This window comes from Somniosus microcephalus, chromosome 18 (genome assembly GCF_052327205.1).
Source record: "Somniosus microcephalus isolate GS21.2 chromosome 18, FLI_Smic_1.0, whole genome shotgun sequence".
NCBI classification, from domain to species: Eukaryota; Metazoa; Chordata; class Chondrichthyes; order Squaliformes; family Somniosidae; genus Somniosus; species Somniosus microcephalus.
The window spans coordinates 38,441,222-38,513,310 of record NC_141004.1 but is presented as its reverse complement, the minus strand read 5'-3'; positions in this window follow the sequence as shown (position 1 = coordinate 38,513,310).

The following is a 72,089-nucleotide window of genomic DNA, read 5'->3' as shown; positions in this document are numbered from 1 at the left end:
CAGGGCTATGGGGAAAGAGCAGGAACCAATTGGATAGCTCTTTCAAAGACCCGGCATAGGCACGATGGGCCGAATGGCCTTCTGTGCTGTATCATTCTATGATTCTATGATCACTGTAGAGATGACTGAAATGCTATCTAAAATTGATTCCTAAGCTGAGATTGAAAGAAACCAAATTCACCATTGGGCAGGTGGTAACATTTCATTAGTAAGTTAAGTTTTTTAAAATAGTTCAATGTAACTAATAATTGTTTTCTGCCTGCAAGAAAACATCACATTTATCAGGACACCACAATTTGACATTCAGGTTAATCCACGTTAAGTTCACCTCACTTTTATTCCCATTTCTAAGGTCTAAAATGTATTATGCTATTTCTGAATACGATGAACTCATTGGATAAATATTGTATACAGTGGGTCCCTGAAATTTATCCTGTAATTATTGCTGCTGTTCCCATTATATGCATATGTGCTTAGTCATCAGCAGTGCGGGGAAGCAATCTGAGGAGCAGGGTATCTATTTAACATAGTGATTATGAAAAGTGTGTGGTAATAGTAAAATTATAGTTTTATCATTCATCATAACAAGTACTGGTTATCTGAGTTTGGAAATAAATGTTATTTCTTACAAATATTAGTTATAGTGCAACAATTTATTTCCACATAAAGATGCCATACCAACATACTCTGCTGCCTTCAACCAGCAAGGCAGTGTGGTTTATGCACTGACGTTCCCACGACTGCTCCAAGTTATTGCTCTGGGATTCATTTATAACAAAAATAGATTTTTTTACTGGTCTTGGTATTTATATAAATATATTTTAAAACCCACAGCAACTCACTTTCAAGTAGAACACTAGAGAGAATCAAATTGTAAACAATGACAAATTCCTATTGATCAGGTGTTAGGTGTAGATTAAATTCTATCTGACACTGAGCTGACCTTCCGACCCCATATCCCCATCATCACCAAGACTGCCTACTTCCACCTCTGTAACATCGTCCGTCTCTGCCTCAGCTCATCTGCAGCTGAAACCTTCATCCCTGCCTTTGTTACCTTTAATTCCAATTATTCCGATCCTCTCCTGGCCAGCCTCCCACCTTGCACCCTCCGTAAACTTGAGTTCATCCAAAACTCTGCTGCCCATATCCTAACTCGCACCAAATCCCATTCATCCTTTACCCCTGTGCTTGCTGACCTACATTGGCTCCCGGTCCGGCAACACCTTGATCTTAATAACATTATCCTTGTTTTCAAATCCCTCCCTGGGCTCACCCCTCCCTATCTCTGTAACCTCCTCCAGCTCTGCAACTGTCCAAGATCTTTGCATTCCTCCAATTCTGGCCTCTTGCACATCCCAGATTTTCATCGCTCCACCATTGGTGGCCGTGCTTTCAGCTACTTTGGCCCTAAGCTCTGGTGCTCCCTCCCTAAACCTCTCTGCCTCTCTACCTCACTCTCTTCTCCTTTAAGACGCTCCTTAAAACCTACCTCATTGACCAAGTCTTTGGTCTCCTGTCCTAATTTATGTGGCTCGGTGTCAAACTTTGTTTGATAACACTTCTATGAAGCGTCTTGGGATATTTTACTATATTAAACGCAAGTTGTTATTCTAGAATTTATTAAGGTGTTGGGTGTTTAAACCATATATTTTGGGGAGTTTTGTGCTGTGAGCGTGCAAGCAATTGTTCTTTTGATCACAATTAATTGATAGAACTACAAATGAGTTAAATAGTATGTAATGCGTGAGTATTGTTAGTGGTCAGCAGTTCTAATATAGAGGCTAAATAAAAATTTGGAGTGCCTCTAACTCTGTAAGCACCCAGGGCTCACATATTCCATGTGCAACATCTCATCTCAAAATATATACCTCCAGCTTACAAATTGAGGGGGAGGAGCGAAGTTTCCCTGCAAGTCGTGGTGTTTTAACACCCAGTGCAGCTTTTCTCCTTGACTGGCACCCCGCCCGGAAGTCAGCCTGATTGACAGGCTTGGCTTCCACTCGGGTGGGAAGGACTCCAGATCAGGCTGCAGGAGCAGGTAGGGAGCTTGCAGCTGCTACTGGGAGCGTGGGGGCGTCCGATCCCGGACCCCCCAGGGGGCGCAGTCTGATCCCGGGGGTCTCTTTGTATTGGGGGGTTCTGATGTGGGGGGAGGGAGGAGCTTGGGGGGGCCAGGCGGAAGCATTCCTGCTCCTCCTGGCCCACAAACGGTGCTGTAAAGGCACCTACCTTCTCCCCGAAGCTGTCTTCGCCTCCCTTCAGCTGCCGGGTTTCCTGAGGCACGGGAAATTCAGCTGGCCAAGGTTAAACCTGCAAAGTTAAATCAAAGGCTGCCAGCCTCCTTAAAATAGTTAAATTGCCATGGCTGCCTGCCCCTTGTCCCGCCTCCGTTAAACCCAGCAGCGGGCAGGTTGGAGGCGGGTTGTCATCTTACCCAACCCCAACCCACCTGTTTTTGGGGGTTAAAATTCACCCCTATGTAACTCTATGACTGAGAATGGCTGCATATAGAATTTTGGATATTAATTTATTCACCAGTGACATTTATTCTAACGGATAATTAAAGAATTGGAAAGAATATCAGAATATTGTTTCATTGACCATATCCAGGAATAGTTTAAAATTGTCCTGTTTTTGTTTTGCTGAATAAACATTGGTACAATATTCAAAGGGTTAATCCTGATTATATACCATAATAAAGTGCTAAAACAGTAGATTCTAGTGTTGACCTTCATTGTGAGCCTTAGTTTTGCAGCCAGTCCTGAGATTCATTTATGTAAAGGCCACGGCCTAGAAATTGGGTTTTGGCGCAGCGACGGCTTTAGCGCCGGAAGTTAGTGCCGGAGCTAAGTCGCGCTGGGCGGGCCAAAAATTCAATAGTTCTGCGCCCAAACGGATGCCGGCGCTGCTGAGAGCTGTTTGCGCCTGAAAACTGGCGCTACGCGCTGAATATCGGCGATATTCCGGCGCTGCGGCGCCCGCTGCGGTGCGGCAGGTTCGGGAAGTGCAGGCCTCCTCCTTCCCTTAAGGAGGAGCTGCCTGCACCCGGCCGCGGCCCGCGAAAATCTTTTTAAAAATGAGCCCGGCACCTCGGACAAGTGCCGGGCTTGCTTCTGTTCCGGGGGGGGGGGGGGGGAAGTCCGGGGAGGGAGCTGCGGCCAGGCGGCCGGCGGGATAGCGGCCGGCCGCCGCGGGGCCTTTAATGCGCCGGCGCAAAGTCATGTAAGACTCTGTTGCCAGAGTCTTAGTTGCGGCTGCCACGGGCGAGGCGGCCGCAACTGAATTTCGGCGCTGGGGCCCGTCGGCATGGCAACCGGGACGCTGCGCACACCGATGACGTCATCGGTGCCGGCGCAGCGCTACCGGTCTACCGCGGCGGAAGGGCCCCAGGCAATTTCGGCGCTGGCGCCAATTGCAGCGCTAGGCCCTCTAGCGCCGCAAAATCGGCGCTAAGGGCACTGAATTTCTAGGCCCACATCTTTTCATTGCGGATAAAGAGTAAGGACCATGAAAAAAGCTCTGTAAGCAGAAGTTTAGTCACCAGTGAATAGAGGTTTAGATGCTAAATTTGTTCTAATTTAGCAGGATTTTCTCCAAAGTCTGGGTTGGATTTGTAAGGACTGAAACTCTGATCTGGTCTCAGTCCATTCACTGAGTTCTGTAACTTTCTTGGGTTGCCAGGTGGGAAGATCCTGTAATGGTATTCACCATTTGCTGAAAGTTTCAGTCAATGTCAGAGGGCGATCTTAACCCTACCCGCTCTGCAGAAACCTGGCTGGTGGACAGTTAAAATCACCCTGGTTCTTACCTGTCCGAAAGTGGCCATGATCCCAACAACTGCAATTTTAACCTGCTCTTCTGAGCAGGCAGCGAGGACACATGTCCGGAGCCAACAGGGTCCTTCTTTACATATACATGTTGTGGCCCGATGACATCATTGAGACCTGTTAAATCCGTGAATTTTGATGTATGGTGTCCTTCAATAAATCGACAGAGACAGCAGAGGAACAATCAACAGCTGCTTACTGGATGAGGGTTACTCTAAAACTAAAAGTACAGATCCCTACTCGGGGTTTATATACAGGTGTGGTCACTGCCGGTACTACAGTATACAGGAGCTGTAAAAAAGTAGTTCTCCCCTTAAAGGTACATACACTACAATTCCTCCCCTTTTAGATTAACAGTGCCATAACATTCATTTAACAGTTAACACTTTTAACATGCAACATTAACTGAAAATAGTCTATTTATAAATTCAGTCTTTGGGGCGGCTTCCTGATCCTTTCGGGATAGCGCCTTTCCTGAGTGTCTTGCTCTTGGTGCGGAGGCGATTCTGCCCCCCTGTCGTCGGTTGGTTCATCAGCTTCCGATGCTACTGTTTCTGGGGTAGATGCTACCTGTATGTCGGGTTCATCACCAGGTATGCGAGACATGGGGTTGACTCGTTCCTGTGACGCTAGGATCTGGTCGACATGGCGTCTCACAATGTTCTCCCCAACATCCACTGTGTACATTAGTGGCCCCTGCCGTGTGCATATCGTTCCTGGTTGCCATTTCTCTGTTCGGTAGTCGCGGGCAAAGGCAGGTTGCCCTACATTGAAGCTCTTTGTTGGCTTCTCATTGATGTGCTGGAATTACTTATTCTCAACATTTCTTTGTACATTTGGTCTGAGCAAATCCAGACGAGATCTCAACCTTCGGTTAAAGAACATCATGGCCGGGGTCTGGTTGGTAACTGCATGTGTCGCATTTCTGTAGGCTAACAGGAAATTGTCCACCTTATGCTGCAGTGGAATGTCGTCATCGCACATGGCCCTTACTGCCTTTTTAAAGGTTTGTACGAACCTCTCAGCCAATCCATTTGTGGCTGGATGATACGGGGCGGATGTGTAATGTCTTACCCCATTCATTCTCATAAATTTCCGAAACTCTTCGGACACAAACTGTGGTCCGTTATCAGAGCAAATCTGCTCTGGCAAGCCGTTCCTGGCAAATATGGTCCACAGGACTGCAATCGTTTTCTCCGTGGTGGTGGAGGACATTTTGATCACCTCAGGCCATTTCGAGCGCGCATCCACGGCTATTAAGAACATTGAGTCCATGAATGGACCAGCAAAATCAATATGCACCCTTTGCCATGGAGAGGAGGGCCACTCCCATGGGTGTAGAGGGGCATGTGGTGGTGCATTTTGGACCTTCTGGCATCCTGAGCAGCTCTTTGTCAGGTCCCCGATTTGCTGATCGAGCCCCGGCCACCACACATAAGCCTGAGCAAGGCTTTTAATTTTCACCCCTCCCAGATGGCCTTCGTGAAGCTCATTCAGCACGATCTCCCTCAACTTGGGTGGAATTACCACTCGGGATCCACACATCAAGGTCCCCTGGCATACTGACAGCTGTTCTCTTCTGGATGAGAATGCTGGCAACAGTGAGTCGCCATGTGTTGGCCATCCCTTCACCGTCAAATCATATACCCAAGACAGTGTCGGGTCATTTCGGGTCTCCTTCTCTATATCCACGTTAGTTACTGGCAAGCGTTCAATTATAGTCGAATAAAATATTTCGATAGGGTCCACTGCTGGTGCTTCCTCCGCAGTAGGCAGTGGCAGGCGTGATAGCCCATCAGCGTTTCCATGCTGTTTCGTGCCCTTATACTCTATTTCATATTGGTTCGCCCCTAGAAAAAGGGACCATCTTTGTAGCCGTTGTGCAGTCATCACCGGAACGCCCTTCTTTGGATTAAAGATGGAGACAAATGGTTGGTGGTCAGTCAGCAAGGTGAACTTCTGCCCGTGCAGATAGTGGTTGAACTTTTTTACTCCCCACACTAGGCTGAGGGCCTCCCTGTCAATCTGGGCATAGTTACTCTCGGCTGAGGTTAGTGACCGAGACGCAAAGGCTACTGGCCTCTCCAAGCCGTCCGGGAATTTGTGTGACAGCACCACACCAATACCATAGGGTGATGCATCACACGCCAACCGAATTGGTAGTGCTGGGTTGAAATGAGCCAACACCTCTTTTGATGTGATCAATTCTTTGCACTTCTGGAAAGCTCGTTTACATTCGTCATTCCACTTCCATGGTACCCCCGTTTGCAGTAGGGTGTTCAGTGGGTGTAGTACTGTCGACAAATTCGGCAAGAGCTTATGGTAGTAGTTCACCAGCCCAAGGAACGACCTCAGTTGTGACACATTTTCCGGTGCTGGAGCCTTGACTACTGCCTCAATCTTTTCAGGAGACTTATGTAACCCCTCTTCATCAATAACGTGGCCACAATACGAGATCTGCTTCTGGAAAAACTCGCATTTGTGGCGATTAGCTCGGAGCCCATATTCCTTCAATCTAGTGAGCAGCTGCTCCAGGTTGGCGAGGTGCTCACTGTCATTTTCGCCAGTGACCAGGATGTCGTCCAAATAACACTGGGTCCCTGGAATCCCTTGCAGGACTTGATCCATTGCCCTTTGCCAAATAGCTGGAGCTGATGCTACCCCGAACACCAGCCGGTTGTATTGGTAGAGACCTTTGTGAGTGTTGATCGTGAGGTACTGTTTCAAGGCTTCTTCTACCTCCATTTGCAGGTACGCCTGGGCCAGCTCAATCTTGGTGAAGCATTTTCCTCCAGATAGCGAGGCGAAAATATCTTCAATCTGCGGAAGCGGATATTGTACCATGTGAGGGACTGGGTTCACTGTCATCTTAAAGTCCCCACAGATGTGAACCTTCTTTGGTTCCCCAGGCGTATTACTTAATGACCTCTTCATTACAGGAACGATGGGTGTAGCCCACTTGCTCCAGTCCACTTTGGACAGTACTCCAGAACGTTCCAACCCTTCCAGCTCTGCTTCGACGGCTGGGCGGATCGCATAAGGCACCGGTCTGGCCTTAAAAACTTTGGGCTTGCATTTTCCTCTATTATGATCATCGCTGTTATGCCTTTTAGTGTTCCGAGTCCCTCCTGGAACACTTCTTGTGCGTCAGTTAGCATTTTTGACAGTCGTCCAGGTGTGACATCGTCATCCTTTTTGGCATCTACCGTCAGTGCTTGTATGGAATGCCAATCTAACTGTATCTTCCGGATCCATTCACGTCCTAGTAGTGGTGGTCCTCCATCTGGCAATACATATAGGTCCATTTTTGGTGTTTCCTTGCCATTGTATATCACGGTGTGGAGATGCCGGAGTTGGACTGGGGTGGGCAAATGTAAGAAGTCACACAACACCAGGTTATAGTCCAACAGCTTTATTTGAAATCACAAGCTTTCGGAGTGCTGCTCCTTCTTCAGGTGAAGTGGAGAAATGCATAAAGACACAGCTTATATAGTCTGACTATATAAGCTGTGTCTTTATGCATTTCTCCACTTCACCTGAAGAAGGAGCAGCGCTCCGAAAGCTTGTGATTTCAAATAAAGCTGTTGGACTATAACCTGGTGTTGTGTGACTTCTTACAATTGTATATCACGTTCACCCTTATTTTTCCTTTGGGGTAGACTTTTTGCCCCGTGTACGTCTTCAAGACAATCTCTGTATCTCTCAAGGGTATATGTGAGAATAGCCGCTTGTAGTCCCTTCGGTTTATGACTGTTAGGGCTGATCCTGTGTCCAATTCCATTTTCACTTGGACTCCGTCTATCTTGAGCGTGACCCAGATAGTTTGGTGATCCTCCATTTTGATTACATTATGTAGTTTAAGACAACCCAGCTCCTTGCTTCCGGAGTCTGTATCACTTTTCTGTTCGTCTGAACTACTCTACGTCACCTTATGTACCTTTTCGTACTTCTCCTGCGGAGATTTCTTGCTGTTGGTTTTCTTTCCCGACCTGCAGACTCTTGCTATGTGTCCTACTTTCCCACACTTTCTGCACACTTGGTCCTTGAACCAACAATCCTTATGGTCGTGTGTTGTTCTGCCGCAGCGATAACACTTCACTGCTCCATATGACATTTCATTTGTGCCATATTCTTGTGGTCTCCGTTGTATCTCTGCAGCGCCCCATGCGGCTGCTTCGTGTGATACTGCCATGCTGAAAGCCTTGTCCAGCGTAAGATCCTTTTCTGATAGAAGCCATTTCTGGGTTCCTTCACTTTGAAGCCCACACACAAACTTGTCCCTTAAAGTATCTGCTAGTCCCGTTCCAAACTGGCAGTGTTTCGATAGCTTGCGCAGTTCCGTTAAATACTCAGCATTACTTTTGTCTTTATGCTGGATCCTTTTGTGAAACTTAAATCATTCTGCTATCAGCAGCGGTGTGGGGTTTAAGTGGTCCTGTAGGATTGCCACTATGCTTTCAAAATCCTTTTCCACTGGCTTCTCTGGGGTTACTAGGTTTCGCAGTAAGCTGTACGTTTTTGCACCCATGGAATTCAACAATACCAGTGCTTTCCTGGCATCTGGCACTTCATTTGCCTTGCAGTACACTTCTATGCGTTCTATATATGTCGCCCAATCTTCGACTTCATTGTCGAACGCTGTGACACTGCCACTCTTCGGCATCCCTGGGTGTGGTTAGACTGGCTAAAAATGGCATCTCCCGCGCTCTCCCTTCTTCTCCGCTGGCTCAAAATGGCGTCTCCCGCGCTTTCCTTTCTTCCCGCGCTCTCCCTTCTTCTCCACTGTGGCTCAAAATGGCGTCTCCCGCGCGCTCCCTTCTTCTCCGTTGCGGCTCAAAAATGGCATCTCCCGCGCTCTCCCTTCTTCTCCGCTGTGGCTCAAATGGCGTCTCCCGCGCTTCCTTTCTTCCCCTGCGGACACTGCTCAGCCCTTGAACACCGGCCGCGCTCTGCGCATTTTCCTGCGCGCCTCTCTCATTGACACCGCTCGGTCCTGAACCCCGGCTGCGCCCTGTGCGCTTTACCCTCTCTCGTTGACGCCGCTCGGTCTTCAACCCCGGCTGCGCCCTGTGCGCTTTACCCTCTCTCTTACCCCGTCGATGCTGCTCGGCCTTTTTCTGTGCCATCGGTCGGCTCCAGCCGCCGCCGTCCGGGAAGCGTCTGCGCCGTACCTGCTGCTAGCCCGCTGTGCTGGATCGTTGTGACTGGAGAACCAAGCCCAGCTCTCCACAGCCTCCTCTGCGATGCTCAAGTCCTCTCTGGATGGTCGACGCCCGCACTGGTGGAATCGGCCTTCTTCTGCAGAGTTGCAGGTAGGTTCGAATCGACTCGTCACCAATGTTAAATCCGTGAATTTTGATGTATGGTGTCCTTCAATAAGTCGACAGAGACTGCAGAGGAACAATCAACAGCTGCTTACTGGATGAGGGTTACTCTAAAACTAACAGTACAGATCCCTACTCAGGGTTTATACACAGGTGTGGTCACTGCCGGTACTACAGTATACAGGAGCTGTACAAAAGTAGTTCTCCCCTTAAAGGTACATACGCTACAAGACCCGACTGTAAAGTTTAACTTGGGCCTGAGTGGGGAATCCACCTGGAGTTAAAATCGGGGCCAATTAAATTAGGCAGTTGAGGTAAAAGTGCGTGAATTTCTGGAGAGAGATTGTGAAATGTTGGCAACGCAAGTTGATTTATAAAAATGGGATTGACTTGTTTGGGCCTAATGACCTTTCCTTTTTTTTTGGTCAGTGATGTTATTATCAGTTGGGTTAATCAGCCATATTGAATATGTCTCAAGGATATTTAATTCTAAGTTCTGACGGGTTATTATAACCAAGTATGAGCACAAAATAGCTATTAGTACTGTTGATTCACTCTTTTAAATAGAACTGGATATTTGTTCAAGAACAACAGTAAATATGTAGGAGTAGGCTTGGATAATCAAATACTACATGACACAGATGATTCATTGACTGTGGTTGTACGCTTGTGTCACCTTTGGAATGTGATTAGTCAAATTATGTGGGTTATAAACTAATATTAACGTCCTGGAGTTGCACGTGACTACTCTGGGGGAAGGGGAGACATTTTAAACATTTTTTGTTTTGGAGGTTTGCATGTGGGTTGCCTTCTTCAGAAGACTCAGTACATAAGAACATAAGGGCCCATAATTTGTGGCCCCTACGGGTGCGTACTAGGTGCATATGCGCCCGTAAGGGTTGCGCAAGTTCCGGGTTTTCGCGCGCAAAGCGCATGCGCGTAAACCCAAAACTTGCAATCTGTCAAGAATCTTTTTGACAGATCCAACGCATCCCCAGGAAAAGGGCATCTGTGGGCGGAGAGTTGGGCTATTTACCCAACTTCTGCCCAGCGAATGCCCGTGAAATTCTTACGCCTGGTAAAAGCAGGCATACGGCCTGCTTTTATCAGCATATAGTTTAAAAAAACATTTAATATTTTTTAAATCATTTATACATTAAAAAACCTGTGCAATAAGGTAAAGTTATTTTTAGCCCCTTTAAAATATGCAAATTTCTTTTTCAAAAAGTCAAATTTTTGTTTTAAATATTTTATTAAGTGGCATTTTAAATATGTAATTAAAAAAATGTTATTTGATGTGTACATGTATATTTTGGGGTATTCCCATTCATGCTTATGGGGTTTCCTTCTTTCATTTGTTGGGCCAGCCCACGTGATCTCAGGGGCGCTTGCGAACCGCCTGCACCCCGGTATACGTGAGCCTCTACCCGCGGGTACTGCGAATCTCCGTACCTCCCGGGCCACCAGGGATGCGAGCATTTTATATGCAGATCGGAGGCATTTCCCCGCGGGAAGCCTTCGACCGCAAATTCAGGGCAAAGAATTAGGAGCAGAACTAGGCCATTCAGCCCTTCGAGCCTGCTCAGTAGGTTAGGCACAGTCCGTGATTAAGGGAATGGTATGCTGTCTGTGGAAGGAATGTACAAGATGGACCAAATGGCCTTTACTCATTCCATACTTTAATACCAGTATGCTTGTCTGATACTTTGCTTTCTGAACAAGGTTGAAAGTTATGAAGAACTTTGGGCCATGCTTGCACAGCTTTTCCACTTGAGAACAATAGTTTTTTTTAAATTCGTTTATGGGATGTGGGTGTCGCTGGCAAGGCCAGCATTTATTGCCCATCCCTAATTGCCCTTGAGAAGGTGGTGGTGAGCCACCTTCTTGAATCTCTGCAGTCCGTGTGGTGAAGGTACTCCCACAGTGCTGTTAGGGAGGGAGTTCCAGGCTATGTGATTGGGCAAACATTTGGCAGATGGAGTATAATGTGGGAAAGTACGAGGTTATCCACTTTGGCAGGAAAAATAAGAAAGCAAACTATTATTTAAATGGAGAGAGATTACAAAATGTTACAGTTCAGAGGGACCTGGGGGTCCTTGTGCATGAAACACAAAAAGTTAGCATGCAGGTACAGCAAGTAATCAAAAAGGCAAATGGAATGTTGGCCTTTATTTCAAGGGGGTTGGAGTATAAAAGCAGGGAAGTCCTGCTACAACTGTACAGGGTATTGGTGAGACCACACCTTGAGTACGGCGTACAGTTTTGGTCTCCTTATTTAAGGAAGGATATACTTGCATTGGAGGCAGTTCAGAGGCGATTCACTAGGTTAATTCCAGAGATAAGGGGGTTGACTTATGAGGAAAGGTTGAGCAGGTTGGGCCTATACTGACTGGAATTTAGAAGAATGAGAGGTGATCTTATTGAAACATATAAGATACTGAGGGGGCACGACAAGGTAGATTCAGTGAGAAATAACAACAGAAAATGCTGGAAAAACTCTGCAGGCCAGGCAACATCCATGGAGAGAGAAATCGGGGTTGATTTTCCTGGAGCCGTCAGGCGGGGTTTCAGGCATGTGGGGGGGGGGAAATCCTGAATTTGGGGGTCCCGACACCATCCCGCCCAAAACCCCGCCCCACGCAAGTTTCAGGGGCGGCAGGTACCCGCCCCGCACTGGGTCCCACCGAAACCAGGTGGGAAGGAATTAGTGCCAATTAACTGCCTGTTAACAGGTAGTTAACAGGCAGTTTTTAGCCTAATCCCTATTTTGAGGGGTTTCGTGTGAGATTCCCGATGGCTCCAAACCACGCCAGGTTAGAGCAAGTGGGCCGTCGGGTTGAAGGACTTGGAGGGGTCGCGATGTCGGTGCTCAGGTGAGTGATGGGTGCATGAGTGCAAAGGTAAGTGTGTTTGGTGTGTCTAAAGTGTGTAAAGAACTTTTACTTACCTGTACTTACCTTAACAGTCTTTCTTCCTGTAGCCGTCGGGAGTCCATCACTCAGCCGGCACTTAAAGCTGAATGGCTGCGATCTGTGAAAAGTGACAGCCTTCAGCTTTGAGTGCTGCTGAGAGTTCTAACTGAGTCTGTGCAGAAGGACTCATGTTAGAACTCAGACTGTCAGTGTTTCACAGCTTCAAACAGCTGTGAAACACTGATATTTCATCTGTCAAGAACTCTTGACAGATGAAATTACAGTCTGTGACGTCACCTGTTGCCGGGTGGCCCTTAATTGGCCTGCTGAGCCCGCTGGGCGGGCTCAACAAGGTCAATCAAGGGAAAATCGCGCGGATTGGCCGGACGTCGAAGTAGGCGGGTCTAAAACCCGAAAGTTGTAGTCCCGCCTTCTTCCCAACAGCTTCAGGAAAATCGACCCCATAGTGTCAACGTTTCAGGTCGAAACCCTTCGTCAGGACTGAAAAAACACAGGAAATGAAACAGATTAAAAGGCCAGTTTGGGGGCTGGGAAATGGGGACGAAAGAACAAAAGAGAAGTGAAGAGACATTAAGAGGTATTCAAATCGAGACGAGATGGTGATAGGACAAGTAAAGAGATGCGTCCTATCACCATCTCGTCTCGTTTTGAATACCTCTTAATGTCTCTTCACTTCTCTTTTGTTCTTTCATTCCCATTTCCCAGCCCCCAAACTGGCCTTTTAATCTGTTTCATTTCCTGTGTTTTTTCAGTCCTGACGAAGGGTTTCGACCTGAAACGTTGACTCTATTTCTCTCTCCATGGATGTTGCCTGGCCTGCTGAGTTTTTCCAGCATTTTCTGTTGTTATTTCGGATTTCCAGCATCCGCAGTATTTTGCTATCATAGATGCTGAGAGGATGTTTCCCCTCGTGGGGGAATCTAGAACTCGGGGGCATAGTTTCAGAATAAAGGGTCGCTCTTTTAGAACTGAGATGAGGAGGAATTTCTTCTCTCAGAGGGTCGTAAATCTGTGGAATTCTCTGCCCCAGAGAGCTGTGGAGGCTGGGTCATTAAATACATTTAAGATGGAGATCGACACATTTTTACAAGATAAGGAAGTGAAGGGTTATGGGGAGCGGGCAGGGAAGTGGCTTTGAGCCCAAAATCAGCCATGATCTTATTGAATGGCGGAGCAGGCTCGAGGGACCAAGTGACCTATTCCTGCTCCTATTTCTTATGTTCTTATGTTCTTTTGACCCAGCGACGATGAAGGACCGGCGATATATCCAAGTCAGGATGGTGTGTGACTTGGAGGGGAACTTGGAGGTGGTGGTGTTCCCATGTGCCTGCTGCCCTTCTCCTTCTAGGTGGAAGAGGTCGCGGGTTTGGGAGGTGGTGCCGAAGAAGCCTTGGCGAGTTGCTGCAGTGCATCTTGTAGATGGTACACACTGCAGCCACGGTAGGCCGGTGGTGGAGGGAGTGAATGTTTAAGGTGGTGGATGGGGTGCCAATCAAGTGGGCTGCTTTGTCCTGGATGGTGTCGAGCTTCTTGAGTGTTGTTGGAGTTGCACTCATCCAGGCAAGTGGAGAGTATTCCATCACACTCCTTATTTGTGCCTTGTAGATGGTGGAAAGGCTTTGGGCAGTACTAAACTGAATATCTATGAGAAAGGAAAAGTGGGTGATTATAAAACAATTTCACCTGTTTTGATTGAGCAAAAAAGCAAGCATGTGAGTGAAGATGTGAGTTCACTTCTGAGGATGGATTGAAAACTCTTAGGGCATTGCTGAAAATGACAAGTTTTTCAATCCTAAATTTGGCCAAAGCTATATTTAGTGTGCGCGGGTGGTTCCTGGCAGTTATAAAAATTGTTTTTGATTTCCCCTTTGTTTATCGCATTTTAGGAAATATATCGGATAAAAAGTACGTTTTTGGATTATCAACCTGTGGGGAGCAAATTCATAACTTTCATCATACAGGTAGACTATCCTTTATCCGAAGACCTTGGGACCAGCCGTGTTTCGGTTTTTGGAAAATTTCGGATTTCAGAAGGTATTGTATAAGACTGGGAAATTTGTCGGGGGTGGGGGTCGGCGGGGGGTCGGGGGTGGGGGTCGGCGGGGGTGGGGGTCGGCGGGGGTCGGGGTCGGCGGGGGGGTCGGCGGGGGTCGGGGTCATCGGGGGTGGGGGTCGGCGGGAGTCGGGGTCGGCGGGGGTCGGGGTCGGCGGGGGGGTCGGGGGTCGGCATCGGCGGGGGGGTCGGCGGGGGTCGGGGTCGTGCGCACGACTTACGCTGAACAAAAAAACTTTCGGTTTTCAGAGGATTTTGGTTTTTGAAAGTGCGGATAAAGGATACACTATCCCTTATCCGAAAGGGCGGGGGTCGGAGGGGAAGAAAAGAATATCGGACAGGCCGCTGCAGCTATCGGACGGGCCACTGTATTGTTGGGTTCACTCTCCCGGTATACCTCCTTCACACTGCCCGGCTCGGCCTGCAATCTCCTACCCAGGAGGGAACTCAGTGACCCTCTGCCCTCCTCAGCGTTAGTCGTGCGCCACTCTGGTCATGTCGTGCGCACGACTTACGCTGAACGAAAAACTTTCGGTTTTTAGAGGGTTTCGGTTTTCGGAAGTTCGGATAAAAGATAGTCTACCTGTACCCTTTTATCCTAAAGTACATCCAAATTAGTAATGCATTAATTCCACTTACCAACCAGGGCTCATCTCTTCCCTAGTGCTCTATAGCTTTCTTCACTATAATGCTGCGGACTTTCCTGGTAGAATTTCCAAGGTCCATTCAAGAACCTATGCTGTTAATCATTAAGGATGTTTAGTAAAAAAAAGGTGCAGGAAACCTACATATATTTAAAGCATCTATAGACTTGTAACGGGGGAAAAATTGGGTCCTGCCCCCTTTGGGGTGCTAACTTCGCTACTTTAAGCACCCTGAAAATATTAGCACCCCTGCGCCGGAAATTCACTGGTTGTGCCCCAAGAGCGAGGTGGGGCGCTACTGGAAGTGCCCCGACTCTCTCTTGGGGTGCTGCGAGTGACTATCGCAGCGCTACATGCAGCAGTGCCACACTCTGCGGCACGTCGTGCCGCGGTACTGCAGGTCTTCCTCCTCTAATTAGAGGAGAGGGGCCTAGCACATCGCGACCCGAGGCCCAGCTGGACCACCAGGGATTAGAATGCCGGCAAAAGAGCCCGGCACTCAAGAGAAGTGCCGGGCTCATGGAGCGCAGTTGGCACCCAGGGGGGGGGCTGCACAGAAGGCCGGGGACAGCAACGGGGCAGGTGCTGGCAGGTGGCCAGCAACAAAAATGGCCGCCCGGCACCTCCCCTTTAATTTGCACCACCCCGGCCGCAGGTAGGCCCCCCTGACCCTGTTGGACATAGCGTCCAGCGGTAAGTCAGGGGGCGCTACTGAAAATTGCAGCCGGGGCACAAGCGGGGCGCTGCGCACGTTGATGATATCATCACCGGAGGCGCAGCGCCACAGGGCACTAACGGTTACTGCCGCCGCTAACCTCCCGCTGAATTTCACGGGAGGCTTTGGCGGCGCCGCGCCCGGGCGCTAGATGCTTTGCGCCTTGTTAGCGCCCTCTTATGGCACTAATGGTGTTGAATCCGTTGATTCTTAAAGTATGATGTTTTCCAATAACTAGACGGAGGCTGTAAATTAACAATTAACAGGTGTTTACTGGAGGAGGGTAGTCTAAAGACTAACGGTACAGAGGCATGCTCAAGGCTTATATACAGGTGTGGTCACTGCCGGTACTACAGTATACAGGAGCTGTAAAAGTAGTTCTCTCTTAAAGGTACATACACTACAAATGGGAGGAGCAAATCAACCGAATTTTTCCCCCTAAGTAAACTGTCATTTTAATTAATCTCAGAATGGTGTATAGTTAGATTGTATTATTTGGTGATCTGTTTAATACTACATTCAAGTAGTAATTGGACCCACAGAGTGGATACCTGCTCTGCATTAGAACACTAACTCAAGATCTAATGACATAGTCCATTGTTAGCCTCGGTAACACATGGTGATTAAATGAAATACCATTCAAGTTATTGGGCCAGAATTTGCAGTGGGTATGATGACGTGCGAAAATTTTAGGACTGATGATAACAGGCGCAGAGCCTGTTTGCATCAGCGTAAGGGGATACCTCCAAAGATCCAAAGCATCGTTTGACATGTTTTAACATCATTTTCATCTCAGATCGTTTGGTTATCTTGGAGGGAAATAGTGCCAATGTATTTTTTCCCCCATTGCATTCCATAAAATGTCCGAGATTTTGTACAGAAGTCTGTGGCTAATGCGAAGGGACCATTATTAAATAAGAGGCGGTCAGGGTCATACATGAATATATTCTCAGCAGTCGGACTGTTTGATTTTCTGCGATCCGAGTGTACCATTTGAGGTGTTTGAATTGATCCATAGATCGCCATCCCCATTCATAACTCAACTGCGTTAATTAAACATCCACCAAGTACATATGTTATGAAAATGTATTGTATAGATGTTTATGCACATTTAAATCCAAGAAGATTCTAGTAATGAGGGTTTAAATGAATGTGACATGAATCTTGTCATTCATGTGGAAATAACTTATGAAATAATACTGGGCGGCCTGCTGGTGGCGCTGTCCAGGGAGAGTATAAATACTCGGGCATGGGCCCAGCTTGCTCAGGACATTCTTTAACAGGAACTAGTGAAGGACACAACTAGATCTCCATGTTGAAAAACAGTTGATTAAATCCTTGTTTAATGCTTAAATCAAGTGGCTAGTAGTTTTCTTACGTCAGAATGTATGTTGAATTAACGGAGTCGAGTTATGAATGGGGATGGCGATCTATGATGATTGGAGCACCAGGCCCACGTGATCCCGGGTGCGCTTCCATACACGCTGCGCCCCTGGGATCAGTGGGCCATTACGCTGCCCTCCAGTACGCAGCGACAAACTGCAAGTTTGCAAAGGAGGGCCCCCATCAGGTATGTTTGTGTTCTATTTGGATGCCAGTGGCGGACTCCATAGGTACACCGCTGACCGCAAAATCTGCCCCATTAACTTCACCGAAAACCTTGTACATGGTATTGACTGCATATGCAAGAGGCTTGAGAAAACGAAATGTGCAGAAGTGAAAATGGTCATCCTCATGTTCATATTTCTTTCCTTTGCAAGAGCTAATTTTCATGCTGCCACTGTTGTGCTATAGCAGAGCACTGCAACTTTGTGCAAATTGAGGTGAAATATGAAGCTATAATGCTTATTTCATTCCCATCACCTGTCACCTTATTTTTCTGATGGGCTGTCTCGAAGTACAAGCTCCAGTGGCTCATTTATTGTCCCACTGTAGGGACCATGTGTCGACTTCTGGTATTAATACAGCTATGCTGAATTCTACTTAGTGTCAGAATGTACCATTCCTTTTCTGTTCTTGAAGCATTAAGTGGGACAAGATTTATTTTTGTATTATATCATATGGCCTCCAAAGCCAAAGGATAAAATCCATTGTAAAATATCCCAACTGGCAAGATTATGCTTAAATGGAACGAAAAACCTGCATTTAGTTGCAGATGTGTCCCTAAATAGCTTGATTGATAGACCAGTGCCATTTCTGACAAGGGTTGACAGCTCCACAAAGAGCTAGACAATCCATTAATAATTGGATGAAACTTATAAACAAGTTTAAAGGCAAAAAAATCATATATGTACTCAAAAATTACATAATGCAATGAAAATAAAGGGGGTAATTTTAGCCCCCAAAATGTGCGGGTTTGATTCGGGAGGGATGTTAAAAAATTTTAAATCTCAAACCCGACCCCCACCCGCCCACTTGCGGTTTTAACGGAGGCAAGACGGGGTGCGGGCAACCAACCCACTCCCAGGAGGCGGGTTGGCCATTTAACTATTATAAGCAGGCTGCGTGCCTCATATTTAACCTCTCTTCTAGGTTTAACCCAGCAGCTAAAGGGAGGCGAGGACTGCTTCGTGGAAGAGGTAAATGCCTTTCCAGCACTGCTTGAGGGCCAAGAGGAGCAGGCGTGCTTCACCCCGGCCCACCAAGCTAACCTTCTTCCCTGCCCGCCATCGGACCTCCCCCCGGGTTCAAAGACCCCCTCGCCCCGCAATCAGACCCCCGGGATCGGGGATTGGGCAGTAGGGGTTTCCTTAAGTTGGATTTGAGGTTCACTATTTGAGTAAAGAAAGCAAACTTTATCTTGCATCTAATCTAAGATACACCTGACCTGGGAGTACTTAATGATGTTCCTTTGGGAATTGGATAAATATGTTTAATTCCCTAGTAGTGATATTCCTCACATTTATGATCCTAAAGTTCACTTAAACTTAAAAAGAAATGAAAATCATTTTGCGTTCATTAATTTAGAACAGTTTCTATATTACACGTTTTCCTGGCATAAGCTGTGTGTTGTTCAATTGCCCTCAATTCCATTGCTAATGATCTTGAAGGAAGGAAACTCAGGCTGAAGCAGTTCATTAGATGTTAGAACATGAAATGTAGCGATGGTGCTGTGTGATGTGCAGCCAGAATGGTTGGTTGGAGCCAAGCTGCAAATTCAGGCTTGCAAATTGTTTTCTGATATTGCTGAGGTGCATAATCTGCCTAACTGCGCAAATCATAAAGTGAAAAGGAATCTGCTTTTAGCGATTTTTAACTGCTTAAATAAGTATTTTGCTGTTTCACTCAAGTGTGTAATAATGAGGCATGATTGTATTAATATATAAGCTCATTAGCATACCTCTGTTTTTTTTATTCCTCCTATTTTTCTCTCGCATCTTCAGTTGCTGAGAACTCTTGTGACTGGTTCTCGGGCCGCTGCCTTTGCAACTCTTGTGTCAAGCACTGAAAGTGGAATGGTAATGATGCACGTCTGATCTTCTCTTCCCCTGTGGAGAGATGCTTGGCTTCTTCTTGGCACCTGTCCACAGGAACATGGCAGAGAATCATGGCAACTCAGTGAAGTGGGTGGAGAAAGGGGTGGTCAAGCTTGCTTCATTCTACTGTGTGACTGCATGTTAGTCTTGTTGGCCTATTTTTTTCATCTTTAGGATTTTTAAAGTTTTCTCTCTGCGATTCTAAATATTTCTATGGTCTGTGCACAGATCGCTAGCCTCAACACGGTTCTGATGAGTCCAGTAGAACGTTCCTTTTAAGTACATCAAGTTTAGTATAAAAACAGAAAACGCTGGGAACATTCAACAGGCCAGGCAGCTTCTGTGGAGAGAGAAAGGTAGGGTAAGGTTTTGGGTCGATACCCTTGCGTCAGAAGCGGTTCAGAGTCAGATTAATATATCTTATACATGGATATCTTATACATCTTAAGCAATTCTATTGTGCCTTTTATATTGTAGGAGTGTTGATGACTGCAGCCTGCCTTTGGTAGCAGTATTATAGTATATTATTACATTGTATTTACAGCACAGAAACAGGCCATTTGGCCCAACAGGTCCATGCCGCTGTTTATGCTTCATCAGTTTAAGGTTTTCAGTCACGTCAATATACTATGACAACCAAATTACCTAGCAGGATAGTTTGCTTCACTGATATTCACCTTACAAGTTGGTCAGCTGCTACAGGCCTCAGTCCTTCATTCGCATAAATGCATTTAGTGCAACTGAACAGCCCCCTTAATGCAGTTATAAATTTCAAGCGTTAGCAAGATTTTGCTGCCAGATTTAAAACAGGTGAATAAGCAGCTCACCAGACCCAGAACAGTGCACATTTCTGTGACCTTTTGGCTTCCTTCTTTCTTCATAGAAAGTTACTTATTACCCCTCTGAATAACTCATTTTCCTGAGTCAGCTGTTCAAAGAAAGACAAATAATATAAATGAGACTTTGTTCCTGATACCAAAGGAGCCAGGCAATACCTTGGGCTGTAGTATTCTAAGATTCTCAAGAGACAACAGTGCTATCAGCAAATGCAAATGGACACCCTGAACAACAGAAGCTACCATTTTTCTGTCTGCTGCATGGGTTTTTGCATTCCGAACCTTGGCAAACCTGCCCGCAGGAGTAGGGAAGATCCATGACCAAAACATTAACGTTACCTTTCTGACTTTTAAATAACTGTACACATACAGTTGGTTCCCTTTGTGACTGATGCTCTGAAACCCACTACACAATATAACAGGCTGTCAGCCTAGGCTTAGTGCTCACAATCTCACCTCTGCGTCAGGAGTTTGTGGGTTCAAGTCCCACTCCAGAGACTTGAGCACGTAATCCAGATTGTGTAGAATTCGCAAAATTGAACATTGTCCTATAAGGGTCTATTGGCAGAAAAGGCCTTCATTTTTAAAGACTGTTTTAAAAAGCCCAGAAAAAGGGGCACACAAAATGGCTGCCAGACCCCATGGCCAGCTTTTGGGACACTTTAAAATGGTTCCTGCAGTCCCCAGACAGCTTTTGTGGATTCAGCCCACAGTAGGTTCTGGAAGGCAATTTCAGGGAAAACGAAACCAGACAGAGCCCCATACATATAGATTGGATGCAGATCTGATCAGATCGGCCTGTAGATAAAGGCCATCTAAATGTTTACCCAGACAAAGGGGGACAGATTCAAGTTCGAAGAGGGACATTAAAGACAATACAAGGTCATTCCAGACCAGAGATGGCAGTTACCGGCCATCCCAAAGATACTTTAAAAACAAAGACTACCCCGCTGTGCTACAAGCCCGCCAAAAGTTAAACAAAGACTAACCTTGATTTGGCGGGAGATAAGGGCCTCCATGGAAAAGTATAACTGGAGTCCCGGGGTAGCCATCGGTAGCTTTTGGAGCTTTTTGGGCAGCTTTTAGCTTGGTCGTTTTGTGAAGAGCCAGTCGTTTCAAGAGATTGCTCGGGGGTCCGAAGAAGGCCTTTTTCGGACTCAGAAGATCATCGACAAAAATCCCGGGCTGTTGACGAGACGAGAAGAAGAGGAGACGAACGGGTGGCCAGCGTTGAATGCAGGAGCACTGAGAAAAACGAACTGTGGGCGAAATGATGGTCAGCGCGTCTTGCTGAAAAGAAGGAGCCATCAGCTTGAGCAGCCCACTGCGTCTACAGCCCAACGACCACGTGGAGACAGGACGCCTGAGAGGACCAAAACGCAGATTTCAAAACCTCTATGTTTCTAACTGGGATTGATGAGCATGTTTCTGGCCCCTCATAATCTAATCTAGCTAGGTTTAGGGGGTGGGCATTTAGGGGATAATTAACAATGAGTTGTTGTCCCTCGATGTTTCGTGTGTTTCCCTATTTCATGATGAACCTTGTAAAGCGTAATATGCCTGTAGATATGTTGGTTAGTACTGTATTATGATTTGTTTTTCCCTCCCATGTACCTTATTGGCTTACATTCAATTTTTCCTCTATGCAATAAAATGTCATTTCGTTTCATTAAACTTGGTTTATAGAGTATTCTCTGCATTGTAGTTCCTGCCTCAAAGTCCAGTGTATAGAACCTAAGGGGTGAGTGGGTCAAACCACTCGGTGAACTATTGTGCAAGAGAGAGAGGCCTCTAGAGCGAGAGAGAGAGAGACCTCGTCGATCGAAAACCCCTTACAACTGACACTCCAGTGCAGTACTGAGGGAGTGCTGCATTTTCAGAGGTGCTGTCTTTCAGAAGAGAAGTTAAACCGTTTTCCTTCCTTCCTTCCTTCCTCCCTCCCTTCCTTCCTCCCTCCCCTTCCCTTTTCTTTTCTTAGCCTGAACTCAATTGTCTACATAATATTACCTTGCTGTGAAAATGTAAATCAGATTTTCAAAACTTGGAGTATCGTGATTTAATGTGAGCAGTTGAGCTCGTATTAACATAACCACTATTAAGAGCATGTATCATAATAAAAAACAGTATGCAGGTATCCATGTGCACCCTTATGTTAAAACTAAGAGGTTGGATAACCCAAAAATGTTTGTATGATGAATTAAAATCTGTTCACATTAATTTTTTTAATAGAAATATGGACAATCATTTTAATGCAGTTACCAATAGAGTAATATTGCTGAGCCACAGCTTATGATTTTCAGATTATTATGATCAAAATCCCCGATCTCAGTACCGATAATTCTATTTTCTCTCAATTTACAGATGGATGTCTTGTGTGAAACTGTAGTTTTTACATTTTGGATCAAATCTTGCATTGCAGCATCTTGCGGTGTACGCTGTTAGTTATACTTTTTCCTGCACCCTTCAACTGAAAACCTTTTTATGCTATAACTTGCTGGAAGTGCAAGCTGATAATGGCGTGGCAAGGGCAATGGGGCATCTGGGACCTTAGTGAATGGCAGGACTAACAGTGTGTCTCCTTAACTAATGAGATTTAAAGACTGAGAAAGAAACAGAAGAATAACGGAGAAGGAGGGTGATAAAGAGTCAAACCCGGTACAGAAAGAGAAATAAAGAGAGGGAAGAAAAGCTGGGATTAAGAGAGAGAGAAAAGAGACAGAAAGGAAAAGTAAGTAAAAGATAACAAATTTAAAATTTGACATGTTAAAAAAAATCTCTAACAACAATTTACTACATAGGGGAATGAGATTGAACAGTTTAATGTGTTCCCTTTCTGGGCCAGAGAGGTTGATTGGCATTGCATTAATAATTAACAATTGCCAGATTTTTAAAAAGGTACTTACGCTCTTAATCACCAGCCCTAGCTTTCTGTGGTGGGTTTCGTGGGCAATTAATGTGCAGATCCAGCAGGTTCTTAAAAATAATGGGGAGGCTACAGGCGAGATGTCATTTGTGTGAAGCAAACAGCAGAGGTAAATCGACCAGCAAGTTCTGGAGCTTTGAAACTCATGGTGTATCTTTTAATCCTTTGAGCCTGTTGGCCGATTTGCACATTAATAATGGCGTGTGTTGTTAACATGCCATTATTTTTCCAGCAAGATCTGGCCCAAAGGATGGACATCAGATAAATTCATAATATAATACTAACCATGATTGCAATTATGGTAGAACAGTTCTGATAACATCTTATTAATGCTGTTTATTGTATTTCTTAACCAAGAGAGCCGATTCAGTCCTTCAATAATATTCAGACACATCGCCAAGATTTTCCAGGGGGTCAGTGGGCGCAATCGGTGACGGGTCAGATGGGAAAGTTTTTTTTTCCCCAGCGGGTTGGGCCCCTGCTGTGAACCACACTGCCTTTCCCTGATGTCGGGTCTGTCAATGCTAAGTAGACCAGACACGCAACGGTGGGGGACCCAATTCAGGTATCTATGACCTTGTTTACACATCATTAACAATACATTTGAGCTCACCTTTTGATTTTATGTACTCGCCCACGGGGTCCTCGCTGCTCGGGGATCACGTCTGTTAAGCTGAGGCGGGAGTTCAGTGGCCATTGAATCTGCTGTTGAGTTGACAGCTTCAAATATAAAGTAAAAGCTCCCACCTTACAGAGATATCTTCCCTCAGCCACAAGCTCTTCCTCACTGCATTTCTACAACAGATTCACCATGCTGCAAGTCTTTACACAAGTCTCCATCCAGTCTGACCACATTACTTCTCTCACCATTGACAGATTGCTTCTGTCATCTCTACTTCACCTGCCATCTATTACATCAGCATGGGTGCCCTTTATACTCTCTCACCTTGGTCCTCAGAATCCCACCACGATTAGCCCCAACACCAGCAGCACCAGGCACACCAGCAGCACCAACAACAACACCAACCTTCTCCTCAATCAACTGATGCTGCACAGGACAGAGGGCATCAGCACCCAACCACATTGCTGTGCGGGAGGCCAGGGATGGCCTCACCATGGCCAGATTTATTCACTTGCCGCTGTACACCCTGGCTGCCACATAATGTGCCAGGTTGGCACCACCCCACACCAACACCATAAAGCATCCCTACAATACCCAAGCCATTCCTTTCACACTCATGACCATTGTGGGGGGTACCGTTATGTCACACCATTCACTGCAACTCACTAAGCCACTTCCAAAGATTCACATAAATCTGTCCAAGAATGCAAAGTGTTGAAAATAAAGGTTTCAATATTTTACACCACATTAACAGAAACTTTACATGAACATATGCCTAAAACATCCAAGTGCCTACCCTTGTGTGTTGTTATTTGGTATGATTGGACTAGGATGAAGGTGAGTGTGAGGGGTGGCTAGTGAGATGCGGATGTGATAATATAGATAGAGAGAGAGGGATGGGTGGAGGCTCAAGGTAAGTTGGTGTGAGTAAGGATGTGCAGGAGTAGGGTAGGGAAGGCAGAGTGATGGGAATGTGATGAGAGGCACAGCAGGATGAGGTTGAGTGTGGCTTTGTACTAACATTTTGTGATCTACTAAGATCATTGAAATGTTTGCGGCACTGAACCCAGGTACTCCCGACCACATCCCTGCTTGTGCCCTCCTCTGCAATGTGCAACCAGGCTGTGTTGATCTTCTGGGGAAATTGCTTCCGCCCATGGGAAGGGAAGAGGACCTCCATACGTGTTGTGACTCCCTCCATAAGCATATGGAGGGAGTCATGGGAGGGCCTGGGTGCAGCCCTGTGCCTTAGTGCAGTGATTGTCAGTGTTTGCAGCACCTCAATGCTGTAGAACACTGACAGCACAAATGTTAAAATAAATTTGGACTTGGTCCCTTTAAGGAAACTGGCTGATGATGCATCATCAAATGACGTCACCAGACCTGTTTTCTCTAATTGGCCGGGAAACACGCTAGGCAGGCTTAATAAGCCCCATTAAGCGAAATAATAACAGAAAATGCTGGAAAAACTCAGCAGGCCAGGCAACATCCGTGGAGAGAGAAATAGAGTCAACATTTCAGGTCAAAACCCTTCGTCAGGACAGGTCCATTAAGCGAAGTTCATTTCGGACAGCGGGCTGGAGCCAGCACCGGCGCTGGACCTGCCACCGACGTCGCCCGCCAAGAACCCACCGAGGTTAGTAAAATCGTGGACATCCTTTCAATTTTCATTCAGCAATGATCTCAAAACACCTTTCTGCAAAAATTAAATTTTATTTTCTCTCTATGGCAATATGATGGCACAATTTGTATATGAGACAGCTGGCTAATGCTCCCTTGAATGCCCATATGAGCAATCATATCATAGTGTTATCATTTAAATAATACAAACAGCCCAGACTATTCCAGACACTGAATATCCTGCTAAAGTTACCACAAAGACTTAGAATTCCTCTTCCCCAGCTCTATTACTTTTTGAAAATTTTCCATTCTAATGTAAAACAATGGGCCGGATTCTGCGACCCCCTAGGGGTGTGTACGAGGTGCGTATGTGCCCGTAGGGGCCGCGCAAGTGCCGGTTTCAGGCATGTGAAGCGCGTGCACTGAAATCCGGCACTTGCAATCTGTTCAGAATTCTCTTCACAGATCATTCGCTTGCTCAAGAGAAGGGCCTCTGCGGGTGGAGAGCTGCGCTTTTTGCACAACTTCCGCCCGCTGAATGCCTGTCAAATTCTTACACCTGGTAAAAGCAGGTGCAAGGCCTGCTTATACCAGTTTAAGAGTTTAAAAAAATAGAAAAATGAAATTTGTTAACTCATTTATAAATTAAAAATACTCTTCAAAAAGGTAAGTTTATTTTTAGCCCTGTAAAAACATTTAATTTTTGTTCTCAAAAAATTAAACTTTTGTTTAAAATATTTAATTAAAAATTTTAATTAATTTTAAATATGTAAAATTTTTAATGTATTTAATGTGTTGCTGTATTTTTTAGGTGATCCCCATTCATACTTTTGACAGTTCTATACGTACAGAACTGTCAAAAGGTTAAATGGGAATTCCCTTCTTCCATTGGTTGGACCAGCCCATGTGATCCTAGCAGCGCCCACGAACCGCTTGCGCCCCTGGGATACGTGGGGCTCTGCCCGTGCGGACCCGGAGAGGTCCAGGAGCGCAAGCCGGCATCCTTCCCGGGCCACCAGGTACTTTCGTACACATTTTGCAGGTCGGAGGCGTCCGCCCACGGGAAGCCTCCGATCGGAAATGTAGGCTCATTAAAATATTTGCCTCAGTATTCCTCGGAGCCTTTCTGGAGGTAGCTACACCAGTGGGGTGGGACGTCTGCCCACTGGTGACATGTGGACACTGACCCTACTGGAATTCGAGGGTCAGCTCATTTACATATGAAATGGTGGGCAATTCTGGTGTAAAACAGGAGAACTATACTGGGGTAGGGAAGGAAGGGAGAGGAAACTTGTTGCCGCAGGATTTAAAAGCCTACAGTAAAGTGGCAGCGGTTTCCTGGTGGGCCAGCAGATAAATAATGTTCTCCTTCAGCTTTTGTTAGCATGCTGAATTGCACTGACATCTTATGAAAGTATTTCTGTGTTTCTTCAGGATTATTTTCAGAACATGCACAAGAGTTTTCAGCAGCAAAGCATGGTATCTGCATCCACTTTTGGCACAGCAGTCCCAGACCAGTTCCAGTCACCAAGAAGACGTAAGCACAGCTCACAAAATGTTTCCAAGACAGACCTGGAATTGCTTGTAGAATGACGTACGAGGAGAGATTGTGTCGCTTGGGCTTATACTCACTGGAGTTTAGAAGATTGAGAGGGGATCTCATCGAAACCTATAAAATTCTGTCAGGTCTGGACAGACTAGATGCAGAAAGGATGTTTCTGATGGCCGGGGAGTCCAGAACCAGGGGTCATAGTCTAAGGATAAGGGGTAAGCCATTTAGGACTGAAATGAGGAGGAATTTCTTCACCCAGAGAGTGGTGAACCTGTGGAATTCTCTGCCACAGAGGGTGGTGGAGGCCAGTTCATTAAATATATTCAAGAAAGAGTTGGATATATTTCTTGAGGCTAAAGGGATCAAGGGATATGGGGAGAAGGCAGGGACAGGGTACTGAATTTGGATGATCAGCCATGATCACATTGAATGGTGGAGCAGGCTCGAAGGGCCGAATGGCCTACTCCTGCTCCTATCTTCTATGTTTCTATGTTAAACCAGGATACAGAAAGATAGACTGAGGTTGCACGGAAGTAAATTACTGATGGGGTTAGCCTGAGCCCTGTGCAGGAAGGTGGCAGTGCCTTTAGGTTCCACCTCTCTCACCCTAGGACACCAGACCAGTGCCGTAAAAAATTCAATGGTCCAATCAAGATAGGCAAGTGAACTTTTTCGTCTTTTGTCTCCACTAGTCCTATCACCATCTCATCTCGTTTTGAATACCTCTTAATGTCTCTTCACTTCTCTTTTGTTCTCTCCCAGCCTGGCCTCTTAATCAATTTCATTTCCTGTGCTTCTTTAGTCTTGACAAAGGGTTCACCCGAAACGTTGACTCTATTTTCTCTCCACGGATGTTGCCTGACCTGCTGAGTTTTTCCAGCATTTTCTGTTGTTATTTAAGCAGGTGAACTGTCAGATTTCCCTTTTCACTTTGGCACCACAGGAGCCCTACACTGAGCACCCTCACTACTTAAATGGATTGATAAATCATCACACACAGTGTTCCTTGGTTCAATGCTCTCTAACTCTTCCACCTGGAACCTGTGTTTCGAGCTCTCCTTAGAAGCTTTTTAGCAGAATTGCTACATTTAAAGGTGCTCATTGTCTGGTCCGCTATTGCCCATGTCTGAGGTTTGCCTGCGTATTTCTGAATTATCCTTTGCTTGGAGAGGCACTAAGGTGGACTTAAAAACTGTCAACGAGGAACTAACTCTTAGACCACCCACCTTCAGTTCAGAGATCCAACTTCAGTGTCTCAGTGCAGTCTCACAACAGTTACTCGCGAGTAGTCAGTTGAAAACACTCACTGCAGCTACAGACACTTTCCTTGCTTTGCACGCTTCTTGACCATAGATGTTCAACTGCTTAAGTACGGATCTCAGTAAATGCTCCCTTGCTATATTTGAAACTATCTCTGTCTTTTTGCAGAATTACGAGAGTAGTACAGTGACACTGCTAATATATTTACACAAGAGGCAGACAGTTCACGTGGTTCTCTCTTAAGGGATCAGCACTGAGCCTTAAAACAAAATCTACTTCCTTTGGCACTATCTGTAATGTATACAACATTGAAGGGACTACTTTGTATTGTGGATGTATATCCTTAGTTGCGAGCGTATATAACAGACGCGTATCGATTTGTACAGTCAGTGCCGAAGTTCCAGTTACCCAGTAAAGATCACTTGAAGTTACTCTCAGTCTCTGCTGCTTTATTATTTTATGTAGTTGTGTATAGTGGTACAAACACAACAAATTGGCGACGAGAATTATGAACCTACGTCTTCCTATTCTGGCATCGCATCCAGAGGACACCGAAACTTGGAAGAAAGGAGCGAGAAGGCAGAGAAAACAGAGCATGCTTGCTAAGCTAGGCAGGGGATACGTAAGTCAAGTGAAAAGTGCACAGGACTTGCATGACGCTAGCTAACTAGTAAAGAAAGAAAAACGGGTTTGGAAAAAAAAATGGCGATGATTGGCACGATTGCAGCATTTGATAGCAGCATTGAAGACTGGGCAACTTACATTGAAAGAGTGGAGTTGTACTGTGAGGCTAACGGAGTGGAGGTAGAAAAGAAAGCCACTGTGTGTTATGGGTGCAAAGACATACGGGCTACTACGTAGTTTATTAACCCCTGAAAAGCCAGCAAACAAAACATTCAAACAAATAGTGGACACACTCCAAGACCATTTAAGCCCCAGACCACTGCTCATAGCCGAAAGATTTAAATTCCATAAACGGAACCAGAGCAAAAATGAAAGCATTTTTGAATATTTGGCAAAGTTGCGCAAATTATCAGAACATTGCCAATTTGGAGTGGGCTTATCAGATGCATTGAGAGACAGATTTGTGTGTGGCATGCAAAGTGAAAGCACACAAAAGATGCTCCTGTCTGAAAAAGATCTCACCTTGGAGAAGACTCTAAGTATTGCAATTTCAATGGAAGCAGCAGCACGTGGCGCTTTAGGAATTCAACAAAAATCCCTGGAATATTCCACTAACAAAATGTCACTGAAACAAGAAAAGAAGTGCTATCGCTGTGGTAAAATGTCACATGACCACAATGACTGTTGGTTTAAAGACAAAGATTGCAGACAATGTGGCAAACGAGGACACATTGAAAGAGTTTGCAAAGCAAAGAAGCAGAAAACTGATACAATACAGAGCAAAAAGGCACATCAAGTGACTGAAAACAAGAAACCTTTCAAAGATAGATACAAGAAGGTACACTACGTGACTGGAGACAGTTCAGATAAAGAAAAAAGTGACAGACTCAGAGGAAGAGGATCTGGCTTGTCTAAAACTACACAGTGTGAAAGAAACAGAGGATCACAGAATAATATGGGTTACTCCGGAAGTGGCAGGAGTGAGGCTGAAAATGGAGTTGGACACAGGCTCAGCTTTAACAGTGATCTCTGTACATGACTACAAACGACTGTTTTCACACATACCGCTAAGGCCAACTAAAGTACTGTTAAAGACATACACAGGACAAAGAGTGTGCCCCAAAGGTAAAATAAAAGTGACAGTGACATACAAAGAAAAAAAAATACCGCAATTGAACCTCTATGTGGTGGAAAATGGAGGACCATCATTGCTGGGACGTGAATGGCTCAGGAAAATACAGTTGGATTGGCACACCATCCAAGCACTGTTTGTGTCAGCAAAGGAGGACAGCAACGCCACTCCTGAGAGACTGTCACAAATACTCTCTGACTCTCAGGAACTGTTCAAGAAGGGAATAGGAACACTTAAGGGCATGAAAGCAAAAATTAAGATTGAGGAGAACGCAAATCCAAAGTTCCACAAGGCCAGACCAGTGCCTTATGCAATTCGCCCTTCAGTAGAAGCAGAGCTGGAGAACTTGGAGCAGTTAGGGGTCCTGTCCAAGGTGGATTGGAGTGAATGGGCCACACCTATAGTTCCAGTGATGAAGAAAACCTCCAGCACAAAACCAGGAAAGCCAAGAAAAGTGCGCATCTGTGGAGACTTTAAAGTGACTGTTAACCCAGTCCTCCACACAATACAGTACACATTGCCTCGCATTGAGGACATCTTTGCTTCCCTGTCAAGAGGGGAACGCTTCACAAAGATTGACTTGGCCCAGGCTTATCTCCAAATGGAAATTGATGATGTATCAAAGAAATACCTGACAATAAATACGCACAACAGCCTTTACCAGTACAATCGGCTGGTATTCAGAATAGCATCAGCTCCTGCAATCTGGCAAAGGGCAATGGACCAAGTCCTGCAGGGGATTCCAGGTACTCAGTGTTATATTGATGACATCATCATTACTGGCAAGAATGACAACGACCACCTTTCCAACCTCGAACAGGTGCTCATCAGGTTACGGGAGTATGGGCTCCGAGCGAACCTGTAAGATTCGCAAAATTAATATAGTCAGATAAGGGTCCTTTGGCAGAAGAGGCCTTTACTTTTAAAAGACTGTTTTCAAAGAAGCCCAGGAAAAGGGGCATACAAAATTGCCGCCAGACCCCGTGACTAGCTTTTTGGGCACTTTAAAATGGTTCCTGCAGTCCCCAGACAGCCTTTGTGGATTCAGCCCACAGTAAGTTCTGGAAAGCCGTTTCGGAGAAAACGAAACGAGACAGAACCACATACATATGGATTGGATGCAGATCCAGTCAGATCGGCCTGTAGATAAAGGCCATCTAAATGTTTACCCAGACAAAGGGAAACAGTTTTATATTCATATAAGGGGAGCATCAAAGACCCATTAAAGACAGCAAGAAGACATTCAAAACAATATAAGGTCATTCCAGACCAGAGATGGCCATCACTGGCCATCCCGAAAGCAGTTTAAATATAATAACTACCCCGTTGTGATACAAGCCCGCCAAAAGTTAAATAAAGACTAACCTTGATTTGGTGGGAGATAAAGGCTTCTTTGAGAAGTATAACTGGAGTCCCGGGGTAGCCATCGGGAGCTTTGGCAGCGTTTGCTTTTGCTTTGTGCAGCTTTTTGGAGCTTGGAGCTTTTACAGCTTTTGGTAGCCAGCGTGTTCTTTTAAGAGCCATGGAGGAACGTCGATGCGGAGACCAAGAAGGTGATTCGAATCTGCGTCCCGCCCCGGGGTAACCATCGGGAGATCATCGACAAACCCCGGGCCGTTGACAAGACAAAGGACAGCAGCCCTACAGAAGGAATCTAGCTGAAATTGGTAATCAGCTAGACTCTGCGAAGAGACCTCTTTAACTATGGTCAAACAGGTGGTCGCCGTCCCCGCCGACGTCCAGGCTTGCCAGTGTCCAGCCTGTCCGTGAACTTCGCCTCAAGGAAGAAGAGAGAGTGTCGCAGCCCGCAACAACCACGTGGAGACAGGACGCCTGAAAGGATCAAAATGCAGACCAGTTTCAAAACTCTTGCAGTTCCTAACTGGATTGGTGAGCATGTTTCTGGCCCCTCACAATCTGATCTAGATAGGCTTAGGGGGTGGGCATTTAAGGGGTAATTTTAACAATGAGTTGTTGTCCCTTGATATTCCGTGTGTTTCCCCATTTCATGATGACTTTTGTAAAGTATAATATGCCTGTATCTATCTCAGTTAACAATGTATTATGAATTTGTTTTTCCCTCCCATGTACGTTTTATTGACTTGCATTTGATTCGTGTTTCTCTATGCAATAAAATTTCATTTCGTTTCCATTAAACCTGGCCTATAGAGTTTTCTCTACATTGTAGTTCCTGCCTCAAAGTCCAGTGTCTAGAACCTAAGGGGCGAGTGGGTCAAACCACTCAAGGTTTTACTGTGCAAGAGAGAGAGGCCTCTAGAGAGAGAAACCTCTGTGATCGAAAACCCCTTACAAACCGAGACAAGTGTGAGTTTTTCAAAAAGGAAATCTCATACTGTGGACATGTGATTGACAAGGACGGTTTACACAAGTCTCCAGACAAGATTGAAGCTGTGATTAATGCACCAACACCTGAAAATGTGTCTCAGTTGAGATCATATCTTGGACTGGTGAACTACTATCACAAGTTCTTGCCCAACCTATCCACAGTGTTACATCCACTAAATGCACTGCTTCAGACAGGGTCACAATGGAAGTGGAGTGACAGCTGTGAACAAGCTTTTCAAGAGAGTAAAAGACTCATTACTTCAGAAGAGGTGCTAGCTCACTTTGACCCATCCTTACCTATTCGACTGGCATGTGATGCTTCACCCTATGGCATTGGTGCCATGTTGTCACATAAGTTCCCAGACAGCTCAGAGAGACCAATAGCCTTTGCCTCAAGATCATTGACGACAGCTGAACGCAATTATGCACAGATTGACCGAGAGGCCCTCAGCCTTGTGTGGGGAGTCAAGAAATTCAACCACTACTTGTATGGTCAACAGTTTACACTGTTAACTGACCACCAGCCTCTCATTTCAATCTTCAACCCAAGGAAGGGCGTTCCAGTGATGATGGCACAACGGCTGCAACGATGGTCACTCTTCCTAGGGGCTCACCTGTATGATATTGAATACAAGGGGACCAAGCAACATGGCAATGCCGACGGTTTGTCATGTTTACCACTGCCGACCTCAGAGAGAACTATAACAGTTGACTCAGCAGAGGTATTTCACACAACAATAGTTGAGCAGCTACCAGTGACAAACTCCCTCATTGAAAGAGAAACACGCAATGACCCTACATTGTCAAAAGTTTATGACATCACTGTGAAGGGATGGCCAGCGCATGGTGACTCATTGTTTCCAGCATTCTCAGCTAGGAGGGAGCAGTTATCAGTGTGTCGAGGAACACTGATGTGCGGCTCACGAGTTGTGATTCCTCCCAAGCTTCGTAACCGAGTGCTAGATGAACTGCATGAAGGCCACTTAGGTACGGTAAAGATGAAAAGCCTTGCTCGTGGATACGTTGGTGGCCGGGAATTGACAAACAGATCGAGGACCTGACAAAGAGCTGCTCAGGATGTCAAAAGGTCCAGAACGCACCACCACAAGCCCCTCTCCATCGATGGGAATGGCCCTCATCACCATGGCAACGTGTGCACATCAACTTTGCTGGACCATTCATGGACTCCATGTTCTTGATTGCAGTCGATGCACATTCCAAATGGCCCGAGGTCATTAAAATGAAATTAACCACATCTGAAAAGACCATTTCAGTTCTGAGGACCATGTTCGCTAGAAATGGACTACCAGAACAAATCTGCACAGACAATGGACGACAATTTGTCTCTGACGAATTCCAAAGCTTCATGAGGAAAAATGGAATCAAGCACTACACATCTGCCCCATACCATCCAGCTACAAATGGCTTGGCAGAAAGATTCGTACAGACTTTCAAGAAGGCCATCAAAGCAATGTACAGTGAGAATCTACCACTGCAACACAAGATAGACAAATTCCTCTTTGCTTATCGGAACGCAGTACACGCAGCCACTAATCAGACTCCAGCGATGATGTTTCTGAACAAGAACCTGAGATCTCGCATGGACCTTCTTAAACTGAATGTACATCGTGATGTAGAGAACAAACAGTTCAAACATTTGAATGCTAAGCCAACAAGAAGCTTCAGTGTGGGACAGTCAGTTCTTGCTCGTGATTTCCGGACGGAAAAGTGGCAACCAGGTACAATATCCACAAGAGAGGGACCACAGATGTATACTGTGGATGTGGGAGAGAACGTTTTGAGACGTCATGTGGACCAAATTCTGGACGTTCAAGTGGAAAACACCCCTATACCTCGCCCAGACTCACCTGAGATGGAAACAGACACTCCTGATTCATTAGCATCAGCACCAGCCTCATCCTCAGCTGAGAGCTCTACCTGTGCTGATAGCTCATCTGATGCAACTGTACCTGTACAGTCTCATTCCCCAAAGCAAAAGAGTATGGAGAGACGTTACCCAGAGAGGCAGAGGAGGCCTCCCCAGAGACTTGACTTGTAAAAGGGCTGTTGACAAAATAAAATGTTATGTTGGAATTTGAATTTTGTTACTGTAAAGACAGGCTCTGTATGTTAATTATAGAAATTTTGCATTAATATACTATTAACTAAAGGGGTGGAAGTGTAATGTATACAACATTGAAGGGACCACTTTGTATTGTGGATGTATATCCTTAGTTGTGAGCGTATATAACAGACGCGTATCGATTTGTACAGGCAGTGCTGAAGTTCCAGTTACCCAGTAAAGATCACTTGAAGTTACTCTCAGTCTCTGCTGCTTTATTATTTTATGTAGTTGTGTATAGCGGTCCAAACACAATACTATCAAAAGAATGTGGCTGTCAGATAAGTCATTTTCTGTGCCAGTGGCAACCACCTTTTTAAATGGGTAATTTAAAGTCATACATCATAATTTCATTCAAAAATAAATATTCCATTTAAACTGCAAACCGAATTTACAACAAAATTGTAACAATCATCCTTATTCTGTTAAATGACAAAGTAAAATGGTTTGAAATTATATTAAGGCAATCTTTAAATGTGTACAAATTCCTATTTAATGGAAGTTTTGGAAGTTGTAATAAATGTTTGCCTCCAAGTTTGGTGTTTTTGGCAGTTAGTGCTCCTCCTGCCTCCACATTAAAACTGCAGGCTGCTGTCAGCCACCCATCCCGATCTCCTCCCCCTCCCTGGATGCACATTAGGTCCCGTGCTAGCAACCTCCCACCCGGCTGATCTCCGTCTGCTTCACAACTGCTCTTGGGGTGTGACTGCCATTCCCAGCACATTGGTCACATCTTGACGACACAAGCGGACCAATTTTGCGTGGTCCTCTTGCTCATCTATTTTGGTGTGGTGGTTCATGTTTGCTGCTGGGTTCATGCCCGCTTTTTAGACCTTTAGCTCAGCCTGTCTTATTCCAAATAAGTAGTCCATACAAAGATATTGTGAAAAATAATATGCCAGACTCTCTGGAAGGGTAGCAAGTTAATATTCAGGGACCTGTTGCCATGTCCAGTTTACATTAAACTTTAGCACAGTGATTATTATATTTTGTCTTCCAAAGATAGTCACATGTGCTTAATTGGGAATCCAGATGTGACTAATTGCATTTTGATTAATAAATAAAAAATATGAAATAATTGGGCATGCATATACATTTTTATACATTTGTTGAAAAATTGGTAAGACAAAAAGCAGAGTGTGTGCGTGTTTTTTTTATATTGTTCTGTGTGCTTTCCTTCCATGGTTACTGCTTATTGGTTATCTTCTTACTTCTTAGGCAGTCCCTCGGAACTGAGGATGACTTGCTTCTACATTAAAAATGAGTTCTCAGATGACTGATGAGTCCAATGCGGGACCTACAGCCTCTGTCACAGGTGGGGCAGATGGTGGTTGGAGGGGTGGGTGAGTGGGGTGCTTGGGTTGACATGCGCTCCTTGTGCTGCCTGCGCTTGGCTTCCGCTTGCTCCTGGTGAAGAGACTCGAGGTGTTCGGCGCCTTCCCGGATGCTTCTCCTCCACTTTGTGCGGTCTTGGGCCAGGGATTCCCAGGCGTCAGTGGGGATGTTACACTTTTTCAAGGAGGCTTTGAGGGTGTTCTTGAAGCATTTCCTCTGCCCACCTGGGGCTCTCTTGCCGTGTTGGAGCTCCGAGTAGTGCGCTTGTTTTGGGAGTCTCATATCAGACATGTGGATGATGTGACCCGTCCATCGGAGCTGATCGAGCGTAGTCAAAGCTTCGATGCTGGGGATGTTAGCCCGAGCGAGAACACTGACGTTGGTGCGCCTATCCTGCCAATGGATTTGCAGGATCTTGCGGAGGCAGCGTTGGTGATACCTCTCCAGTGCTTTGAGGTGCCTGCTGTACATGGCCCATGGTTATCTACTGAAATGGAGTGTAACACTGGTGAAAACATTGGACTTCAGCAGCATGGAAGCACCAGGAACATTGTATGGAGAGGGTAGTTGTCATAATGATCATCTCGACAAATTGGAATATCTGCTCCAGGCCAGCAGAAGAAAGCATGCCCAATCGATTACGAACAACTCCACATGAGGACTGACCATCCACCAGTCCTGGCGAATGGAGAGCAGGGGCGAGTCTGGCGGGTCTCATTGTGCAAGTCAACATTCTCAGTAATTGCTCTAAGTAAAGGCAAAGTATTGCTTGCAACTGCTGGACAAAAACCTAGAAGCTGTATTAAAATATGCTGTGTCTGAGAAATTCATGCCAGCATTCCAAACTTTGGTGAAATAGAAAGACGGCAAAGTTTCACACGGAATGTGGTAGATGTTTGTTAAGTAAATATACGCATGAAGTACATTTTACCAGTATCGTGTGTAAGGTGTTTTCTAATAAAATTAGTGCATGTGGTTAAAATAGTGTCATTGACACATGTGGCCAGTCAGTGATTTCATTTGGACAGCATTGATCTACAGTATCTCATTGCAGTGTTCACCTTACTGTTTATTAATGTGCTTGCCAGTTTTCAGCTTAATCCAATGTCTAGTGAAATGTTTATTCTACCACCTTCTGAAGTCAAGTATGATCATGTGAGGACTTGCTATACACCCCTGTTCGATTCCTGGGCTCACTATGAATTATTTTGCTTTGGACAGGTAAAAGCAGACTCCAGGTCATAGGGAGCAAGGGCTCATCTGCAGGAATGACCCTGAGAAAAATATCTCTTTACCAATCACACTTTTTGAAAATAATAGGAAAGAAAACCAGGGTTCTGACCAGTCTGAGGAGCAAATTTAACTCTGACCTCACCCAGTATTTGCAGCAATTAGACTGGGTGGCCATAAAAAGGCACTGCTTCAAATTAGCAGCAGAATAATAAAACAGTGTATCATCCATAAACAATAGCACTAAACTGTTTCTCTAAAGTTCAAGAAGTACTTGATATTATGACAATAGTTTGATTTCTTTTGGCTAGTAGAACATAAGAAACAGGAGCAGGAGTAGGCTATACGGCCCATCGAGCCTGCTCCACCATTCAGTAAGATCATGGCTGAACTTCTACATCAACTCCACTTTCCCGCCCTATCCCCAAATCTCTTGATTCCCTTAGTGCCCAAAAATCTATCGATCTCAGTCTTGAATATACTCATTAACTCAGCTTCCACAGCCTTCTGTGGTAGAGAATTCCACAGGTTCACCACCCTCTGAGTGAAGAAATTTCTCCTCCTCTCAGTCTGAAATGGCCGACCCTTTATCCTGAGACTGTGCCCCCTACTTCTAGACTCTCCAGCCAGGGGAAACAGCCTCTCAGCATCTATCCTGTTGTCACAGTCTCAGGATATGGGGTAGGACATTTAGAACTGAGATGAGGAGAAATGTCTTCACTCAGAGGGTGGTGAACCTGTGGAATTCTCTACCACAGAAGGCTGTGGAGGCCAAGTCACTGAATATATTTAAGAAGGAGATAGATAGATTTCTATACACTAATGGCATCAAGGGGTATGGGGAGAGAGCGTGAATATGGTATTGAGATAGAGGATCAGCCATGATCATATTGAATGGCAGAGCAGGCTCGAAGGGCCGAATGGCCTACTTCTGCTCCTATTTTTCTATATTTCCATGTTTCTAAGCACGTATTGTTGTGATGAGACGTGTATAAATATTAAAGGAGAAATTATCTGTGCAGGTAAATATTTATATGTAGATTGCCTCTATGTAATTAAAACATGTTTTTAAATTATTCATACGTACATTCCTCTATAGTGTATAGCCTCAATTTTAATCAGAAAGCACTGGTGCATTTGCACTAGTAGACCTCAACTAAAGGGATTCCATTGTTGTTCCTCCTCCATAACAAAATGTTCTGCTCAGTCGATGCTTCCCACCCTCCCCCTGTCTCTACCAAGTATTTAACAAACATTAATAATCAGCAGAGACTAGAAACACTGAGGGATGTGCAAACAATTCTACTAACATCACTGTTGTGGAGCAGATGCTTTAAAACTATACATGTGGAGGTGCTCTGCGGGTAAAGTACTCATTCATACTTCTTCAGATTGTATTTTGTGCCATATATAGTGGCATTGCTGTTTAATGCCACTGCAAAAATAAATCTATTTTACAGTAGGTTTTCGTAGTTGCAGTAGGAACTTGCACGTAGCCACATAGAAATAGGCAGGGATTGTCACTATGGGCAGGATCATTGCCGCTTGTAACATTACAACAGTATTGCCTTGATAGTGTTAAGTCATGTTTTCTTGGTACTACATCTACAAGCTTTTATTTCTAAAAGAATTTTCCAAAAAAGAAAATATTTTTTCAAACGACTAGAGGAAATAATCCTGTACTGGTGGATGGTCATTCCTCATGTGGCGTGCAATTAGAAAATATCAACTTCCACATTTTCGGGCTCAAAACACTTCAGGGGTATATGTGCACAAATCGTTGAAGGTGGCAGGGCAGGTTGAGAAAGTGGTTAAAAATGCATACGGGATCCTGGGCTTCATAAATAGAGGTATAGAGGACAAAAGCAAGGAAGTTATGATGAAACGTTATAAAACATTGGTTCGGCCTCAATTGGAGTACTGTGTCCAATTCTGGACACCGCACTCTAGGAAGGATGTGAAGGACTTAGAGAGGGTGCAGAAAAGATTTACAAGAATGGTTCCAGGGATGAGGGACTTCAGTTACGTGGAGAACCTAGGGTTGTTCTCCTTAGAGCAGAGAAGTTTGAGAGGAGATTTGATAGAGGTGTTCAAAATCATGAGGGGTCTAGACAGAGTAGATAGAGAGAAACTGTTCCCATTGGTGGAAGGGTCGAGAACCAGAGGACACAGATTTAAGATGATTGGCAGAAGAACCAAAGGCGACATGAGGGAAAACTTTTTTATGCAGCAAGTGGTTAGAATCAGGAATGCACTGCCTGAAAGGGTGACGGTGGCAGATTCAATCGTGGCTTTCAAAAGGGAATTGGATAAGTACCTGAAGGAAAAAAATGCAGGACTACGGGGAAAGGGCGGGAGTGTGGGACTAGATGAAGTGCTCTTGTAGAGAGCTGTCACGGGCTCGATGGGCCGAATGGCCTCCTTCTGTGCTGTAACCATTCTATGATTCTTCTATGATTCTATGAAAACCACTGAAATGGGCATCATTTGACTATTTCACTCGTGCAGCTAAATGCCATAATGCTGAAAGATGTAAAATACAGTTTTTGTTCAGCATAATGGGCCTGGGGTGTAGCAATATTACTGAACTGGGGCTGATGTTATTCGTCCATATTAAACAAGCTTCTCCATCTGCTACCTTTTCATAGAAGAATCATGAAACGAATTGAAATGTGCTATTTGGAGCACTAATTCCAGGCAGATTTAGTTACTGCATTTCCTGCCCCTTCCTTCTTTGTTTTTGTTAATTGTTTCTGCTGAAAACAGTGAAGCATTCACTAAGAGTTCTATATTTACCCTTTTTGCCTGCTTGAAAAGCACTCGCATAAATTTTGCAAGAACAGCGTGTTCAAAAAACATAAATTCTACCAGTAGCGCAGCGATGTTACTGTCAGCTTGCATTGCTGTAGGCTGGAAAGAAGAAAATAATATAGTAGACTTGGGAGCAGTTCTAAATAGAAGGAACAAAATAGCATATTCTGACAAGCTCTCCATGTAGTTTCTCTGTAAGCCAGGGAATCATAAACCAGCAAAGTACATTAAAAGTCAGGATACATAAGGCGCTGTTATACAACTAACATCAATACATCTCCTTGTGCTATGTAAGTGAAGTAACATTAAATAGTATTGATTCACTCACGTTCACTGTTTTATACACATCTAATAATTACTCTGTTTTCTTCTGAAACTCAAACCATCAACATGCATGTGCAGGTATCTAAGCAGGTGGGTGCAATGGCTCTCCTGCAGTCAGGTGAAACCAAAGGGCTTATTGTCTACAGCTCACTTTACATGGCTGCATGCATGACCAGTGCAGTTATACCTCCCAAACCCGCAACCTCTACCACCTAGAAGGACAAGGGCAGAAGGCGCACGGGAACCCCACCACCTCCAAGTTCCCCTCCAAGTCACACACCATCCTGACTTGGAAATATATCGCCGTTCCTTCATCGTCGCTGGGTCAAAATCCTGGAACTCCCTACCTAACAGCACTATAGGAGTACCCTCACCTCAAAGACTACAGCGGTTCAAGAAGACAGCTCGCCACCTCCTTCTCAAGGACAATTAGGGATGGGCAATAAATGCTGGCCTTGCCAGTGACGCCCACATCCCATGAATGAATTAAAAAAAACACCCGTGTACTGACCTGAGGGGTAGAGGGTCAGCCTCTTGTCAATAGTTAAGTTGACGGTGTTCATTTGCATTTTGTCAATGCCAGGTGTTATTCTGGAGTTGACACAATGTGAACGTGCGCTCCGACCCTGTTTTTAGAAGTTCGGACAGGAAGCGCAACAGGCATACCAATTCCAGAGTTATCCATACATCATGCAGTTACACTACCAATGTAGTGCCATTTATAGTGCTTTAAGCACATGCTATCAATTTACTAACCATGGCTTTCATGATGCCGAGAAGCAAAGTTGATGAGGTAGTTAATTGTTCAAGCAGAAATCATGAGTTGCTGAAGTGCACAAATTATACAAACCAATCCATGTATATAATCATTGTAAGTCTCCCACTGTACCTGAGCAGTCAAAGAAACAATATTTGGTGTGGAATTTCCTCTGAGGATGTAATTGGAAAGTTACACCCAAAATGACGCCCATTCATGCACCTATTTTGCCAATGTCTATTTATACCCTGTCAATCTGATTAGTATATGCCGGAATGTGAAAAAGGCCATAAACAAGTGGAAATCAGCAGAAACAGTCGTGCCCTGAGGAAAGTGCCAAGTTTGCATCATATACACGATATACAAGAAATTCCATCCTATTAATTTTAGTTTGTTCAGACAATACACATGACAAAGTGACTACCCAGTACCTCTGTGTTCAACTTGAGAAACTGAGGCCGCAATTTCGCCTACCGAGGCGGGTCTGGTCTGGCCGGGGTCGGTGGTGGTGTGCGACCCCGCTGTTGGCTGCAGCCTGCTCCGTGAAATGATTTTACGCTGATTGGGCTTGTTAAGCCCGCCCTGCATGTTTCCCGGCCAGTTGAAGGAAGCGGGTCTGATAACGTCACTTGATGATGCATCATCAGTCGGTTTCCTCAAAGGGGCCATGACCAAATTGATTTTGACAGTTGTGCTGTCAGTGTTCTACAGCATTGAGGTGCTGCAAACACTGACAAGCACTGCACAGAGGTGCACGGCTGCACCCAGGCTCTCCCATGACTCCCTCCATATGATTATGGAGGGAGTCACAGCACCCAGGGAGGTCCTCTTCCCTTTCCCTGGGCGGAAGAGACCTCCCCAGGAGACCAACGCAGTCTGGTTGCACATTGCACAGGAGGGCCAAGCAGGGATGTCGTGAGGAGGACCAGGCTGCAGTGGCGCAAACCTTTCAATGATCTCAGTAGATCACAAAACGTTACTGCAAAGTCACAGTCAACCTCATCCTGCTGTGCCACTCATCACATCCCCATCACTCTGCCTTCCCTACCCTACTCCTGCACACCCTTACTCACACCAACTTACCTTGCAACTCCACCCATCCCTCTCTCTCTATCTACATTATCACTTCCCCATCTCACTAGTCACCCCTCACACTCACCCTCATCCTAGTCCAATCATACCAACTAACAACACACAAGAGCAGGCACTTGGGTGTTTTAGCCAATGTTCATGTAAAATTTCTATTAATGTGGTGTCAAACATTGAAACCTTTATTTTCAACACTTTGCGTTCTTGGACAGATTTGTGTGCACCTTTGGAAGTGGCTTAGTGAGTTGTAGTAAATGGTGAGACATAACGGTACCCCCCCCCCCCCGCAATGGTCATGAGTGTGAAAGGAATGGTTTGGGCATTGTAGGGATGCTTTATGTTGTTGGTGTGGGGTGGTGTCAACCTGGCGCATTATGTGGCAGCCAGGGTGTACAATGTCAAGTAAAGTAAATCTGGCTATGGTGAGGCCATCCCTGGCCTCCTGGGCAGCAATGTGGTCGGCTGCTGATGCCAACTGTCCTGTGCAGCATCAGTTGATTGCAGAGCAGGTTGGTGCTGTTGTCGGTGCTGCTGGTGTGCCTGGTGCTGCTGGTGTTGCGGCTGATCGTGGTGGGATTCTGAGGACCAAGGTGAGATATTTTCAAGGGCATTGATGCTGTTGGAATAGATGGCAGGTGAACTTGAGATGACAGAAGCAAATCTGTCCATTGTCAGAGAGGTTGTTCCAATGAGGTGGCACTGGATAGAGAATTTGTTCCAAACACTTGCAAGCTGCATAAAATTCAATCTGTCTTCCAATTGCAGTAAGCAACAGTTTCAGTGCTTGGAAAGTGAACAGCTGTGGGATGGGAGCTATTAGACCACTTTTGCAGCTGTCAAGTAATCAGGTAATTCAATGCTGAATCCACTCACGACATGCTGAGCTGACGTGTTCCCTAGCAGTGTATAACCTGTGGGGGGAACTCATAAAATTGAAAGGTAAGCTTAAAATACTATTTAATTGCCTCTTAACAATCATCTAACTTGCCTCCCCTGCTGCGTGGTGTTGGCTCTGTTCAGCGCTGATAGACCCAACATCTGGGAGACCAGCGTGGAGGCGGGTTGACAGCAGGTTCCCACTCAACCCACCACTGATAGCGTCGGCTGACCCCCCGAAAAATATCCCCCTTAGATTTGTTTGTGTTTTTTATGTGATAGAAAATATGTTGTGATTGGAAGCCTGAAATCATCATTCATCATTTTCCTCAATGAATTCGGGAAGGATGTAGAGCTTTGGAGGTGGCATTAAAATGTTACTTACATCCCTACTATAAATATGTCTTTTGGTTTTTGGCAGTGCTTAGAAAATGATAGATTGCCATCTTATGTTACAGCTTTGTACCAGTGGGACTTTGTAGTCTTGGGATCGGATAATACTGGATAGCTGAAACTGTCAGAATAAGGCCGTCACTTTTTTTGTCATGGCCAGTAGTTTTCCACAGATATTCTTCATATGGTCTCAACAGTAGAGCAATCATTGATTTCCATGTGGTATTTGATTATTGCTGTCTATATTTTTTTCCTATAACCATTACAAACCAGATATTTGCTCTGCTATTACTTTGAAGGTGTTAATTAAAGCTTATTCATGATGTAAATCTTGCCTCAGGGTCGGAAAGTTCAGGGTTCAAGACTCTCTCCTGAGATTTAATTGCATAATCCGGACTGAGACTTCAGTGTAGTACTGAGGGAGTGCTGTATTGTCAGAGGTATCATATTTTGGATGACATGTTAAACCAAAGCCCCATTTGCCACCTTAGGTAAATGTAAATGATCCCTTGAAGAAGAGCAGGGAAGTTCTCCCAATGTTCTGGCCAACATTTATCCCTCAGCCCATATCACTACAACAAATTATCTGGTTATTTAACTCATTGCTGTTTGTGGGATCTTGCTGTGTGCAAATTGTCTGCCATGTTTCCTACATTACAACTGTGACTACACTTCAAAAGCACTTCATTGGTTGTTCTGAGTTCATGAAAGACAAAATATAAATGTAAATTCTTTCTTTAATATGTGAATTTGGATATAATTATGTGATTCTTCAACATTTATAGAGAAATTATTAATTTTGCCCATGCTACTGCTATCCACTTTAACTTCATTTCCCTGTTGTTTCTCCATAACCTTTTCCCTCTTAAATGCTGTGATTGACTCAGCGTCAATAACCACTAGTGGTAAAGCATTCCATATTCTAATAATTTTTTACATGGAAACATTTCTTCTAAACCACTTTGCACTTTTAGTATTAATCCTAACTTTAGCCTTTCTTGTTGGTGATTCACCAACCAGTAAAAACGGTATTTTCTTCTCACGCTCATTCAGGACTTGGAACAATTACATGAGGTGCCCTCCTTTATCTTTTCTGCTCCAATTAATACAGTCCTAGATTTTCAACTATAACTATATCCTATTATTTCTTGGTTTTACCTTAGTAAGTCTACATTGTACTTTTTCCTTGACTCCAGTACCTATTATATAATGGAATGCCCAAAGCTGCACACAGTGCTCCAACTGTATCTGTAGTGTATGTAACCTGTACCACCTTAAGAGGATACCTTAAGGTGATGGACTACTTTTTGATGGCTCCTGTACATTGTAGTACCGGTGGTGACCACACCGGTATATAAACCCTGTGGAGCAAAGTGTATTCCAGTTCAGCCCTGACCCTCAATTACTAAAGACCTGTTTAATTATTTTTGTAGTCTGTGTCCAGTTATTCAGCATAACTACATTTGGAAACACAGACTCAACAGTGGCGACGAGTCTGATCTTACCTAGCGGCAGTTGCATCAAAGGAAGCTTCGCCTCTGAAACGGGCGTCGATCAAGGACATCCACCCTCAACATTCTGCTGGGCACTGCATAGCACGGGAGGCAATCGGGAACCCGGGTTGGTTTCTGGCCACGAAGTCAAACATCAGTGAACATCCCTTCGACAACAGCGGCGGGTAAGCCCGATCGAGCGGCACGGGGGGGAAGTCGGCCGAGTTGTCAGTAAGAGAAGGGGAGGGAAACGACGAAAAGGGCGGAGAACACGACCGCAGCCGGTGTCAGGGGCCGGACTGCAATCGGGGCAGAGACGCGCAGCAGCCAGAAAAGCGTTTATGTCCACAAGGACCGCGGGAGCGGCGGGGAACAAGAGCAGCAGCGTAGGGGAAAATAAAGGACCGCTGGGAGGCGAGAACGGCAACAGCGCAGTAATCGCCATTTTGAGTCGGCGGGGGAAGAAGATAAGCGCGGGAAAAGCCGCCAAGCACGGGAAGCCGCCATTTTGAAAAAAATAAAATAAAATAATAATCATATCCGAAGGAAAGGAAACTCAACAAGGATGCCAAAAACGGGTAACATCACTGCTTTTGATAGCGATGTGGAAGATTGGGCCACTTATGTGGAACGCGTCGAAGTTTACTGTACAACGAATGAGGTACCGGAGGATAAGAAAGCACTAACCCTATTAAACTCGATGGGTGCGAAGACGTACGGGTTATTAAGGAACCTTGTAACACCAGATAAACCGGTAGGAAAGAGTTTCGCGGATATTGTTACTATCCTGCAAGAGCATTTATACCCCACGCCGCTGCTGATAGCGGAACGATTTAAATTCTACAAAAGAATTCAACTTAAAGAGGAAAGCAACGCTGAATTCTTAATCGAACTGCGCAAGTTATCAAAGTACTGTCAGTTCGGTACAGGACTAGCAGACGCACTGAGAGATAAGTTTGTGTGTGGGCTCCTAAGGGAAGGAACCCAGAAGCGACTGCTAGAGGAAAAGGATCTTACGCTGGACAAAGCTTTCAGCATTGCAGCATCGCACGAGGCAGCAGCATGAGGCGCTGCAGAGACACAGCAAAGGCCATTGGAATTCAGCACCAATGAAATGGCATTGGGCGCAGTAAAGTGCTATCGTTGCGGAAGGACAACGCATGACCAGAACCAGTGCTGGTTCAAAGATAAAGAATGCAGGCAATGTGGCAAACTTGGTCACATAGCGAGAGTATGCCGGTCAGGAAAGAAGACCAGCAGCAAAAAGTCGCCGCAGGAGAAGTACAAAAAAGTACACAAGGTGACAGAGAACAGTTCGGATGAACAGAAGATGGAATCAGACTCCAGCAGTAAGGAACTGGGTTGTCTAAAAATACATAATGTGGGTAACACAGCAGACCACCAAACTATCTGGGTCATGCTTCGGATAGCAGGAGTCCAAGTGAAGGTGGAATTGGACACTGGATCGGCATTGACGGTCATGAATAAGCAAGATTACAAAAGGTTATTCTCGCACATTCCCCTGAGGGATACAGAGATTGTATTGAAAACATACACGGGGCAAATAGTATACCGCTTCGGAAAGATAAAAGTAAATGTGGTCTACAATGGTAAAGAAAGTCAGGAAATGGACTTGTATGTGTTACCTGATGGAGGTCCGCCACTACTGGGACGGGAATGGATCCGGAGAATAAATGTGGACTGGCATTCCATACAAGCACTGACTGTAGATTCCTGTAAAGAGGACGATGTCAAACCTAAACGACTGTCCAAAATATTGGACGATGCTAAGGAGGTGTTCCAACAGGGACTGGGAACACTGAAAGGAATTATGGCAAACATCAAGGTTGAAGAACATGCAAACCCAAAATTTTTCAAAGCCAGATCGGTACCTTATGCGATACGACCTGCTGTGGAAGCAGAGCTGGAATGGCTAGAACGTTCAGGAGTACTGTCAAAGGTGGACTGGAGCGAATGGGCCACACCCATTGTTCCTGCCATGAAGCGTTCGTTGAGCAACAAGCCGGGGGAACCTGGGAAGGTTCGCATCTGTGGCGATTTCAAGATCACTGTTAATCCAGTTCTTCACACGGTGCAATATCCGCTTCCGCGGATTGAAGATATCTTCGCTTCGCTGTCTGGCGGGAAACACTTCACCAAGATCGACCTGGTGCAGGCGTACCTACAGATGGAAGTTGATGAAGCGTCACGCCAGTATCACACGATCAACACACATAAGGGCTTATATCGGTATAATAGACTGGTTTTTGGAGTGGCATCGGCTCCAGCGATTTGGCAAAGGGCCATGGAGCAGGTATTGCAGGGAATTCCAGGCACATAATGCTACCTGGACGACATTCTGATTACAGGAGATGATGATAAGGATCACCTCGCGAATTTGGAGCAGGTGCTCACCAGATTGAAAGAATATGGGCTCAGAGTTAATCGCCAGAAATGTGAGTTCTTTCAAAAGCGAATCTCGTACTGCGGCCACGTCATTGACCAGGAGGGGCTCCATAAGTCACCTGACAAGATCGAAGCTGTTGTGAAAGTTCCCGCTCCGGAAAATGTATCCCAGTTGAGGTCGTTCCTTGGGTTGGTTAACTATTACCACAAGTTTCTTCCAAATTTATCCACGGTGTTACACCTGCTGAACACTCTTTTGCAAATGGGAATACCATGGAAGTGGAGCGATGATTGTAAGCGGGCTTTTCAAACAAGCAAGGCACTGATCACCTCTAAGGAAGTGTTGGCTCACTTTAACCCAACGCTGCCTATTCGCTTAGCTTGTGATGCTTCTCCATATGGTATCGGGGCAGTGCTCTCACATAAGTTTCCAAATGGCTTGGAAAGGCCAGTCGCGTTCGCATCCAGATCATTGACCTCCGCAGAGCGCAACTATGCTCAGATAGATAGGGAGGCTCTCAGCCTCGTGTGGGGAGTTAAGAAATTTAACCATTACCTGCAAGGCCAAAAGTTTACGCTGCTGACAGATCACCAGCCGTTGGTTTCCATTTTTAACCCTAAGAAGGGTGTTCCGGTTATGACGGCACAGAGGCTTCAGAGATGGTCCCTTTTCCTAAGGGCACATCAATATGATATCGAATTCAAAGGTACAAAGCAACATGGTAATGCTGATGGGCTGTCGCGCCTGCCACTACCTACAGCGGAAGAGGCACCGGCAGTTGACCCTGTCGAGATATTTCACTCGACCATCATCGAATGCTTACCAGTCACCAATGCGGGTATTGAGAGAGAGACCCGAAACGACCCGACACTGTCTCGGGTCTACGATTTGACAGTGAAGGGATGGCCAGCACATGGCGACCCACTGTTACCAGCATTCTCAGCCAGACGAGAACAGCTATCCATCTGTCAAGGAACATTGATGTATGGAACAAGGGTGATTATTCCTCCTAAATTAAGGGAGAGAGTTCTGAAGGAATTGCATGAAGGTCATCTGGGGGGAGTCAAGATGAAAAGCCTTGCTAGGGCTTATGTGTGGTGGCCAGGTATTGACAAACAAATAGAGGATCTGACTAAAAGCTGCTCAGGGTGCCAAAAAGTTCAAAACGCACCTCCAATTGCACCGCTGCATCCGTGGGAATGGCCTTCAACCCCATGGCAACGTGTGCATATCGACTTTGCAGGTCCATTCATGGATTCCATGTTTTTGATAGCAGTAGACGCACATTCTAAATGGCCAGAAGTGATTAAGATGTTGACCACTACCTCTGAAAAGACGATCGCAGTTCTAAGAACCTATTTGCAAGGAATGGGTTGCCGGAACAAATATGTTCAGACAACGGACCACAGTTCGTGTCAGAAGAATTCCAGAAATTCATGAAAAAGAATGGGGTGAAACACTATACATCTGCCCCATATCATCCGGCTACAAATGGGTTGGCCGAGAGATTTGTACAAACGTTCAAAAAGGCGATAAAGGCCATGAGCGAAGACCATATTCCACTACAACACAAGGTGGACAATTTCCTGATGGCATATCGAAACGCCACGCATGCAGTGACAAATCAAAGCCCTGCCATAATGTTCTATAACAGGAGGTTGCGGTACCGGTTGGATTTGTTAAAACCCATTGTGCGTAGGGAAGTCGAAAACAAGCAATTCCAGCACGTAAATAACAAGGCCACTCGGAGTTTCGAAATAGGACAACCAGTGTTGGCCAGGGACTATAGGAATGATAAATGGCAATCCGGAACAATTCGTGCCCGACAAGGACCCTTGATGTACACGGTAGACGTTGGAGAGAACGTAATACGACGTCATGCTGACCAACTTGTGGAATCGAGAACAAGGGTCGACCCCATGTCTACGGCAGAGACACCAGTTGAAGAAGTTATTGAGCCTGTAGCATCTACCTCAGACTCGAACGTACATGATGATGTTCAATCCATAGGAGATCAAATGGATGAGTCACCCCAGCAACGAGAACCAGAGACCCCTGAAAGGCGTTATCCGGCCCGGATCAGGAGGCCTCCTCAGAGACTGAATCTTTGAACAGTTTTGTGTGAAAGTTGTATATATGTTATCCATGTAATGTTTAAATTGGGGTGTACACTGTTAAGCTAAAAGGGGAGGAATTGTAGTGTATGTAACCTGTACCACCTTAAGAGGATACCTTAAGGTGATGGACTACTTTTTGATGGCTCCTGTACATTGTAGTACCGGTGGTGACCACACCGGTATATAAACCCTGTGGAGCAAAGTGTATTCCAGTTCAGCCCTGACCCTCAATTACTAAAGACCTGTTTAATTATTTCTGTAGTCTGTGTCCAGTTATTCAGCATAGCTACATTTGGAAACACAGACTCAACAGTATCCTAACCAGTGTTTTGTACAGATTCATCATCACCTCCTTGCTTTTGTTTTCAATTCCCAATATGTATATAAAACCCTGAATTCCATTTGCCCTTTTTTATGGCTTATCCACCAGCAATTTTGCTTTTAAAGATATTTGTGTTCCTAGATTATTCAGCTTTACCATTCCATTAGGGTGATGGAAACAGAGTCAATAGTAGCTTTCAAAAAGGAATTGGATAACTATTTGAAGGAGAAAAGATTGCAGGGATATGGGGAAAGAGCCAGGGAGTGGGACTAACTTGATTGCTCTTCAAAAGAGCCAGCGCAGACTCGATGGGTCGAATGGCCTCCTTCTCTGCTGTACTATACTCTGATTCTATGATTGAGAGTTTTACCAGTTAGGTTATTCAATTCTCTGTTTCTTTTTCCAAACTTGACTACTTCACATTTATCTATGCGGGGTTGCATTTGCCATGTATTTTCCACCTGCTAACCTGTCGATGACCTCCTGCGTTCTCTTTCTCTTGCCCTCTAATAAACCGTCATTAGCGAATTTTGATTTTGGTCTATCTATGCCTATGTCCAAAATGCTTATGTTTATGAAGAACAAGACAGGTCCCAACAAAGAAATATGGAACACACCATTACAACAACAACAAATATAGCACCTTTTAATGTTTCAAAAACATCCCAAAGCATTTTACAGAGATGTAAGGAAAAATGCATGCCAAGGCAAAGAAGGAGAGATTAGGAGAGTCACCAAGCTTTTGGTTACAAGAGGTTGCTTTTAAGCAGATCCTTACAGGCGGAGAGGGAGCTGGAGAGGCACAGGGGTTTAGGGAGGAAATTTGAGAGCGTGGAGCCTGCACAGCTGAAAGCACAGCCACCAAGGTTGGGGCAAAGGGAGAAGGATGCACAAGAGGTTGGAGTCAAAGAATGGAGAGCTCAAGGGGGCGTTGCAGTACTGGAGAAGATTACTGACTTGCAAGGCCATGGCGATATTTAAACACAATGAGAGTTTTAAATTTGAGGCTTTGGGAGACCAGGAGCCAATGTAGGTCTGCGAGGACAGGGGTGACAGGCGAGCAGGATTTGGTGCAGGACTTCCAATCCGAGAAATATCCATTAAATTCTATCGTCTGCCTTCTACCTTTCAGCCAATCCTGTTTCCATGCCACCACTCTACCTTTAATAACATGGACCAACAATTACAACAATTCTTTTATGTGGCACTTTAGCAAATCAAAATCAAAATATATCACATAGCACATCCACTGCATTCCCTTTGTCTATATACCTAATAATTTCCTTAATGAATCAATTAGTCAAGCACGACATGCCTTTCACAAATCTGTGTTGATATCCCCAATTAGCCCATGACCTTTCTAAATGTTCACTGATGTTATCATTTATTATGAGTGCTCGCAGTTTTTCTACTACTGACGCAAGGCTATAGCTACCTGGCTTAACCCTTTCACCTTATTTGAAAAAGAGTATAACATCTACCACCCTCCAGTCCTTTGGTAGAATTTCCATTTCCAAAATATTCTGGCAAATTATGGTTTATTAAACTATTTAACCATTAACCTCTCTCAGTATTCTGGAGTGTGCAGTCTACTCCTTTGGATTCAATGTTGCTTAATTATCTGTTCGTTCAATGCTTTTTTTTGGCCAAAATAAGCATTCTATGCGATGTTATTTAAATAACTTAATTCTAATCACTGAATAATTCGATTTTTTTCTAGCAGTAGAAAAGTGAAATCAAATTAACAGGAATAGATTTTAGACTACCCAGGCTTGGTGACTTATCAAACTTCAATTTCATTAACCATTTTTAATATTTATATATAACAACTAGTGGCCCTTTTGTTTCCCCGTCAGATACTCCTACAGTCCTTAGGCTGGCATTTTACCTGGATGTTGTCCTGCATGCATGCATGGACTGCTTAATTACCTGAGGAATTTTGAACGGAGCTGGACAGTGCAATCATCAGTGAATAACCCTACTTCTGACCTTATGACAGAGGGAAGGTCATTGATGAAGCAGCTGAAGAAAGTTAGGGCTAGGACACTGCCGTGAGAAACTTCTGCAGCACTGTTGTGGGGCAGAGATGATTGCACTCCAACAACAATAAAAAAAAGAAAGACTTGCATTTATATAGCGCCTTTCACAACCACCAGACATCCCAAAGCACTTTACAGCCAATGAAGTACTTTTTTGAAGTGTAGTCAAATGTAGGAAACGCAGCAGCCAATTTGCGCACAGCAAGCTCCCGCAAACAGCAGTGCGATAATGACCAGATAATCTGTTTTAATGATGTTGATTGAAGGTAAATATTGGGCTGGACACTGGGGATAACTTCCCTGCTCTTCTTCAAAATAGTGCCATGGGATATTTTACGTCCACCAGAAGAGAGCAGACTGGGCCTCGGTTTTAGTGTCGCATCTGAAATAGAGCACCTCTGACAGTGCAGCACTCCCTCAGTACTGCACTGGAGTGTCATCTTAGATTTTTGTGCTCAAGTGTCTGGAGTGGGCCTATGAACCCACAACCTTCTGACTCAGAGGCGAGGGTGCTACCAACTGAGTCATGGCTGACATCTTCCTTTGCGCTAGGTATGACTCCAGCCACTGGAGAGTTTTCCCCCGGTCCCCACTGACTTCAGTTTTATTAGAGCTCCTCGGTGCTACACTCGGTCGAATATTGCCTTAATGTCAAGGACAGTCACTTTCACCTCAGCTCGGGAATTCAGCTCATGTCCAAGTTTGGACCAAGGCTGTAATGAGGTCTGACGGAAGCCAAATTGAGAATCGTGATTAGGTTATTGGTGAGTAAGTGCCACTTGATAGCACTGTTGGTGACTCCTTAGCTGATGATTGAGAGTTGGCTGATAGGATGGTAATTGGCTGGGTTGGATTTATTGTGCTGGAACATCTTGGCTCATGGTACGGCTAGTTCTGGAGCACAAATCTTCAGCACTACAGCCAGAATGTTTTCGGGACCCCTAGTCTTTGCTGTGTCAAGAGTGCTCAGCCATTTCTTCATATCACGTGGCTGAAGACTGGCATTAGTGATGGTGTGGTCCTCAGGAGGAGGCTGAGAAGGATCATCAACTCGACGCTTCTGGCTGAATATGGCTGCAAACGCTTCAGCCTTGTCTTTTGCACTCACGAGCTGGGCTCCACCATCATTGAGGATGGGTTATTCATGGAGCCTCCTCCTCGCGAAAGTTGCTTAATTGTCCACCACCATTCACGACTGGATGTGGCAGGACCTCAAAAATAGGACCTCAAAGGTAGTAATCTCAGGATTGCTACCAGTGCCACGTGCTAGTCAGAGTAGAAATAGAAGGATATTTCAGATGAATACGTGGCTAGAGGAATGGAGCAAGGGGGAGGGATTCAAATTCCTGGGACATTGGAACTGGTTCTGGGGGAGGTGGGACCAGTACAAACCGGACGGTTTGCACCTGGGCAGGGCCGGGACCGATGTCCTAGGGGGAGTGTTTGCTAGTGCTCTGGGGGAGGGTTTAAACTAAAATGGCAGGGGGTTGGGAACCTGAGCAGGGAGGCAGAGGAAAGGGAAACAAAGATAAAAGCAAAAGATAGGAAGGAGAAAAACAAAAGTGGCAGTCAGAGAAATCAACAGTTTAAATCAAACATGGCCACTGTAAATAATAATTTTAAAAGGTCTACGAGCATTAAAAAAACAAGCCTGAAGGCTTTGTGTCTTAATGCGATTGGCATTCATAATAAGGTGGATGAATTAGCTGCGCAAATAGAGGTAAACAAATATGATTTGATTGGGATTACGGAAACATGGCTCCAGGGTGGCCAAGGCTGGGAACTCAACATCCAGGGGTATTCAATATTCAGGAAAGATAGGCAAAAAGGAAAGGGAGGTGGGGTAGCATTGCTGGTTAAAGAGGGGATTAACACAATTGTAAGGAAGGATATTAGCTCTGATGATGTGGAATCTGTATGGGTAGAACTGAGAAATACCAAGGGGCAGAAAACGTTAGTGGGAGTGGTATATAGACCTCCAAACAGTAATGCAGAGGTTAGGGATGGCATTAAAAGGGAAATTAGAGAAGCGTGCAATAAGGGCACAGCAGTTATCATGGGTGACTTTAATCTAAATATAGATTGGGCTAACCAAATACTGTGGAGGAGGAATTCCTGGAGTGTTTACGGGATGGTTTCCTGGACCAATATGTCGAGGAAGCAACTAGAGATCAGGCCATCTTAGACTGGGTATTATGTAATGAGAAAGGATTAATTAGCAATCTTGTTGTACGAGGCACCTTGGGTCGGAGCGATCATAATATGATAGAATTCTTCATTAAGTTGGAAAGTGAAGTAGTTGACTCAGAGACTAGGGTCCTGAATTTAAAAGAAAGGAAACTACGATGGTATGAGGCGCGAGTTGGGTAGGATTGATTGGGGAATGTCACTCAAAGGGTTGACGGTGGTTAGGCAATGGCAAACATTCAAAGACCGCATAGATGAACTACAGAATTTGTTCATCCCAGTTTGGCATAAAAATAAAACAAAAAAGGTGCCTCAACCGTGGCTAACAAGGGAAATTATGGATAGCATAAGATCCAAGGAGAGGACATATAAATTGGCCAGAAAAAGCAGTAAACCTGAGGATTGGGAACAATTTAGGATTCAACAAAGGAGGACAAAGGGATTAATTAAGAAGGGGAAAATGGAGTATGAGAGTAAGCTTGCAGGGAACATAAAAGCTGACTGTAAAAGCTTTTATAGATATGTGAAGATAAAAAGATTGGTGAAGTCAAGCATAGGTCCCTTACAGTCAGAATCAGGGGAATTTATAATGGGGAACAAAGAATGGCAGACCAATTAAATACATATTTTGGTTCTGTCTTCACAAAGGAGGACACAAATAACTTCTCAGAGATGTCGGGGAACATAGGGTCTGATGAAAGGGAGGAACTGAAAGAAATCAGTATTTGTAGGGAAATGGTGTTAGGGAAATTGATGGGATTGAAGGCCGATAAATCCCCAGGGCCTGATAATCTACAACCTAGGGTATTAAGGAAGTGGCCCTAGAAATAGTAGATGCATTGCTGATCATCTTCCAACATTCGATGGAATCTGGAACAGTACCCATGGATTGGAGGGTAGCTAATGTTACCCCACTATTCAAAAAAGGTGGTAGAGAGAAAATGGGGAATTACAGACCGGTAAGCCTGACATCGGTAGTGGGGAAAATGCTAGAGTCCATTATAAAAGATGTAATAGCAGAGCACTTGGAAAACAGTGACAGGATCGGACAAAGTCAACATGGATTTACAAAAGGTAAATCGTGCTTGACTAATCTACTGGAATTTTTTGAGGATGTAACTGATAAAATAGATAAGGGAGAAACAGTGGATGTGGTGTATTTGGACTTTCAAAAGGCTTTCGATAAGGTCCCGCATAAGAGATTAGCGCGTAAAGTTAAGGCACATGGGATTGGGGGCAAGGTATTGACTTGGATAAAGAACTGGTTGGCAGACAGAAAGTAAAGAGTTGGAATAAACGGGTCGTTTTCCGAGTGGCAGGCAGTGACTAGTGGGCTACCGCAGGGATCAGTCCTTGGACCCCAGCTATTCGCAATATATATTAATGATCTAGACGAGGGAACTAGATGTAATATCTCCAAGTTGGCAGACGACACAAAGCTGGGTGGGCGTGTGTGCTGTGAGGAGGATGCCGAGAAACTCCAGTATGATTTGGACAGGTTGGGTGATTGGGCAGAAGCATGGCAGATGCAATATAACGTGGATAAATGCAAGGTTATCCACTTTGGTGGCAAAAACAGGGAGGCAGATTATTATCTGAATGGCAATAGATTGGGAGAAGGGGAAGTGCAACGAGACCTGGGTGTCCTTGTGCACCAGTCGCTGAAGGTAAGCATGCAGGTGCAGCAGGCGGTTAAGAAGGCAAATGGTATGTTGGCCTTCGTAGCGAGAGGGTTTGAGTACAGGAACAACGATGTCTTGCTGCAGTTGTACAGGGCCTTGGTGAGACCACATCTTGAGTATTGTGTGCAGTTTTGGTCACCTTATCTGAGGAAGGATGTTCTTGCCATGGAGGGAGTGCAGCGAAGATTCACCAGGCTGATACCTGGGATGGCAGGAATGACGTATGAGGAGAGATTGGGTCGATTGGGCTTATACTCGCTGGAGTTTAGAAGATGAGAGGGGATCTCATTGAAACTTATAAAATTCTGACAGGACTGGACAGACTAGTAACAGGAAGGATGTTCCCGATGGTCGGGGAGTCCAGAACCAGGGGTCACAGTCTAAGGATAAGGGGTAAGCCATTTAGGACAGAAATGAGGAGGAATTTCTTCACCCAGAGAGTGGTGAACCTGTGGAATTCTCTACCACAGAAGGCAGTAGAGGCCAATTCATTAAATATATTCAAGAAGGAGTTGGATATATTTCTTAAGGCTAAAGGGATCAAGGGATATGGGGAGAAAGCAGGGGCAGGGTACTGAATTTGGATGATCAACCATGATCTCATTGAATGGCAGAGCAGGCTCGAGGGGCAGAATGGCCTATCCTGCTCCTATCTTCTATGTTTCTATGTTTCTAGGACTGCAGAGCTTTGACCTGATCCATTGGTTGTAAGATTGCTTAGATCTGTCTATAGCATTCTGTTTCCCCTGGATTTCTATTTCTATACAGTTTTATATATACTGTATAAATTTCTATACATTTTGGTGTTATGATTAAATAGTACATTAGTTATCTTTACAAAACTTGTTAAGAGAATGTTCACAAACAGAAAATTTATAGAAACCAATGGACACTCTTTCAGAACATTTGTGACACTGCAAGTCTATTCAAGCAATATCTCTGGATCAATTTCAGGTAAAGATCCTGAATCATATTGCCCTGATATGATAGTGATAGATCTTTTTGTGTGAAGAACTCTGAGGATCTTTAAATATTAGAGTCAAATATCATCCATTTCCTGCTATAATCAAAATAAGTGCTGTCCTCAGCCTCTTTATTTTGTTTACAGACACTTTTCAAAGTTCACCGAGGGTTATCGCAAGGAAAAACATATGCTATATTCAAATATGTGAGGCAGGTTTGACAAAAATAAAGCATTTTTGTGCATGATGTATTATAGTATTATTTCTTTCTTTCGGTTGTGGCGCACATGGGCTCAAAGCCAGGTTAGCCCACTGAAATGGGCCTAGTTTGTTTTGATACATAACTAGATGTTATTGTCTGGTCAGGAATTGAAAGGAAAGGCCACACCATTCAAATCTGATTTTTTTTATGTCATCACTAGTTTCAGGTTGTGGGTGAAGGAGTGAAGGGGTTAAAAGTTAGATTAGCGGCTTAACTGACTAGCTGGCTGATGTAATAAAAGAGAAGTCTGGCAGAACAAAGACAGTTGGAAAAATCATATTACACGATGATTGGGGGAGTGAAAGAAGGCAAGGAGGCCATACATTGAACAATGGGCCGCCAATGTGATTTGCGAAGATGTGGTTAAGTGTACGAAATTGGATAAGAACTAAAGAGTAGAACAATGGCAGATGTGAAAACAGGGCAAATGAGATAAACAAGATGTGTTTTGTGGAGATGTGATTAAGTGTACGTGACTTGGACAATTAATTGGCGAAGTCCCGAAGATGTGAAGGAAACAAGATGTAAGATTGTATATAAACCAACTGCTCGAATGTAAAAATTAGACTCCCGTCACAGCTCAGACTGAAAGGGCCTCTCCCTGCACGTGCTTGAATAAAGATCGCTTGGAACCAGTACATGCTCGTCTCCGTCTGCTTTGGGGCAGAGAGAAATCCCACAACAAGGAGGAATAGCTGTATTTATTGCTTAGCCCTAATTGCACTGAGAAAATGATGATGGGCCTTCTCTGTGAACTGCTGCAGTACTTGTACTGATAGTGTTCCCATGTTGGCATTAGGGAGGGAATTCCAGGATTTCGATCCAAGGACAATGAAAGAATGGTGACATTGTCCATGGTGCATTATTTGGAGGTAATGGTGTTCTAAATACAAGCATGTTGTGGGTTTTATTTGTGTATATGTGTGATCAGCGGCTTTGTTGAACAAACACATATTTAAATTTGCTTTGTCCTCATCATGCTTTGGAAAACTATTTCACAGTTTATCTCTGTTAAAATGAAATTGTCCATCTGAAGTTATCAGAGGGATAAACAGGCCAAGGATACACTGCGGATAGTCAGCAAAAGGAATTGCCTTCTATGGTTAATATGTGCATTGCAGTTTAGCGCAGCAGATGGAACTGTTTGATATTTTCTAACAACTCAAGGAGAGAGAGTTCAGCTTTTAACTACTGTAATAGCTAAAAGAGGCATTGCTGCTGTTCACTTATCCATTTACTGTTTAATAGGTCTGTCTGGCAGTTTAAGCCTAAGCCACGGGTGTTCAAGCCTTTGTTCTTGTGTGCAGCATGTGTGCATACAATGGAACCTCGGGAGTCACATATGAAGTTTAAATTCATATTCCTATTAATTAGTATATATCGCAATTTGTTGGTACCAACAGAGCTTGGTGTTCTGATTCAGTATTTATCTACTAATGAGGCCACTGTGCTAAAATCAGTCCTTTCCAAACATCCAGACCTACAAAATGCAAACAGAATAAACCACCAAATAAGAACATTAAGAATAAAAAGGGCTGAGTTGGCTGGTTTGAGGGCCCAATTGCCAGGGCTTGGGAGCCACAGGTGGTCCTGGGCCTGTGGGTTGGACATTGCTGAAGTCTTTTGAAGCGTTCTATTCTATTAACTTCCAAAGTTGAGGAATGGCACGTGAGGGTACGTGATATAATCAGTAAGCTGAACTATAGTAACAATATTTTTTTTGTTCAATCCCTGGGCATGCCAAAACTTATTGTGATATTGAGCTAGTAAAAGCACATTCTGGGCCATATGGAGTGGAGTTTGAAGATCAGGGTTGGACTGGCCATATGGGAAATCAGGAGATTTCGCGAATACCAACGTGAATGGTTCCATCGCACTGTATTATCAGCGCCCCACTTTTTGCATGAGAATCCTGTGCCCTTTCCTGTGGAGCCAGTCTACCCCTGCTGAAAATGCGGAACCCAGGAAAAATATCTGGACTAAAAACACCAAAATGTGACACCAGGTACCAAACATTCCCCTGGGGTGAGTCACAGGAACTAAAGATCAATTTGGAATTCTGTGCTCTAGCCAAAATGGTGTGTGAGCAGTCAACTTTACAGACATGAATAGAGAAACAAAACAATTGGGCGAGAAATTCGGTTACGCCCCACATAGGAAGTGGAGCGCAATCTTGGGCGCACCATTTCCTGGTGGGGTGGTAACTGAGGCAATGTCGGGGCGCGTTCAGCAGCACTCTGCGGAGGCTCCGCATGACATGCTAGTATATTTTGTTTAATAGCCTCTTGTATGGCACCTTATCGAATGCCTTCTGAAAATTCAAATACACCACATCCACTGGTTCCCCCTTATCTATTCTGCTAGTTACAACCTCAAAAAACTCCCAACAGATTTGTCAAACACGATTTCCCTTTCATAAATCAGTGTTGACTCTGCCCAATCCTATTATTATTTTCCAACTGCCCTGTTACCACATCCTTAATAATAGATTCTAGCATTTTCCCTACTGCTGATGTCAGGCTAACTGGTCTGTAATTCCCCGTTTTCTCTCTCCCTCCTTTCTTAAATAGTGGGGTTACATTTGCCACCTTCCAATCCACGGGAACCGTTCTAGAATCTATGAAATTTTGGAAAATGACAACCAATGCATCCACTATCTCTATAGCCACCTCTTTCAAAACCCTAGGATGTAGGCCATCAGGTCCAGGGGATTTATCGGCTTTCAGTCCCATTAATTTCTCCAGTACTATTTTTTTACTAATACTAATTTCTTTCAGTTCCTCAAATATAGTGGTTCATATCGTTTTTAATTTATAAAGTTGCCAAGCATGACACCTTTATGGTATTCACTTGTTAATGCGATGTACAAGTCCATTGTTATACCTATTCTTAAAAATCTTTTATATGCATGTGTCTCCTTTCCAACTTGCTGTTGTCACAATTTTTATTTATACCTTTATGTCAACATTTTACCCTAAACATTTAGGATGGAGACCTTGTTGCCTGTTATAATATAGTTTCAAGTTCTAGCTAGTAAGTCGTGCTGTGGAGCAAGTTTCCGAAGTCTTTCTTCCAACTCTATCACCATCTTATATATAAAACACATATTCTTCAACTGACTCTGGCAATGCCATGGGCAATTTACCAGTATAAGTAAAGATTAGAGATTTCACATACACATAAGGGCTCAATTTTGCCAGGCCCGAGGAGGCGGGATTGGAGGTGTGTGAGGTGTTAAAATCGCAAAAAATGGTGGGCGGCTCCAATCCCGCCTCCAGCCCGCCTCCAAGCAATTTTCCCAGAATCGGGGTTTTAGACCCCGTTTCCATCCCGCCTCCAAGAGGCGGGATAGGCCCTTAAGGCCCTTAACAACTAGTTAATTGCCTCTATAATCCCATTTTGAGAGGTCTATCTGATTTTAACACATTTTCCCCATCCTACACGCCTCCTCTGGAACATGCCAGGTAATCCTAGCAGCCTCACAAGTGGATTGCTTACTAACAGCTGCAGCTCCACCATTAAAAAGGAGTTTTCACCAATGATCATTTGCAGGTGGCAGAACTTTGTTGTCTCAGGTCTGGGGGAACTTTTAGCAGGCATACTCATTGTTGTGGAAGTTTGGAGCCTGACACCCATCTCCAGTGTGACCTCCTGGGAAACCCCTCTCCCCACCTTGACTAAGCGCTTCCTCAACTGAGGCATATACCAGAAGCATAGGAAACATTTATTTCCTGTCATCCTGGACATCAGATTCGGACGAAGACCAGCTGCGGCAGCAGCAGAACCATGAACAACAGTAGCACTAACAGTAGCAGCAACAACAGGAGCGCCAAGTTGCTGCTCACCCACCTGAAGCTGCAAAGGTCAGAAGGCGCCAGTGCGCGACAACATTGCTGCCCAGGATGCAAGGGATGCACTCATGCTGGCCAGATTTGCTTAGCCTGCACAATCAAACACTTTTGCCTCGCACCTTCTTATCAGACCATCGACAATGGCCAAGAACCTGCGGATTCCTATCACTCTGACCACCATACTGACAATTGCAAGTCACTTTAAGCCCTCAATGTGGAAGTCCCATTTGCGAAATGACACACGCCACAACTGCAACAGTTTGCCATTAGAATATTTTATCACAACAAGCAACTGATGGCATTTCAAAAATAAACACAACATAACACCCAAGTGACTACCCTTGTGACTACTTGTGCATTATCTTCCTCTTACGTGTGCTCCTACGTGATGCTTCCCCTGTGGCTTCAGCAGATGTGGTGGCCCCTTGCTCACTTTCTTGCTGTTCCTGTCTCGACACCTTTGGCGGCCGTCCTCTGGGGTTGCGAACCTGTGAGGGCTCGGCAACAGTCTGCTGCTTCTGCGGCTGTGCAGGGGATGAGGCGCCCATCTCAGTTGGGTGAGGACTTTGGTGGGGCTCTGACCGAGGGCTTTGCAGTGGCATGGTCGTGTGAGCACTTGGAGAGGAGCCCCCACTTCCTTGTTGTCTGCCACCAACATCCGTTTCATGGGTCAGCCCCACTTCAGAGCTAGCAAGTGGTTTGACAGCACCTTGCTGCACTTCAGGGGGGCCATGAGGACCCGTTTCTGCACTGTAAGTCCTACTCCAGAGGACTTCCATGAAGGTCTGGTTTCTATGCTCAGTAGCTGACCATCGCTCCTCAAGAGGTGTCAGTCTATTCTGAACAATGACCATGTTTTCAGCACTCTGGCAACTTAGCTCCCCCATGGCCATAGCCATCCTCTCCTCTACCATAGCCATCCTTTGCACGGAGGTTGCCATCCTTTCTGCAGTGGTGCGTTCATGCGGCAATGCCTCCACAAAGGTTCTGCTCATGTTCGCAATGGACTCCTCCATTTGCTCCACACTCGCAGCGACCCTGGAGACAAAACCTGCCATAGACTCCTGCACCCTGGAATTCCAGCACTGCTCTCCTTCTGGATGGACCCGGAGGCACAGGGTCGACATGCAGCTGAGCCGAGCTGGCAGAGCCCTGCGCCCTCCGACGAGGACTCTCCACTGCTGTCCCTGTCTCCACCATCTGCTGAAGCTCACTTTTGAGTTGTGGTACACCAGGTGACAACACTACTCTATCTCGCGAAGGTCCCACCGAGGTGTGAGTGTCTATGCTGGTGCGCTGAATTCTGCTGATGCTGCGCCCTCAGAGGTTGCAGCTTCCTCTGAGGAGTCTTGAGGCTCAGGCTGTTCCTCCTGGACAGGGGGGACGGGGGCTGTCGATGGTCTTGTGGGGGAGTAAAGGAAAGAGTTAGAGATGTGAGGTAAAGGTTGCATGCACATTGAGTTGTGCAGATGATCATAAGTCAATCTGTTATAGCATCAGAATCATTATCAGTCACTCATGCAATGTCAATGAGAGAGATGCCAAACTATTCTGTCACCAGCTTGCTGTGATGTGCCCATCTGTCTATCCCCCATTTGGGTATCCTCCTTGATCCCAGCAATTTTCAGGGCCGCCTCCTCCGAGGTGGTGAGCTGGGCTACTGAGGGTGGCCCTCCTCCTGTCCTCACTCTTTCCCTCTTATTATGGGCTCTCTTTTCATGCAATGAGGGACACAAGTGGAGTTTGAATGAGAATGAAGGAGTGAGTGTAGAGAATCCATAGCATAATGCTTAGAAGGAGACAAAGAGCCTTCCCTGTATGTTGTAAGTTGTTGTCATTGCATCACAGTGATAGGAAGTGTGAGGGCTGCATGGTCGAATAGTTAAGTGAATGTGACCATAGAGAGAGAGGGAATGGGTAAGGGTGCAGGGATGTAAGTGTCAAGTGGGATGTGAAGGAAGAGGTTGGCAAAGCAGAGTGCTGGTGAGGAGAGGCGATGGGGATCAGATTGAGGGTGATGGGAAAGTCATACTCACTTTTTCTGTGCGGAGAAGGTCATGAAACCTCTTCCTACATTGCAGCCAGGTTCTGCGGCTCATTGAGATGGAGTTGACCTCCTGGGCCACTTGCATCCACACAGCTTTAGTCTGTTGGAGAGGCTTTGTCCTCCCTGAGGAAGGGAAGAGCACCTCCTTAATTGATTTTGCTCCCTCCACCAGAGCTTGGAGGGAGGCCTCATCGAACCTTGGAGCATGTTCTGGACATTATGTGACATTCTGGACATTTTTACATGCAGTAGCACCCTCTGGTGGTGGTTATTGTGTTAGCAGTGTGTTTGTATGAAACAGAGGTCATTTGACCTTTGTTCCTTTCTTCCTGTGAGAGGTCATTTGACCTTCGTTCCTTTCTTCCTGTGAGAGGTCATTTGACCTTCGTACCTTTCTTCCTGTGTGACTCAGGAAGCAGAATCTCAGGAAGTAGAATCCCAGGAAGTAGAATTCCAGGAAGAACCTGGCAGTAATGGAGGATTCCATGAGGGTTTCACAATCCAATGTAATCTGATCTCATATGTTAGGCCAAGCGCAATATCTTTTCACAAATTTGTTCAAGTAAAGCTTCAAAACAGCAAACGGCTTCACGAAGAATTATTTTTGAATAAGTGTTTAACTTGCTGGATAACTAGATAGGAGCACGTCTAGCGCGGCCAGTACAGAGCACACTTTGGCCTACTGCTGGACATAGTTGCTGAATGAAGCGATCACAACAATGGGCATAAAGTTTAAATTCTCCAGAAGAAGCAAGGCTGCTAGCAGGCCTTAAATCCAGCAGCATTGATGACGTCATCGGAGGTGACTTTCTGTATGAAAAGACTCATTGGGTCAGGGGTTTCCACACGCTGGAAATCAAGTGCCTAATTAGGGCAAAATTGCACTTTTTTCCCACTTCACATTGGAGTCGGGGTCCTGACACGAAAACCACCTGACATGCCCCAGCCCACCCACAATGGCAAAATCGAGCCCTTAGGAATATCGTTGAGAATGACTAGAGCTTTTAATCCTCACACTCTTTAGCCCTATTGCTATCAGAATGACAGCCATTTTAGTATGTAATCAGATCTGAAAGTAGGGAAACAATAGCAGCTGGCACAAGTGGTATCTTTACAAGTAGACATACTGACATAAGAAAACTACTAGGCACTTGATCTAAGCGTTAAACAAAGCTTTAATCAACTGTTTACAACATGGAGGTCTAGTTGTGTCCTTCACTAGTTCCTGTTAAGAATGTCCTGCGCAAGCTGGGCCCGTGCCCGAGTATTTATACTCTCCCTAGACAGCGCCACCTGTAGGTCGCTCAATATTATTTCATAAGTCTTTCTTTCGTGAATGACTGATTCATGTCACATACTATCAGTTTTTAATGTTGCTTCTGTCTCTTTGAGGTGCCCAGTATACTTCTCAAAATCTTATTCCCATTCACTGGAGTTGATTCTGTATCCCCCTATAAAATAGCTGTTTTCGGTGTAATATGCCCTAACTGAAAATGTTAATCTCTTGTTCACTGAAGGTTGTGTGATGGTATAGGGCGAGTGTTCCTCTGACATTCAGCTGTAAATAGATGCAGTTTTAAGCTGTCATGGTAATGGACAGCACGTTTCAAATTCTGAAATGCATACTTGTCAGTTGCAATGGCTTTCAAATGGTGGATGTGCATCATTAGCATGCTTCCGCGTGGGGTTTGCCATTGGTTAGTACGTTTCTCATGGAGTCTCATGAAAACTAGAAATTGAAACTGCTGGATATGTGTCAAATATCAATTTGGTTGCCTTGAAAGTTGACTTGTGCCAAAGGTCAAGCAGCTTTGAAAAACTGGCTTCAAATTTTGATGCATATTTTCATAGCAACGTGCATCGGTATTTAATAATAAAAATAAAGAACAAGAAGGCTTCTGTTATTCATATTCCTGCTCACTTACTGTTCTGCATGGTTTTTTAAGTATGTTTGCTTTCAAAAAAAGTTTTATTAAGTGGTGGCTGCCTGAAAAACTTCTCTGAGAGTGTTCTATAACTGACAAAACTTAAATTAGTGTGTAGCTTGAAATGTCGAGATCTCGGAAACATCCTTTTAAAAAAATGTAGTGGCCACTAATATATCAATTAAAAATCATTAACTCGGAATCAGTTAACTATAAACCATTATCTAAATGTATTCAAAACTGGTTACACTCTATAATCACTGCATTGTGTCAACAAAGAGTTTGTGACTGATAAACATTTACTTGTTCAGGAGAAAATGGAATGCATTACTTACAGTGGGAAATACATTGGAAATCAATTTAAGAAATTTCACTGGAAACTGACAAGGGATTTTTCTTTCAAAACCTGCTGTGAATTAATTTGCTTGTACCATCTGGCTAGAGAAGGGAAGCTTCTGTAATTATTCATAGTGATTTTTTCCGGGATACAGCTTAATGCCTTATGCACAAATGGAATAGGTATCTAGGGAGATGGCAAAAACATTCAGTGCTGACTATAAATTTAGCTTTTACTGTTTAGGTTGGCACTTATTTCTCTGTTGCTTTCTCTGTCTCCTTATCTGGAACGTGAGAAGCATGTGTATCAATTTGCTGAAATATTCTAGTCACCAGGCATTACAAAACAACACACTAAGCTGTCAAAACGTCAATCAGGCAGCTATGTGGAAAAATAGCGGCCAGCTAACTAAATTTGGAGACCCTGTTTGCCCAGGGTCTTTTCCGTCTAGAACTGTGTGGGTTTTGGACACAATTGCTTTATTTTAATTAAATAATGAAAGCTGTAAATGTTCCAAGACAGTGAAAATTGTATTAAACAGCAGAAACATGTTGGGCATCACTGTAGTTGAATTGCTAACTGCTTTGTTCTTTCATGGAACATATTGCAGTGTTACACTATATCATTGTGATGGGATATAAAAGAAAAATTATTTTCCTGACCAGGATCATGGAAATTAATGAATCTACAGAAAAAGTGGTACAAGATATTTTGTAACAAAGTTTATTTACTCAGACACAATAAATACATTTACTTGAATTTTACAATTTTTTGATTACTTATAACATTCCAGTTCTAAAATGTTATAAGGCCATTGGGCACTTGACTTTTTAAAGTTACATTTTATGCTTTGCCTGAGACATTGTAAGTATAGCTTGTAACTTTGTTAACATGCCAAAACTTTGGATTCCAAAAGACCTTAGAATGAGAATAAAGTATATCATCATAGTTAAAGTTATACTTTAAAAATCCCTATGTAAAAATTGAAATCCCATAATTGAAAACTATTCATTGAATTGGAAAAATTACCTCAATGAAAAATTGGGCCAGAAATTCGGGTCCCCACGGGTGAGTACGCGCTGGGTACTCACGCGTTGGCCCAATGTAAGTGCCGGTTTCGTGCATGTACTGCGCATGCGCTGGAAACCGGAACTTCCGTTCCCTTGAAGGAAGGGGTTCACAGGTCGAACGCGTGCGCCGGAGAGGCAGCGCGCCTGGAACTTCCGTTTTTTTTACAGGTTTCTCCAGGAGGGTAAGTCTCTAGCAGGTGCGCGTTTAAAAAGCAGTCGCAAGGCCTGCTTTTAACAAGGTAAGTGGTGAATTAAGTAAAATTAAAACATTTTTTCCACAGGTTTATTATTTTTAAATACATTAAAGAAAGGTAAGTTTACTTTTAGCCCTGTTAAAAACTGTAATTATTTTTTTCAAAAATTTAAATTATTGTTTAAAATAGTTATTTTATGTAATTTATAGTTATTTAAAAAATGTGATTTAAAAAAAAAATTATTTGAAGTTTTAGTTAGGTTTTGGAGCCGATCTCTATTCATAGATTTGACTAGTCTTCCTGTCAAATCTATGAATAGAGATTCCCTGCTACGATTGGCTCTCCATGGCCCATGTGATCCCAGGGGACGCTTCGAACTAACTGCGCCCCTGGGATACGCAAGCACTGCGCGCCGGCAGCTGGAGGAGGCCCAGGATCGGAATCCCATGCGGGCCCACAGCACAACAGCAGGCATGCTAGGTAAGTGCAGGTCAGGGGCTTGCACCCGCGGGAAGCCTCCAACCCGAATTTCTGGGCCATTATGTTTCAGTGAACTGATTCATTGTGGGCCTATACTCTCTGGAGTTTAGAAGAATGAGATGTGATCTCATTGAAACATATAAGATTCTGAGAGGGCTTGACAGGGTAGATGCTGAGAGGTTGTTTCCCCTGGCTGGAGAGCCATGAACTAGGGGGCATAGTCTCAGGATAAAGGGTCGGCCATTTAGGACTGAGATGAGGAGAAATTTCTTCACTCAGAGGGTTGCGAATCTTTGGAATTCTCTACCCCAGAGGGCTGTGGATGCTCAGTCATTGAGAATATTCAAGTGTGAGATCGATAGATTTTTGAACTCTAAAGGATAGGCGGTTCAGGCGGGAAAGTGGAGTTGAGTTCGAAGATCAGCCATAATCTTATTGAATGACGGAGCAGACGCAAAGGGCCATATGGCCTACTTCTGCTCCCATTTCTTACGTTCTTATGTTCTTATTAAAGAAATGTGGATTTTCTTTGTATAAGTAGGTCAGCCAGTTAAAGAGATCTAACCCTGGAGTTTACTGCAAGCGATATTATCATATGAACATTTAATGTACTGTACTCATATCAAATTGCTGTCACCATCATTTTAATGGAGGTGTTAACCTCATGAAAATAAACAGAGTAAAGCCTCTGTTAAGATAGTAGAAAGAGGAAGTTGATACAAACCTGGTGACATTGCTCAGAATCATTTTCAAGCTTTGGTTTCAGGCACAAATTTCCACTGCATAAATCAAACATAATTTTCATTTATGATTTATGCAATGGAACTCTCATTTCTCTCTCATATTCTTTGGATACAGTTGTGCGCTGATGCCTTGCACAATAATGTCTGAACACTGTGAACTCAAACACACAAATCTTGCCCCGAATCAGCATTGCCTCTTCAGTGGTACAGCTGATTCTCAGAGGGGTTTAACAATGAAAACAAAAAACAATGCTGCTCCTTTTGGTCGATGTAGCTTATGCTTAGTAGATTCGCATAATGAATTAGTTTTGAAGTGCAATGACTGTTGCTATGTAGGCAAACACTGTTTCCACAGAAAGTTCATGAGATAAATGACTGATTAATTTGGGGCGATCTAATTGAGGTCTTTCAGATGATTAAAGGAGTTGATAGGGTAGATAGAGAGAAATTATTTCCTCTGGCGTAGGAGTCCAGAACAAGGGGACACAACCTTAAAATTAGAGCTGGGCCATTCAGGGTTGAGGTCAGGAAGCACTTCTTCACACAAAAAATCATGGAAATCTGAAACTCTCTCCCAAAAAACTGTTGAGGCTAGGTCAATTGAAAATTTCAAAACTAAGATTGATATATACTAGTTAGGTGAGGGTATTAAGGGATATGAAACCATGGCGAGTAAATGGAGTTAAGATACAGATCAGACATGATCTAATTAAATGCCGGAAGAGACTCGAGGGGCTGATTGGACTACTCATGTTTCTATGGCCTAGAAATTCAGTATAGCCACATTTGGGACGCTACAGCCGGACGTTCGCTAAATTTTGCACCCGGCGCAACTTAGCGCCACCTTCGCTGATATTCAGTTGCATCGCCCCAAGAGGTTGCTGCTGCGCTAAAGCAGGCGATGCACGAGTATCATAAGGCGCTAAGCCGGCGAGCCAGGGCGCTACCACCGAGGGCGGGCGCAGCGCAGGTGCGGCGAGTTGCTGATTGAAGGCAGACAGTCAGGCGCCGGTCAGCACTTAAAGGGGGAGGGTGGAATTGTTTGGCTGCCACGCCCTGCACACTGCAGCCCTGAAGGAAGGCCTGACCAGTGCTATTTCAACTGCTCCACGCCCAGGAGAATGGAGAGGCCAGGGAGACAGCGCAGCGCTTCGGCGAGGGTGACCTGAGGGTGCTGGTTGGCGCAGTGGAGCGCAGGCACCATGTCCTCTTCCCTGAGGGTGGCAGGAGGCTGCTGCCCTCCGATTATCAGAAAGCCTGGAGGGAGGTGGCAAACAGGGTCACGTCCAACAGTGTGGTTGCCAGGACTCCCATCCAATGCCGGAAAAAATTCAACGACCTCACTCGGGTTGTCAGGGTGAGTACCCTTTCCAGTATCCTCCTCATCCCTGCATGTGCACCTCAGTTGATGGCCAAAGGGACCTGAAAGCCCTAATGCCCAGCCCTCATCCAGCAGCTATGGGACTGTCATGAAAAGCACTTGCACATTCAGGAGTTTAAACACAGTCAGGGCTATTCCACCATGGGAGGCTGTGCAGGCAAGATGAGGGCTTGACACTGTCAGGGCTATTCCACCATGGGAGGCTGTACAGGCAAGATGAGGGCTTGACACTGTCAGTGCTTTTTCCACCATGGGAGGCTGTGCAGGCAAGATGAGGGCTTCACACTGTCAGGGCTATTCCACCATGGGAGGCTGTGCAGGCAAGATGAGGGCTTGACACTGTACTTAGAGGCCGTCCTTTCTCTTGCAGGGCAAGCTGGCGCATAACCGGAGACAGCAGCGTCAGACCAGGGGAGGCCGTCCTGACCTGAAACAGCTCAGCGACATAGAGCAGCGAGTGGAGCGGATCATGGCAGGCCGGCTGATTGGCCCCGTCGCCACTGGAGATGCCGACCCTGTTCTGGGCACCAATGGTAAGGTCATCACCTTTTTGACCTCTCTTTTTCCACTTGCGCCTCACACCAGCATCCTTTGCCACTATCGAACCAATGCAGTGCATAGCAGCACTCATGCCTCCCTCGCTGCCGTCCTGTCCTCACTCTAAAGCAACTCTTGTGCCTCCCTGCTTTCAGATGGTGACTCGCCAGGTGAGGAGGCGGCCCCTCAAGCTGGCACTGTCTCGGAGTCAGACATAGAAGAGGAGGAAGAGGAAGCCAGCCCATCAGGGACACCCTCAGCCAAGGCAGCCCATGGCCATGATGGGGGCACGTCTTCCCTGGAGGGGAGCAGGGGGGAAGGGTCGGAGGAGAGTGAAGCTCCGGGGCCCAGCGGGCTGCAGCAACGCGGGAGGGATGGGGAAGCTCAGCGGCCTTCTCCCCGGAGGGAGAGTGTGGCCTCCAGTCCTGCTACGGTGAGCGCAAAGGAGGTGCGGCTCCTTGTGGAAACGGGCGTCCAGGCTGAGCGCAGGCACACTGAGCTCATGGCTGCAGTGGCAAGGATGCTGGACTCCATAGAGTCACTGGCAAGGATTGTTCAGGAATTCGGGGCATCACAGGCCAGGACTCTGCAAGAATTCAGTGCAGCACAGGCCAGGAGTCTGCAGGACTTCGCGGCAGCACAGGTGCCCTCCAGCCAAGTGCTCAGTCATGCCGTGCATTCACTGGCTGGTGTCATCCAGACACAGACCAGGGCCACACGGGCACTAACTGCTGCCACCCTCGCTGGATCGGCCAGGCATTGCCGGGGCACTCGCCACTCTGCAGCAGCCCAGCAGTCTGTGCTTCAGCAGATTGCTGCGCATGCTGCAGTGCTGGCCAGTGCGAGTGCCAGTGAATCAGCCGACCAGGGAGTGCCTGTGCTCTGTCAGGTTGGCAGCACTCCTGCAGCCAACACTGTCACTCCTCCACTGCAGCTGCCACCACCCGTCGGACAGACTGCTGCCGCCCAAGCAGAGTTGGAGCAGTCAGCAGCCGGCCCCTCCAGGCCCAGTGCTGGTCCAGGCCGACCCCCAAGGGCATCTGCCGTCTCACCATCTGACCCTCAGCAGCCTTCCCCCAGCCTTGCTGCAGCCACTGGGGTCCCATTGAGGAGGAGCTGCAGGGCGGGTAGGGGCCAGTCACGGACGCGAAATGGATCACCCTCACAGGGGAAAAAGTAGAAGGTGTGGCCATATGTGTTGTTTTTTATATACAGGCCGAGACTGGTGTATTTGTTTTTAATATAAAGGCTGAGACTGGTGTGTTTTTTTGGGGGGGGGTTTCTCAGAATTAGTTTGTCATGCGGGAAGGGCACAGAGTTATCAGAGTGAAAAATTTTCTTTAATCGCGCTGTCCATGTTGGCTTTTGGAAGTATTTGTTGCCTTGATCGGCTGAGGGCTTGCGGAGCGGCTACATTCATCTTCTTTCATTGGCACAAGCCATTCCCTGAGAGGGGGCCTAGAACCGAGTTACAATAAGCCGCCGATGGACGGCCCTTGCACTTTGTGCCTCCCTCCCGTCCTGGTGCTCCTCCTCCTCCTCCTCCTCTGGTGGTCCTCCAATGTCTGCTGGCAGTGGCTGAGTCCTGCGGATAGCCAGGTTGTGCAGCATGCAGCACACGACAACGAAATGGGAGACTCACTCAGGCGAGTACTGTAGGGCCCCCCCGGAACGATCCAGACAGTGGAACCATTGCTTGAGCACACCGATTGTGTGCTCAATGATGTTCCTGGTTGCTTAATGGCTCTCATTGTATCACTCTTCAGCAGGTGTGCTGGGTGCACGGAGCGGGGTCATCAGCCAGGTGCACAAAGGATAGCCTTTGTCCCCGAGAAGCCATCCTCGTGGGGGAGGCTGGGCCTCAAACATGTCTGCCACAGAAGTCTGGCACAGGATGAAGGCATCATGGCTGCTGCCTGGAAAGCGGGCATTGACAGCTAGTATGAGCTGCCTGTGGTCACACACCAACTGCACGTTGAGTGAATGGTAGCCCTTCCAGTTTCAGTACTCCTCGGCATTCTGTAGAGGTGCCCGCAAAGCCACATGCGTGCAGTCAATGGCGCCCTGCACCATGGGGAAGCCCGCTAATGCTGCAAATCCCATTGCACGCTCTTGCTGCTTGTCCACGGTCATGGGAAAGGAGATGAACTGACGTCTCCTTCTGAAAAGGGCATTGGTCACCTGGCGGATGCAGCAATGTACCGCGAACTGGGAGATGTTGGCAATGTCCCCAGTAGCGGATTGGAAAGAGCTGGTGGCGTAGAAGTTGAGAGCCACCGTCACCTTCACTGCCACCGACAGAGACGTCCTGCTCCTCAGCTGTGGCTGCAGATCTCTCTGAAGCAGGTGGCAGATAACTGTGACCACCTCCCTTCTGAATCGCAGCCTCTGAACACACCGCTCCTCAGACATGTTCAGATATGAGAACTGCTGGCGGTATACCCTGGGTGGGTAAGGCCTCCTGTGCCACACCTGTTGGCCCTTCTCCGTCTGGCCATGACTGGCACTCTCTCACGGTGTCTCTGAGCCCTTTGAATGCAATGCAGTAAGCCAACGTTTGCACCCATTGCAGCCCCCATTAGATGTATCGAATCAATGCTATGGCACTGAAAGTTAAATCCAAGTGCAAAGCTCTGGCCTGAAGCCACAAGTACCTGAGCGAGTGTTGAGTCAAACCAGAAAGCTCTCTCCCTTTGTCTCTCTCCAAATATCCGTCTCTCACAAAGAAGGAGTGGAGCAAAATGGCTGACATTTATACTGCAGGAGGAGTCCCCTTTAATTAGCGCCCCCCGCGCCCCGCAGCGACTGGGAAACATTCCCCTTTACCAGTCGCTGGGGGTGCCAGACGCACAATAGGCCGGCGCCACTGAATTTCCGGTTAGGGGCGCACAAAGGGCGTTGCACCATGAAATGACATCAGGATCTGCGCGTGCAGCTGAGCGCGCGCAAAGGTTTTGCACCGGCGCTAAATCTTAACTGAATTTCGCGAGAGGCGCAGATCGCGCCGTGCCCGGGCACTAGCCGCTTCGCTCCCCACTTCTCACCCTCTTAAGGCGCTAGCGGCTGGCGCTAACAACTGAATTTCTAGGCCTATGTTCCTTACTCTGTTTACTCCTTCAAGATATTCCAGTTTTCATATCAACTGCTGAACCTTTGATCATTTTTGTTATTGATATATATATATAATAACCCATAATGGACAAAAAATCTTACATCTGTGTGCATT